The following is a 72,089-nucleotide window of genomic DNA, read 5'->3' on the forward strand; positions in this document are numbered from 1 at the left end:
AAAAAAAAATATATATTTGGCCTACAAATTGAAAGTTACAAGTCTGGGCTAGTCAGCTACTTATCCACTTAATTAATCTTTTATTGCCTTCAGATAGCTGGCATACACTGTCCAACAGCACTTCTCAGATGGAGCATGCTCTCCTGCTCCACTGTCATGCAATTTGATATTAGCTCTGGATCCAAGGCTCATTTCATATAATTTTAACTGTCTGAGTGTTCATATCTCCACAAGTACAATGAAATTCCACACATTATAAAATGTCAATGCTCCACTGATAGTACCATTTTATTCCTCTGTTTATCACAATACTAATATCTGAGCTCATTAAAACACCTACTACTTCTCTTACAAATTGTTCCTTGGTAATCCTTTCTTTCTTGACTGGAAAAAAATGTCCTTGCAGAAGAATTTTGTGACAGTTGTACCTTCCATACATCTCTTGCTGAAATGGTCTACTTTTCCAGCATCTCTTTTCCCCCTCGTAACACAAAACAATGTCCCACTAGCCCACTGTTGAGAAAGCAGTCTCCAAAAGACTATTGTTTCTTCTCTTTCATGTCTGACACAGTTTGCTCTAGGAACATAAACAGACTCAAAGAAATCCACAATCATAACAGAAGAGTGATTTGAAAGTAGGATTCCTATATAGGCATCAAGCTTGTGAGTGGGCAGGCACAAGTAGCAGTTACAGAATTCTCTAACGTACACTCAGAAATGAAATAACAAAATTAAACCAAAACAAGTTACAAGTCAATTAGTTTTTATACAATTATGTTTTGGAAAAGAATATTCACTAGCACTGATACAAAACCACTAGAGCACTTGGTTTGGGAAATATATTTTTAAGAAGAAAGTGCTAACACCCTGATGGCTTTAGCAAAACCATCAGCTTTTGGCACAGCAATTATTAATGAATTTTATTCTTTTTAGTCTATAGGGAAGAAAAAAAATCACAAAATATACACATCTGTACCACTGAGAGAAGATTTCTCAGGAAACAGGCAGCTGACTTAACTGATAAAATATATTTCTAATGATGACTATCAATCAACTTGAATTCCAAATGTCCAATTTTGTCCAGACTGCACCAAAGTTAGGAAGAATTACACTTGTACAAGAAAAGGCACAAGGACAGACATAATCAAAAGTTTCAAAAGATGGTACCCAAAGAATCAACTGAGAACTATAAATGCCTTGAAAACCAGGAGAACTGGATATGTTTAAATGCCACCTACTCACCAGCATTTGAAAAACTACAAGCAACCCACAAGCTTCTTTTATTTAGCAAACTAAGATTAGTTACCATCCAAAATCATAGGGCTTTTTATTTAATTCTGAGCTGAATATTTTTGCCCAAGAATATTAAACAGAAAGGGATACAGAAAGGAAAATGGGAAGTAAACCTAACATACAGAATGTAAACAGGCAGTCCTCAGTCTTAGAAATTGCTTTAGGTAAAGTTTATGGGTGCTGAGACATTATTGCAAAATGGGATGTGCTAGATCTGGAATTAGGAAAATATGTCATTTCTGTGGTCAGATGGACAAGATTCTCATGTTTCTTGGCTGGTTTTCATTGTTTTGGCAGTGAATAATAATCAAGATATACAGAAACACTGTGACACATTTTTGCAGTCAAATTTTCTGCATCTGCAAAGGCACCGAGTTTTGGCAGCTCTCATGGTCTTTGCTTCTCTCTTCCTTGTGCACTGCAAATCTTGGTAGCAATCTTCTTCTTATTGTTCTTTTTTTTTAACTTAAAGATATGTGTTGCAAGAGGCTCTCTGCTGCATAGTTAATGAAGAGAAGACAATCTTTTGGACAAATCTCTTTTTAAAGACTTTTTCATAATAATAAGCACCTGGACTCACTGACTCATCTTAAATGGGTTCCTCCACTAAAACAAACAGGTGTAAGAGAAGAAATGTGAAAATGGGATTAAAACTTTACAGAATTTAAAATTTGTATTAATAACAGTCAAAGAAATAGGCTGACATAAGAAACCTGCAGATGGGAATCAAGTTGAAGATCCAGTAGGATGCAAAGATAGAGTTAGAAGAGGGCATGAACAACAAGTGTCAGGATTCTCCCATTTTTGTTTTTGTACTGTTGACAGTTATGGGACAAAAAGGTAAAGTAGTACATCTTACTTTAATATCATAAAATCATAGAATTGTTTGGGTTAGAATGAGCCTTTATAGATCACCTAATCCATCCCCCTGTCATGGGCAGGGACAACTTTACACCAGGTCACTAGATATCCATTCACATAAGTAAACATACTGAAGACCGATGTAGGTATCAGAATTATCATGACAGTATTTTTTTTCTTTAAAAAACAACAGATTTCACATACTACTTTGAAAAATGTGAGAAAACAGAGGCTGATAAGTCAAGAACTCAGAAAACATTGTGGCTAATACCAGAATTGAGATTGTTTAACGTCTTAATTTCTCCCCTCATGGCATATGCATTATGGCAACTTTATACTGTTAAAAGTTATTTTTCCCACTTGAAGGGATGCTTTATATTACAATTCTAGTAATGTATTTTTAAGCATAGAAAATGCTATGATGGGACTATTATTCCTACCAACTTCAGAAAACATATAAGCAAGCAATGAAGCTGACAGTAGAAAATTAGAAAATGCAAGCAGGTTTCAATTAAAAGCATTAAGAAATTCAGACTGCTTTGTAATAAGACAATGCTGGAAGCCCCAAGAGAAAAGAAAGGAGAACACATCTGTTCCTACTGACGTCAAGGAGGCTAAGGGCCAGGCTCTGCCCCTGTGCACACACAGCTACCATTGCTGTCAGCTGAAGCAACTTGTAACTTAGGGTGCAGCTGAGTCCTGTGCATCCAAGGCAAAAGTTCACGGTATTGTTAAGTGCCATAAATTATTATCAATGCATTTTGCTCGTGCCTAACAATGTTGTACAAATTGAATCTTTGACAGTCCATGCCTTGAAAATTTGAGTCTAAGAAAATAAACAACTAGCATTAAGAAGAGGATACTGAGAAACACTGGCAGAGACTGACTGCATCCAGAGTTTGGTTATTCTAAACTATCTACAACCAGATCACATTACTTCAAATTTACTATGGCTGAGGATTAGAAAATAATATACTGAATACTTTTTAATCCATATTATTTTATTAGCTGTTAAATGATCAGCCAGAATTTACTTTAAAAATTACTCCCTTAAAAATGGTTCAGAAATTATTGGAAAAATGTATCACTACTTTGAAAATGTTTTCTTGATAATGATTCAGTTATAAAGAAGTGTATTTGAGTATTGCTGACATTGCAGTTCATCTTGCAATATTCTTCTTCATCATAGTACTTTTGAGTCACTGTTTTTGGCATGTATATTACACCCCAACCAAGTGAACTAAATGTGTTAACTTATCTAATTTACTCAACAGCTTATAAAGTCATAATTGAAAGAAAGAATAAAGAAAGTAGAGTAAGGAAGTGAAACAGTGGTCATGGAAAAACAGCTTAAACTATTTGCTTTTAAAAAATATCTGCAGAGTCCATACTTCCAATCTCAAGATTATTAAATACTGTTTTTTCTCAGTAGAAAGCCTACAGCAATTTTTATTTTGTGCATAATTTTATTTGTGAGATCTGAAATTAATTCAAATAAACAGATGGATCAGCTGGATATTAACTTATTAAGGGGTGTAACTAAGGGTTCTTATGGTGCACTCCTACATTATATTTCAACATGAGTAAGACTGTTTTGATATCCAGTAGGAATATTACTGTACTCTACTATACGCTACTATATTCTCCATGGGAACCATAAAATAATGCTCAGCATCTTAAACTGCACTGCTGTTGACATGAGACCTTTTTTTCAGTAGTTTTTTTGAATGTTTGTGTAAAATTTTTGCCCATATCTGTTAAAAAAATTGGCAAAAATTCATAAGAACCATTTATTCATTGTCTTGCTTTCATTTAAACGCAGTCTGAGGATATCCAGAAAAACCCTGTTATTAAAGTGTACATTAGTACTCAGTTTAATATTAAAAGGAAAAAAAAGCTTATGGCAAACTGACAAAAAAGCTGGTTATAACAGTTATAATAACTGTTTATAACAGCTGCAATATAATCTATTGCTCTTCAGGAAACAGCACATTGGCTTGCACTGCAGAAACTCCCAAAGAATCTGAATTTTGGAAGACATGAAAATAACTTACCATAAATATTTGCCACTTAAGCAGGTCCATAAGAAGTAGACTATTTAGGCAGAAAAAAAGTGGATGGGAGATTAGAGTTCTTTTTTTATACTCAGTACAACCCATTTCCTCTAGTTTCAGGAGTACAAACTTTAAAGAAGCCTGTGTGCAGTGGCTCTTGTCTCTCCTTATGTTCTTGTACTAGTGGCTGTGGTGGTGCATGCTATCACCAACTAGGCCATGTAACTGTAAATTCCTAGATCTCTTTTTGTTTCGTAAATACTGGTAGTGCCTGAAAATCTCCAAGAATGGGGCAGCACCTCTGACTTCCCAAACTTAGATGGAGCTTTATTCCTCTGATTTGAACACTTGATTTTAATCTCCCTGTGAAAATAGCATCATTCATTTATATAGATTCATTTATTACCCTTCACTGTTTTTCTTTTGTTTCACCATTTACTCCAGTCAGCAATTATCAGGAAAGCCAGTGCTCAGTTTGAGTAAGAGAACCTTGATTTTTTACCCCTTCCTTACTAAGAAAAAGAGCTCAACTTCTTCATTTCAGGATTTCTTACATTTTTACAATGCACCTTTTGCTTTTTATTTATTTAACAATCTAATGTAATTTGAATGTTGGAAAACCTCATCTTTGCGGTTTCCAACCTCTAAGACACAACTTTCTCCTCCTAACACTTCTTTAAACCTCTTTGAAGTCACTCCGTTTGCAAATAAGCAGTCTCCCTTTTACAATAATCTCACTTACTAAAGACATTTCCAGACTTTCCCCATATTCAGATATTCATGAGAGTTATTTCCTTTGATTTTCCCTAGAGCACACTTTCTAAAGCTGAAATGCTTAGATTTCCATCAATTTATATTGACATTCATTTTAAACTGATTGAACCCATGATTGCTAAATCAAAGATTATATCCTCCAAGTAAAAGAGGCTTTTTGAATGTTGCTAAATTATGAATATCTATATGTTTTTTCTACTAAAATAAAATCCTATAGATGTCTCCCTCTTTGCCTTGTTTTTGCAATCATGTATATTGAATAATACTAATTAAAACCCTTGGGCCAAGAGCATTTACTTCTCTTGACTCTGGAATTTACTGTTTCCAAAGAAATAATAAAAATTAAATACTAATAATTCCTGCTTTTGCACAGATCTAGGATTTTCTAGTATGCTAATCATTTAGTGAATTGTGTTATGAGTTGCTGAACCATATAGCCCAATAGAAGAGAAGCTGCCATAGCAACGTTTTCCTAGGCCTAGTCAGCAGCAAGTCTGAGCACATATTCCTAACAGGCATACACACACAGAAAATATGTACACACAAATATGTACACACAAATATATATATATATATATATATATATATATATATATATATATATATATATAAATAAGCACAAGGCCAACCACACAGATCAACACAGACAGAAACATTCACTCAAACACAGATGGCATGAACAGTGAAATCCTGCCCTCCTCCCTGGCATGAGTCCCTGTAACCTGAGGTGTGACTCCTGCTGCTGGCACTTACACCCATGCAGAGGCACACATATAGCACAGGGAGACCTCTCACACAGTAAGGTTTAGAAACACTGTCTAGTCTAGGAGAGACTGCAATGATCAGGTGCAGGGCATAGCCAGACAAGCAGTCTGACTAGCAATTTGTTTACACCAGACCAGCCCTATTTACCTCCTCATCCCACTGTTTTCTCACATGTGCTCATTCCCATATCACCTTGATCCCTTCCTTTCCCTGTCTTTGGTTCTTGCCCTAAACATCTCATAAATCTTAATCCCAAAATGCTCCATTATCCACTCCACAACACACAGTGTAACCCTAGGCAGTAACACCCACACAGAAATTTTTGGTTGACTGCTGGGTGTGCCCTCACCTCCACGGGAACTGAGGCTTCCCTGGGAGGGGCTGGGCATGGGCTCCCTTTGCCCAACCTGGCTCCCCCACCTGCCCAAGTGCTCCTAAACGCCTCTGTGCATGTGGAGATGAGCCCTCAATCACCTAATTTAACACACTGTCAGATGAGATGAAGTAACACTGTTGAGATGCTGCCGGTGCTGCACATTCAGGTCTGCAATGCCAATCAACAGAAGAGGTTCAAGGCAGGGAGTAAACAGGAGCAGCCCAAAATAGAGCAACTGCAGAACTGCACAGGTAAAAAGCCATACCATAACCACCATAAAAAATACAATGAATTTCCAAAAGGGAACTTAGGTTCAGAGTTTTTATATTTTATCTGAAAGACTAAGAACTTCACCTTAATGACATTTCTCTTTGCTGTTTTCCTCTACCATTACATACAATCTTCCTACCTATACCCAGGCCATTGAAGCAGCTATTCATGTTTCAGACCTTACCACAATGGAGATCATCAACATTTCCAGCTCAAGTCTACTCCAAAACCTTGCTGAGGCACCACTTGACCACAGGGTCAAGTGAGCAGGCACAGCACCTGGGAAACTCCTTGTTTGTTTTTCCTGGAATCTCATCCAGCATAGCTTCTCTCAACCAGACACAACCCTGCCTTGCTTGTAAGATATGAAGAGCTCTCAGACTACCATGATTTGGCGTGCACCGGTGACATGCATTACCAATGCAAACTAGACTGCCTGGTGTCATTTATGTACCAACATAGCTGTGCTTGTCATGCACATGGGATGGGTCATGGGATTGTAAACTGTGATAGGAATCCGGCCTTCTTCACAAGCCTCAGTCGGTCACTCAGTATGTGCACAGCACTCTGTAAGTAACAAAAATAGACATGCTGCCTACTGCTGGGTCTCAGGAATATCAGGATGCCCTTGGTAAGGGGGAAGTTTGCCCAGGTGACCTTGAGCACAGCACAGTGCCTGTCCCCCACTCCCCCTTCCAGGCACAGAGCAGGAGCCACTGCCAGAGGAGCTGTCCTGCATCCCAGGGAACGCTGCATTTTTCAGGGGCACGAGCTCAGGAGCGCTTGAGCGTCCTGAGGCCGGGAGGTGAGAGTGGAAACAGGGAGCCCACCCATGAGCCCGAGGGATTACAGAGCATTTTCCTTCAAACGGCGAGACCCAGGCACACAGAGAGCTCTCCCTGGGGACACTCTCCCGTGGCTCCGGCCTTGCAGCGGGCCGGGAGCTGCCCTCCCGCGTTACCCGCCGCTCAGCGCGGTACGGCCGGTCGGTGCCGAGCATCGGCGCCGGAGCGTACGGGCAGCCCCCGGCCGGGCGGGAACGCCGCGGCCGCGGAGGGGAGTCCCGGGAGGGCACGGCAGGCGCGGGGCGGAGCGGTCCATCCCGCGGCCGTGCCTGGGGAGGGCCCCCCGGACCGCCACCGCACCCGGTAGGCGGTACCGCCCCTCGCAGGCTCCCGGGCAGTCGGGCACGGGTGTTCCCGCGGGTGCGGCGGCCCCTCCGGAGCGGGTGGAGCGCCAGGGCCCCGCGGGGCTCGGGCCGCCGGGCGGCGGGGCCGTCTCCCCCTCCGCGGCGGGAGCGGAGTGCGGCGGCCCGCGGAGGGGGCGGGGAGGATGACTTCATGCCGCCGGAGCGCCGTGAATTTAGGAGCAGCAGCTGCCGCCGCCGGCGGCGGGATGTGGGGGTGAAGTGACAGCGGGAGCTGCCGCCGGCTGACGGAGGAACAGCGCCGGGCACCCGCCGAGCCCGGGGGCTCTGGGCCGCCACCAGCAGCCGCTGCGGGAGAGAAGGAGGGAGGGAGGAAGATGCGCTGAGCCGGTCGCTGAAAGGTGAGCGGGAGCTGCCGGTTGCGGGGGCGAGCGCTGCGGCGCTGCCCGGCCAGGGGAGCGCGGCGCTGCCGCTGCGAGCCCCCCGCTCCGGCTCTGCCGGCCGCCCAGCCCGGGCAGCGTCTGGAGCGGCGCTGGGTCTAGTAGCTTCTTTCTCTTTCCCTCTCCTCCCTTCTGCCGTGGTTCCCTCCAAAAGCGGCGAGGCTGCGCTCTCTGAAGGGCCACAGTGGTGCGTTTTATCTTCCGCGGCCAGGATGTGCGGTGGCTCGGTGCCAGCCCCCGCTAGGGCTGCTCTCCGTGCCCGTGTCAGTGGCGTAGCCCAGGACGGGGGCGAGAGCGGGAGGGCTGCGACAGGTGCGGGACTGCGCCCCGCGCTGCCCCGGCGTTCCTCAAGTGACGGGGAAGACATCTTAGGGCAGAAGGGCTTCAGGGGAACAGAAGCAAGAAAAGATGTCATTTTATGCACATTCCTAGATTTGGAAGTCGCTTCACAGGAAACTAGAGAGCATAGAAGTTGGGGAACCGGCCCTTACACCAAAATGGATTCTGTCGTCTTCTTCCAAGACTTGCGTGGTTTTTTTCTCCTTTATTCATTTTTATCTAGCCTAAGGTTCTCGACAAACAAAATAGCCCCAAAATTCAAATGCATTTGTTTGTTAATGGAAGAATTAGTGCATTGCTGTTCTATCATGTCACCTGTAGAAGCGGAAAAAACAAGAATATGTGTATATTGTAGCTTGGCTGTTAACATTGCACATTGTGGTACGTACATAGGTCTTAACATCAAATGAATGGTATTTTGGAACTGAGAAGGTAAAAAAATTTGCCTGACCTATTTCTGTGCCTGAGACACTGGTGATTTTTGTTGGGTTGGTTTGGTTTGGTTTTATTTTTTGTTGATTGGTTTGTTCTGCTTTAAAAAAGAAAACTTGCCCTAAAGCAGGTATAGCAATACAGGAGGTTGGCGTGCAGAGACAGCTCATTAGAATAGACACAATCTGCATATGTAACAGTTAATGGCTCTGTGTGGCTTGGAAATGGAAGAAATGACTGTGTCTCTGGGAAGTAAAGAATTGGGAATTAATCTGTTCTTAATGAAAAAGGAAGTAGGATACTGGAAGCTGAAGGTTATTATATTCAATGTCTATTTACCTGTATGTACATCCTCAAGGATCCTGTTACCCAAGGGTTCACAGAAGCTCAGCCAGTTGTGGTTGTGGTTGAAGCCTCTGGTCATGGTGCTAGAGTGATACAAGTAATCCTTACGGAGGTAACAGGCAGTTGCTTTATTTGTTGTCATTGTTTCTGGGAAGATATTTAAATGCAATCTGTACTGTTGCTGGGTATGCAGCAGGCAAATGATAGCTACAGAGACCGAAAATGTGTATAAAAAATTGAGCTGTCACAAGGCTGAAAAAAAGAGCGAGTGATGAACTGCAGAGTCAGAAATGAGTCCAACAGACAAATCTTTTCTCCGAGGCACAGTCATTAACTATGATCCTGTGTAGGCTTGTTGCTTTAAGTAAGTCGTGGCACATGTAACGTATGTATTTCAAACTAGGAAAAAAAAAACCTGAAGTTTTGTCAAACCTGTGTCTCTTTTGTCAATGATACATTTATTTTGTTCCTGTAAAAACTCTGAAGCATTGGTTAGGACATTTCTGTTGGTTTTTCCTTTCTAGAATTAGGCATGGCTGACGGTTTCAGAGCTGCAATGTTCTTCTCTAGTTGCATTTGGTTGGAAAAAGAAACCATGTAGCTGAGTTCAGATGCTTCACATATTAGCCCGTGCAGTTTATATAAAGTCAGTTTCTTCACTGGAGTGAAGAAATCAAGTAATGGCCCCCCAGGCAGTTGTTACAAGCTCGGGTTAGTATAACTACTCACTAATGTTGACACAATGTTGTCACAGCAAATTAACTGTTTTTGCTTCCTGGCAAACCTAATTTTTCAAGACTCGTTATTCTTAAAAAATTAACTCTTTTTTTTAACAATATGGTAGTAGAGGTGAAGCAGTGGTTGACAAGAACCCCGCTGTAAACTTGAATTGCTTTTGTTTTTGTCTTGTGTACTCTAAAGGCAGGTGGTGTAATGCGCATGTGTCCATAGAAGAAAAAGTATATCTAATTATCAATGTGAGTCTACTTCAGTGGTGTAACTGGTGTAAATCCACTGCCTACAGATTTCTTTCCCAGAACTCTTCTTGCTCCTTCTGTTACTGTAACTTTCCATACTTCTGCCAGCCAAAGGAAAGCATCTTTATTGCGGTTGATCTGGGGCAGCAGCCCCACTGACTGGAAGAACAGCCTTGCTGGCCAGCTGGTTGGTGCCAGACAGACTGGGTAGCAGCTGAGATTTAGTTGTCTTTTTCCTCAGAGGTTCTGCTATTTTGGAATACTTCATCTGGGTTTGTTCTTCAGATATGTAAGAGCTTAATTATCTTTGAGGTTTCTAGGCTGCTGTCAGCCTTTGAACCGGCAGGTTCATTTACCCAATTTTATTAGTGGGGACCAGATGGGTATGTTTGCAAAAGGCTTGTTTCCTTAGTAGAACAAACTGGAAAACCCAGTGACCTTGAATGCACTTGAAGTTACAGAGGTTTGATTTCACTTCTTGTCCTTTCCAAGGGCTGAATGAAACACTCCACTTTAATATATTTTCTATTATTATGAGAATTTTAAAAATTATGTTACCAAGTGCTGTTTAAACTAACTGAAATAACCACGTCTCAGAGCAAGCAGGTCATTTTTCACTTATGTTGTTACTAAGCTTTCAGTTGGATTATTTTTTCCAATTTAAGATTTCTATTTAAAAAGGCTTGAGCAGGGTAAAAGGGGACCGATGTTACACAATGAACTTAAAACTTTAGCATGTGCAAACAATTAAGAGTATTTCAACAGCAGTGATACAATTTTTATTTTGAAGAAGAAATGCATTCACACTTGCAAAATGCATGTCCTTCATGTGCAATAGCTCCTGTTTCTGGAAGAGAAAAAAATGATTTCTGAAAATAAATGCCAGGCACAAACTGAAACTTTGTCTTCTACTATGCAGATGGATTCCGTGTTGGACTTACTGTCAATAGAGGATCTTTATGTGGGTGCCCACTAAATTGCAAAGGAAGCAATCATTAAGGAGAACTGAGATTTTTATCCATTTATTGTATATTAGTGGTGGCAACAAGACAGGTATTGATAATCTTATTTTGAATTTGACACATTCAAGTAAGTCGGCGCCTTACAACCTGGATAATGAGCCCCTGAGTTTAATATGAAATATGGAGATAGAAATGCAGAGTTCATGTATGCTTCTTGCAAAAAGGAAAGCTGGTTGAAGCTTTTCCCTTGAAGGGGAAGGGGACTGCATATAAACAGCAGCAAAAGCATGGATCTCTTCATATGTATTGCTTTCATGATGTGTCGAGAGACTAGCTTTGAGAGAACCTTAATATTGTCTACTCTTAGAAAATTACTTTATTAAGACAGCATTATAAAAGAAAGGATCTGATTGTACAAGAACTGTATGTTTCTAGTATATATCCCACTCTCAAAATATAATCATATATATATAATCATATATTGGAGGAGAAAATGACACAAAATGAACTCGTATAGGACAGGTGGTGCAAATGTCCCAGCCAAATACCAGATCAAAAAATTGCTTTTATTTTTCCTTTAATTCTTATGGTAGAACCAATAAGATATGATAGTGGATTTTGTCTTCCCTAAAATACTGAAGACATGCTGCATTTCTGAGCTGGTCATATTTCTGTGATTGTAGAGTGATTCCAGGGTATCTCTGCTCTTCTTTCCTGGTTGAACTAAGTATAAAACAGTAACTATGAGGAAGAGCTGCAGTAGAAGAATTTCCATGTCAGCTGGGGTACAGTTCTCTCTAGCAGAATTTGGTTTGTTTTGAAACCTTTTTAAAATGATTTAAAAAATTGGCTGCATTGCTGTTCTTTGGCTTTACAGGACTCATGAGGAATTTAACCTGCCTTTATGGGAACTGCCTGGTCACTGCACTGTTCTGTATCCCTTTCTGCACTCATGTCCCGATGGTTCATCAGATGTTAGAGGCAAATAGGTCTAATGCCAACATAGAGTCTTAGTTTCTCCCACTCTGACTGCTTCTTTTTGTCACGTTTTTGTTCTAGCGACTATTCCAAAAGATTCAAAGGTATATTGAAGTTATTTTGGCAGCTGTTAGCTAGCCCATGAAATGTGCTGCAGCTTTAATGAGATCATATAGATCTTAATATATCCATATAATTATATATATTATATAATATATATATTTGCTAACTATTCACTCATTTGCCTTCTACCTCCTACAGTATTTCCACTTACACATATGGTGAGCACATAACTTTGGTGAAACGATCTCACCACCTGTTGTTTTAAAATAGCACAGATGCTTATTAATGGTCCTTCCATGATGCTGTTTATAGTACATGTGAAACCTCACTTAAAATACTGTGGATCATGTTGGTAAAGGATATTATTACTTCAGCAGCAGCCTTAAATGCTGTTCAGCATCTTGACTTAACTTGTCGGTCATTAGTAGGTAGGAGAGAGGTAAACTCCACAGAAGAGTCAAAATTGTGGTGCTCATCAAGTGAGCTGTCATTGAATCCTTCACAAGGTGTTCTGTGGGAATGCCTGCTGCCTTTTAGATAGCTAGTCAACCCCAAGAGCTACAAAAATCACGAGCACACAGATTGTATACACTTGTAAGTCTTGCGCTCAGCTGAAGTGAATTCCTTGAGGCCAAGCTCAACAGCACTTTCACACTTCAAAACAAGGGAAAGGAAATAATTGCAGAACTTTAACCTTGACCAAGACTGTTGCCTAATATATATATACTTTTTTGCCATAGAAAAGTAATTTCCAAACACAGTAAATTAAGTATAGGTACATAAATGTTCCATCAATTCCTGTGTTCTTTGTTCAATCTCACGAGTCACTTGGGTTTTCAGTTTTAATTCCAAACAATTTCTAGAGTTCTGCCTAATGTTTCTGATCTGCAGCTCTCTACATTTGTCTTGGATTTTTTTTTTTTTTTTTTTTTTTTTTTTTGTCTAACACATTCAAAGTGGAAGGTAAAAATGTATTTCTCCTTTGAAATCACCTATCTGCAGGTAGACCAAGAAAAATCCTTGATGTTAAGGGTCAGTTTGCTGACATGTAAATGTGAAAGTGCAGTCAGGCCAAACAGACTCAGCTACTTTCAACCTTCCCCAGGTGCCCACTTGAGGCACAGAAAGTTCTTGATATCTGTATGATGCTAGTGAATTCCAAGACAACACTATTATACGCTGAAAGAAATACATAACAATAAAAAAGGAACAAAAGGATGTTTTATTCAAGTTTAGCAAAACCTCCTCATAACTAGTAGTATGAGTAGCTCTAGATTTCTTGTGATTTTTTTTTAAATGAAATATGAAAACTTTTTTTCCTGTGGTACATGACAGATGGCATTGATTGTTTGAGTTTAATGTTGCTAATAAATTAAATAAATAGTTGCTCACACTAGAATGGTGACTGTCAGATGCCAGTTCCATTTCTATAGGATGGGCAAAAACCTCTTTTTGTTTAAGTAAAAAAACTCTGTGGCATATTATAATGTTACCTTGTAAGAATGTAAGTCTGTTGTTAAAATAAGATGGCTGGCAAGATTCCAGCAAAGGATGCTTAGAGAAGAAATTACTAAATTAGGTGGACTAATCATCTTTTGATACAGTCTCTCAGTGTTTGTTGCTCAGCATTGATTAGAAGTTCCCTGGGCACAAAGCAATGTTTGCACTATTACATTTAATTGCAGGAGACATCATGTCCTTGCTGCATGTGTTTGGTTGATCTGATTTCTGTTCTCAGGCTCCACAGTATCTTTTGGCATGATTCAGAGCATGTGGAGTGTAGGGAAAAAAGTCTCTTTGTTTTCCCTTAAAATTTGTTGCCTAGTGGTTTAATTGGGCGCCTTTTTAATTGACATGATGTGAGTAATGTTAAACAATTGCTTCCTTTTCAGTTTCTCACGAGTCAAGATTTTCTGTCTCATTCTTTTTCCTCAAAAACAGAGTTGTGTTCTGTATGCACCCTTTCTGTACATATGGACTCAATTTCATATTTGATTTATTCTTTGACATTCTCTTTATACCTTCTGACAATTTATTTGACGTTTAGAAACTCTATTTAATAGTGCAATAATTTCATATTTATGTCCCTTTTCTTTCCCATTTTTTTCACTATGCATACTTTTTTCCAGTTACTCATTATGTTTCAATTGGGCTGATCTCTTGTGTCCCTATGAGGTTCCTTTTCACTGTAGGACTGATGCAACAATATGTTTGCATGGCATTAGGGCACTGGTGCCATTAGCAGGAGACATAAACGTTGATAGCTGGATATCAAAAATGCATTTTAAATGTAGGACAGAACAAACTGTGGTGTGTAGCCTTATAGAGAAATTCAGTCATAAACCCTTCCTTTGTTTTGTGTTTTTCTTGCTTTAAAATAGCTGGATGATGGCAGCTTTACTGGGTTGGGCTAATGTTTCTGAGCTCAGGCATGGGAAACAGAAAATAAGTGAATAGGATTTGTTAATGCATAGAAGAATTGGAGCATGTGAAAATAATTCAGACTCTAAAAGGCAGGCATAATGTGAAACACTTTATATAAAAAACTCCAAAAACAAACCACACAAAACCAAAAATAGACTGGTGCATTTTAAGTGACTGTTATTTGTAAGGTCTCGTGGAGTCAAAGCGTGATAAGAGATGTGAATGGAGTCTGCATAAATATAGAAGCTGTATGACTTGAGAAAGAGACATAACTTATCCAAATGATTACAGCATGCCTGTAAAGCCTAAGGGAACTACAGCTTTTCATCAGTGAAATAAGCCCATTTTATCATATACTTGTTTATATACAAGCTAATAGTGTTTACAAACACCAAAACCTTCTCCAGGCAAAGTATTTGGCCTGAATAGGGAGTTGTCTTTAGTCATTCTGAAAAGCTTTAGGCTTTATAGAACAATTTCCCCCCACCTTTTCCTATGTGTTTAGTCACCTACAGGGACTACAGGTGCTGATTTATCAAATGGCTGCTATAATATTATATAATAGTAAGAATTGTGTTGATGCTAGTGTCATTCACTCCAAGTGACAATATGCAAAAATAATGCCACCACTGCTACATGTCCTTTTAAAGTCTAATTTTTCTGTCTGTACCTAACGTGGTACTACTTGACTGGGCCTGACTGGGGCAATGGCAACATTCTCTTCAGTTTTACAAAAGAAAAATCCCTGCTACATGGTTAAAAACAGGTGCAAAGCCTTCAGTCATCCCCAACTCGTGCACACAGCATCTCCAAAACAGATAAAGTTTGAATGGGTATTTATAGAAGATGAACATGATAGCCTGCACCCGGAGAAATGCAGATACTGTATAAGAAATTTAAGCATGTAATATCACTTCCTTGCTGATACTTTAGCATTCATTACATGTTCATGAAACAGTAGGCTTTTAATATTAGCTAATAATGGGGAATGACTTCATTAGCATTTAAGGAAGGAATTGAAAGTGTTTTGTATAGTATAATTCATTAGCTAATTGTCACTCTAGAAGATACTTTTCAGCTGTACACTTTGCACACTTAGGGAATTGCTGTACAGACCAAAGAACAAGAAGGAACACATTTTTGTTATCCACTTTCTTCTCATATACTGGAGAAATGTATTATTAATGTGGCCCTTTTAATCATGGAAGATCTCACAATGCTTTTCAGCACTTCCATTTTCATTGACAATATTTGGAAATAAGGGATGAAAGCTGTTATTTAAACATTGTTTTCCCAGTTGTATAGCCAGTGAGGCTGCAGATCAGCGAGTTACTTATGCAAGTCTCCAGGAAAAGGTACTGATTTCTGATGACTGCTGCAGCACGCTGACCCGTGCTGTTTCCTTCCAGGCAGAAAATTCTCTTTCCTTTCACTTGTGTGCCTCATAGAAGCAATTTTTGAAGACCATTCATCCATTACAGACTGCTGCTCTGCTTGTTAAGCAGTGTTTCTAGTGGGATAACACAATATGCAAATCTATTTTGTATAAGTTTTTCTAGGCCTTCCAAGTCCACTCTTTGCACTTCTGTTCCTCCATCTCCCTCTAGCTTTCTTGGTTTGGCTAAGGTAGGAACTGGTACTCATTTTGCAAGTATATTTTTCTACTGAAATTTTTTGTGTAAAATTTTTGAATTGAAAGTTCTGTCCCTCTTGGTAGCACCATGTATTTTAACTACTGTCTTGAACATTTATTTGGAGACTAACAGTTTGCACACCTTAAATAACTGCATATGATTTCTTAAGCCAACTACAACGTAGAATAGAAAGAATAGAAAGAAAACTTTAGCAGTGTTCTGAGGTCAGTATCCAAATAAATGCCCATCTTCCTGTGGTGGTTTCTTGCTTTAATTTCCTACTGCAGTGGGAGAATAAAGAAGTGCCAGAAACATCCTAAGTTTCCTCCGCTTTCCAGACTCTGTAATCTGAACATTGTGTCATTTTTGAGCCTAAGGCAGCACCTGAACACTTCATTTTGGTGTCCAAGCATGTTTCTGGCAAGTTAGCTCTTTTATGCAGCTCCTCTTGAGAGGAGCAGTTGCCTGTGTCTCGGTGCTTGGTAATGATTCATTACTCTCTCAGGGCTGCTCTTCAGTGTCATCTTTCATAATGCTATTCTTGTATGAATTTTGGTGACAAGTATGGAGTTTCTGAGTTTGGGTAGGCTTGGTTTTTTTTTGTATGGCATGGCTATCAGGAGGATCAGGGTGGCCCTCTTTGTTCTGAGATAAACAATGTCTCTGAATGTTGCTGAGGACTAGGACAGTTTCATGACTGTTAAACTGTTGTCAAGGGGTTTTGTGCATTTTTGACTTATGTCAGCTTGTTCTTCCAAACAAGGCAAAGCTTGTTCTTGGAATTGTTGTGGGTTAGATGCCATTTCCCAGTAGGTGATTTGAATATTGTTTAGAAAATAAATTCTCCTTTTAAAAGCCTCTTAGTTTACCTGTCTCTCCTTTGATGTGGGTGCTGTTGAAACAGGCCAGATTTTTAGCTAATTTGTCTGGCTTTTCTCTGTTCAAATTGCTGAAAACTGTGGAAGCTTTCTATGCATCCTGCATCCTGTGATATCTGTCTTTCAGCAAATGTTGTTTCTGTGACATTCTTCTAAAAACATAATCATATCTGCCATTTGTTGGGTTGAAGAAATTTCACCTTCCCATTCCCCTTTCTGAAGTATTCCTGCTCTGCTTATGGAGCAGTAATTTCAGTAAAATGTTCTACTTTATCTCTATTTTTGAGCATATTTGAAAGCCTTGTTCAGGAGAGCAGGAATATTTTGGAGTATCATGGTTTTCATAGTAACAGGTGTAGATACTTTCAGTAGTTTTACTATCTACATGTGGGTTTTTTTGTGAGTGATGTGAAAATCCAAGATAAGTCATTCTTTAGCACCTTAAGTTTCTGGATCATCCCTATATAGTGCTAATTTATAATGTAATTAGCATTCTGATAACCATGGCCAAAATACTAGACTTTTATTTTGTTACCAACACGCCTCTGTTGTGATAGATCCTTTTGTAAGTAAGGACATTGATATGGACAGGTTGGAAAATTGTTAATAGGAGTTAAATGTCACCAGAAGAATGGGAGGGTGGATCTGGTGCATGTCCTTCTGGATAAATCAAAACATAAGATCTAAAAACGTAATTGTGTACCCATGGTAATGTTGATGTGTCAGTTGTTTGTCCAGTGGCTGACTTTTTCTCTCTTCTTCCAACTGAAGTGCCATCTCTGTGGAACAATTGTGAGCCCAATGTGAGGGAAGGAGTAGTTCCTTTTATGAAGATTAGTAATAGCAAAATTTGAGTAACCCGAAGTCGAGGTAGCCATGATGTCCACTCTGAACTTTTCCTCTCCTTTTTTCTTTTCTGCATGTATGTGTATTTGGGTATTAGTTAGGTGATTTTATCTTACAGTTTGGGCATAAACACCTTTTCCAGGCTAAGGAACAAAGGCTTGTGTTGGGTTTTCTTACAGGTTTTTACTATTCTCTCCAACTGGCCAGCTCACTGAAAGCCAAAATCTTATATTTGGCTTGAAGGCTGTTTATATCTAACCCCACTGATGTCTCACTAAAGGGAAAAGTATTCAGAGAAGCATGAAGAAATTCAGTAGGATTAAATAGCAAAGCATAAGGGTTTATTCCGTGCAGGAGGAGCCTTTGAAAGCTAAAAGCAAGCTAAAGAAAGAGGCATTAATTGTGGGAATTTAATGTAAAATGGGAATCAGAAAAGATGATTTTTCAAATCCTTTCAGATACTGAAAGCATTGAATCAGGGTCTTAGGTTTACAAGTGATCAAGTCTAGAGATAGAAAAGAAGCCCATTAGGGATAAAGTAAATTTGTTGAAGTGGCTGTTACATACCTGCTCTCAACCAGCTGAGAGTAAAGAGTCTCTTCTGTCCTACCCTTGAGGATGGTTTTAGACACATTTGACCAGAATTGTTGGTTATTTAAGGTGGAATGAATGATATCTGAGAGTGAGCCAGCATTGAAGTCAATATCCATGTGGTTCTATAAATAAAGAAGGTTGCATGTAAGGCCTTGCTGAATGTTGGCTTGTCTGAAAGGGCTAACTCTCACCAGTTTAATTCAAGTTTTATTCCTTCAAATGCTTGATTGCTCAAAACCTAGCCAAAGCGGAACACCTGCTACTTTCTTTTTGTATTTCTCCTTCCCTATTTACTGCTTGCTTCCAGAGCTTCACGTCAAACTTGATGAAAACATAATTCTTGCTTTTGTAGTTATTTTCTTGATTTCACTTGGGAAATCTGCACACCACTATATCTGACAATAACTAGTTACTCCTACTTTATCATCCTCTGAAAATCCTTTTGTCTCTGAACACCAGAGGAATAAACAAAGACTGGAATAAGCTCTGAAGTGCTAACTGAGTGGCACCTGGGTAATCCACAGCATAGTTACTTGGACTGTGCACATGTGCATGTCCTTTACATGGAAACTGGAATGAGGGTGCAGAGAATGGGAATGCCTGGGTCTCATCCCTACATTTAATCATAACAATTCTGCAAAGTAATTGTGAAACATGCAACTTTACTGTTTGGTCTTACTGACTGTCTCATTTCACTGCTTTTTCTACAGGCAGACTATTTTTTCTTTGCAATTGCTTATAATTTTTAAAATTAAAAAAGCCAGTCTGCCACATGCACTGAGTAATACTTCAAACCTTTCATTTCTGGAGCAGATCTAGTAGGACCTATCAGAAAGTGTGATTTAGCCCTAGTTTTCTAATAAAAATACCTGTTTTGGCAAGTAGTTTCTCTTTCCACAATTGCTTGAAGAGGATGTACTTGATGCTTTCCCATCTATCTGAAGCTGAATAAAAAGTACATATTTAGAGTTATAAGACTTATCTCAACATGCAAACTTTCTGCCAGGTACTTTGAGGGAACTAAATTGTCTTTTCAAAAAGACATTTTTTTCACCTAATAACTGAAATAATTTTGACTCCTTCCTCAAGCTTCCTGGGAGAAGACATAGGCAAGAGAGTTTTTATATTCAAGGGAGATTTTTCTACAAGCCTTTTATGACATCCACTTATTTCTATGGAACTTTTGTGGTATTCTTATCATCTTCAGATGGCATCTGTGATCAATTTTCTAGTCTTTTACTATGTGTATATAAGCTACCAAAAAAAGTGGAATTTATTTGTCCCATATTGCTGGATAAACTTGCTTAAAAAGCCTAACAGTGTCACTCAAATTTAAATTGAACTGTTAACCATTCCTTCTTCCATGCTTATGTAGTCTTCATTTAAATTTTTTTGGAATAGCAAGGAAATTACAGAAGTCAAAAGAAAGACAATCTAAGATCTTCTACAAAAAAAGGTAAATATACTGACTTAGTTTTACCAAGGTCTTTTGATCTGATAAATCCCAGGAAAACAATAGAAAAAGCAAAGCTGTAAGTGTAACATATATTGAAAGACAGGATTAAAATTAATGCAAATCTCTCATGGTTAATGAAAAAAAAATATCCTGTCAAAGGGACCCTGACATCCTGGCTTTGCATATCTTGGAGTTTACAAGAAATACACTATTAAGCCTATGTTACTCAATGAAAACTGAAGTTGATGTTATTTTCCCTATGCCAGGCAGACACAGTAGTAGGTTCAGCATTCAGATGTGTTCAGTTTGTACCTACGAATTACCCACTGCAGCTTTTTTTGTACCTGTCCTATATCCCACATGTGTGATAACTTCCCAAAAAGTACTTCACAGTGCTGCTTAGATCAGTACTGGCCCAGAGTGTAAGCAGCTCCTTCTGTGTCCACTGTGAAAAGATTCCTGAAAGATGGAGTGAAAAGTCTTGCCTCCTCAAAAAATACCAATGACTATCTATTTCAAGGCAAATGCCTGGTTTTCCCTTCTTTGCTCTGTCTCTGCAATGTTTTGCAATATTTGTGAGTGTTCCCTTTCCTTTCTGTCTCTTCCTTGAGTACCACCCCCTCCCTCACCTGCCCTGCCAAAAAATAAAAGCAAGAGGGAAGTTTTTCCTACAGCAGAGAGTAGAAACAGAATTCAGAAGTGCTCAAAAGAGCTGTGAATATCTGGAGAGCTGCAGGAGGTCATACAGCTTCTATTTTATAGCAGTTGGAAAGAATTGTTTTCCTGCTGATTATTTACCTTGACACAAATCTTTCTTTTGAAATAAAATTCTGAAACCAAAGAAAGGCATACCAAGTTTACTTGTTCAAAAGTATTGATACTCAGAATACATAAGTATAGCAAATTTCTTAACAGTATCTTAAAAATACCTCTCCCTAAGGCTCACTAAGAAGTTTGTTAGGTGAATTCAAAGGCAGCACAAAGCAGACTGAGTTTTCCCAGACCATCTAGAAGACCTGCATGACTAGTGCAGTTTTGTCTGTTTACATGTAATGCATCTGTGATCCTGTTCATTGCAAACCTATATATTAAACCCACTAAAATGGTCCCTTTCTTGCTTTAAAACTGTCAAACTGTTGAAACACTGAAACTGGATGTCTCTGTTTCTTTCCATATGACTCATCACTTTGTTTGCCTCATTTAAATGTTTTGCACCTCATTAATTTCATGTCATTATTTTGTGTGTCTTGGTTCTTTCTACTTTGTTTGTACTGGACAATAAGAACTTTGTTTTGTCTTTTTGCATTTTAAACTTTGGTACAGGCTGTTCTCCATTACAGCTCCTTGTTCCATCTACGGCAGGGTAAGATTCTTCCATACACCAGCATGTTGCCTAAAAATCAAGGCAGTGGTTTAATGTCCCACTATCTTTGCTACTCCTCTTGTAGGAGATATAATGAAATTTTTGACTGCTATGGAAACATAAGACTGCCAGCTGTGTCTTATGCATATTATCTAGTAGCATGAAGAGAACCTCTTGTGCCTGCTGCAGTCAGAGCATGCTGCCTGGGTCTTTCAAATCAGTTATTGAAATTGGCATATGGAACACAAGATGAAGAAATGCAAAGAAAAAGCTCACCAGTTATAATGAACAAGATCTTTCAAGGAGTGTCTGATAAGCAGCATAAAAAAAAAAAAAAAAAAACCAAAAGATATCCAAACACCAAACTAAAAGTCCCCAAGCCCTCCCAATTTAGAAAATATGTATTTTGCAGTGCTGTGTCCAGAACACCACATGAGAGTTGTTTTTGAAGAATCCTTTGTTTTCAGCCTCTAGCAGTTTGAGATCACTCTGTGTTTGTATCCCTCCCCTTTCTTCTTGTTTTCTCTCTAAGAGCAGATATGGAGGTCATCTCTGAGCTCAATCCATATGTCTGAGTGATTGTTTCCTACTATATAGCTGCTGCTCTTTCTCCTAGCTTCCTTCAGAAATTCCTAGTTTGAAAACAAAGGCTTTGGAAGTTCATAATTGCAATATACTGATGAGGAAACCTCTCTACAAAACTGCATAATTAAGTCATTTTTTTCCAGATGCTGTTAACAGATACAATTTCTTACTTTTTTTTTTTTAAATTTTACTATTTCAAAAATTCTTTTAAAAAGGAAATCTTATTTCAGTGCCTGCCCAATGTGTTCCAAAGGCTCACTTGTGGGCCAGTTTATAAAGAATGTTGTTCTGCCTCTTGTACTATGCTACTGAGCTTGTAGGTATAGTATATATGTAAGACTTTATTAGACAGAATAGTATATGTATTAAAAGAAAAATGCATAACGTCTTTTAAGCTATCATCAAGCTGAAGGCCAGAGAATGTGTGTTCTTGGAAGTTTAGGAGTTAAGTATGCAAATCCTCATCTTCTCTCGAGAAATTACATATTTTTGACTGTATTGGTAGAATCTGATGAGAATTCAGCCAGTGAAAATTCTCCAGTAAAGTTAATTAAGGCTGGTATCCTGAGATCACTTTGCATTAATTTTGTATCAGATTATACTTCTACTTGCTGCAACCTTAATTAATCAAATTTTAATGGTTACTCAATCTATTGCAGTTTGGGGCTTAAAAATATCAAGAGGAACGTTCCTAATTGAATACTGTTATGTGGGAGGGGAGGGATAGGTAGATATTGGTCCCCTTTTCTAAAGGGGAAATAGATCCTGAGCAGAAGACAGAGGAAGATGAAAAGGGCAGCTGGTCCTTCAGGACAAGGAATGGCAGCAGAAGAGAGGCAGTATAGTAATTAACAGGTCTTTCTCCACATGAGAAGGTGGCCTTTACTGTGCCTAATTACACAGACAGTAATTTAAAACATGCTGTCTTGTCTCACAGTTGGATCTTTCAGTGCCTGGCTCATGCAGGCAGCCTCCTGGAGTCTCAGGCCTGTAAGCAGAAACCCAGGTAGTCTTTGCATGAGACCACAAGCTGAGAGGACAGGTTTCTTGTGGAGAGTTAGAACTCTTATCCTTTGTGGATTAATGTTTTAGTTTAATCCTTTGTAGATTAATGGCCTGTAATGTTACCGTTTTGCATTGTACCAGGACTCAAAGGAGTATGAACTTCAGTGTAAACCTGGGCTCCAGTAAGCAGAAAGCTAAAATCTGATTTTACAAGTGCTGTGCAGTTGTGTGATTAGACAGAAAATATTTAGTTACTTGTACTATATGTCAGGAACGAGCAAGTCAGGAGCAGGCTGTACTAATGTGAGGGAATCATCTTGCCAAGACACAGTTGTGTGTCTTAGTTGGGGTCTGTATTTCACCTATGACACTGTGATAACTTTTTAAACTCACTAATCATGGATTGACCAATGTTCCAATGTTCCTGTACCCTTCACTTCTCCAGTGCTTTTAATGAGACCAGACTCTTGAGCCGAGAAAATATCTGGGAACTACATACAGCCATTAGGAAACTGAATTCAAGACTCTAATCTTTCCTAGTTTATTTAAAACCAGTAAGTATCTAGAACTGCTGGCCAGACTCTTTGTTTTTGCATACCTTTGTATTTGTGTCACCTAAGATCTGGTAACGAGGACTTTCTGATCTTGAACTTGCTAAAAGGCACCAGTGTGCCATCACAGTCATTTGGACAGCTGCTACAACAGGCGTATACTGACATGCCTACTCAAGTGTAGTGCAGGCTACAGAAAACACGAGGCTGGAGCACATGATGTACAAGCAGGAACTGCGGGAGCTGGGTTTGTCCAGCATGGAAAGGACACTACAAGATGTAACAGCACTACCCAAGGAGGCAGTGAGGAGATGCTAAAGACTTTTCTTGAAGTTCTGCAACAAAAGGATAAGTGGCAATGGCCACAAGTTGCAATAAGAAATTCCAGCGACGTGGAAGGAAAATCTTTCACTTAGAAAATGGCTTAGTACTGGTACAGCTTGGCATAATGCCTGGGGACCCTCTAGCCTTGGAAATACTCTAAATTCTTGTGAGTCCCTGAGCAGCCAGATTGTTAGCCTACCTAACCTCAAGTAGTTGTTGGACTTGATGGTCTCCAGATATCCATTCCAAAGTTTTTCTGTGATTCAAAGAGTGGTGGTTTACTAGGTGTGCCCATGCAGCCCTATCAGTCCTGACTCAGGGTTCAAGTTTAACTCAAAAACCTATTTGGAAGTAGGGAAGAAGTGAATGTCACTGCTCATCTTCTGCTTCCTTCCACAGAATGAAGCTGTTATGTCCGCTGCTCATGTGGACATAATAGCTTCATTCTGTGGAAGGAGAAGACTTGGAATCCAGACTGTCCTCAGTCTCAAGGAACCCATGGACAGAGCTATCAGTATAAAAGGTATGTTGAAACTGGTTTATGAGTTACAAGCAAAATTGTTTTCCTTCTGGTCCTGTGCCTTTTTGCAGATGAGGATGCCTAACTCTGTTGTCTTAAGATTTGTGCGCTGAAGACCAGGAGACCTCCACTTCTGGATCATACTCCTCAGATTAAGTGCATTGATTTTAATGATCTCTGGAGTAAAATACATGAGCAGTTCTGGAAGTCCTCTTAGCTTTCATTGTTATGCTTAAGACACGTTTTTCCATCATGCAGTGCTTATTTCACAGGAGTAAGCTGATCAAGGATCATGCAAGAGACAGAGCTTCAGTTACACCTGAGAGTGTCCAAATGCAGCAGAGCAATGCTCAAGTGCTGAGATGAATTGGGTCTCAAACTCCTACATGTAGAAGAGAGTGGTGGCAAGCTGCTTTTCTCCTGAACCTGCAAGACATGACCACAGCCTTTTTGTGAAGAGATTATTTCTGTTTTCCATATGAAGTTCTTACTAAGACAATGGGATATGAACATAATAAGCAATTCCATATTTAGGTATTAATGACTTTGTCATTGTTTAATGTACCTTACTCTAGTGCAGAAAAACACAGATATGTGACAACAGGCCTTGCAAACTAAATTTATCCTTCTATAAAATCCACCCACGTAGAAGATATTCAAGAAAAGCTCCATCACATGCTGAAATCTGTGAAACATAAAAGAACCATGGGAAGTAAATTAATTTAAATTAATAACAGTATATTGTTCATATTGTACTGGGAGGGAATGACACAAGAAATCACAGAAATCCGTTAAAGAGCGTGGAATTTCAAGACTGGGGTTTTTCCTGTGTTTTAGTTTTTGGGTGGTTTTTTTTAATTTTTAATTCTGAATATTGTCAGCATTATTCTAGGAGACCCTGTAGCTTCTTCTCCTGAAGTGCATTCACTTTAAACAACTGCGAAACTCTTTCTGTACAGATCTGTTAAGGAAAGCTAGTAAGAAATATTCATTCTGGATAGAGAAAACTTTTTTTTCCCAATTCTCAGAAAAAAAAAGTGCATTTGGTAGTAATGTTGCTAGTGGCATAATATGAAGGCAAGCACTTTGTATAGAGCCCGGGGTTTTTTTATTTATGCATGCTGCACTATTACAGTTTATACTTTGTTTTTTTCCTATTTGTAATTCTTGGTTTTTTATAACAAAACTATCATTGGATTTTATCTTCTAAATTCTGTCCTGATCTATTTGGTATTAACCATGATCAGCACAATGTTTTCCAGTCTTCTTCAAAGCAAATAGAAATACCCTTGTGACATAGCATGTTTCTGGTTCTGTGTGTTAAAAAAAAATATATTCAGCCTTATAATGGCATAATGAGAGTAATTTTCTTAATGAAGCATGTGAGCTGACTTGAACTACTTATTCTTCTAGATGTACCTCGTCACAATTTGTTTCTAAGAACCTTCTTACCCAGTATCAGGCATGGTTCTGTCTCTGGACCTCCTCTGCTCTATTGCTGTTGTTTTAAAGTGCCCAAGATTAGTAGAAAGAATGCAGAAAAAAGAACATAATATGAAGCTGAACAGAGAAAAATTACCTGATTCTCACATGATTTTCCTTTAAAAGACCTGTTTGATGCTGTTGTAACATCTAAAAGACATGATGCTGTGCTGCTTCATTAAAACTTCATGCAGTGACATTAGAGCTCAGTGGAATCTTTGATTACCTGCTTAATAATCAGATTAAACCAGTTTGCCTTTGTTGGCAGTGTAATCATAATCTCTATTTAATCAAATTACAGGTGGTGGTTTGTTTTGTTTAGCTTCTCTGGGTTATTTTTTCTTCAACTTGTCATTTAACCAGAAAGTTAACTGGTTAAAATTGTTCCAACTAAAATTCATTGAGTAAGAAACATTTCTTTGGTCTTGGATGTGATGAGTGGAATACGAGTGCTTGTGTTTCATGGAATTATAGAGAGTTCTTTTGACTTTAAATGATAAACACCCCTCCCTTCTTTCTGCTTATATTCCTAGAGTGAATATGGTGAATGCCTTTTCCTGCTCTACTGTTTTTACTGGGGATGGCATAGCACTTAATTTATTCTTGCTTTCATATAATATCCTCTTTTGAATGTAAGACTCAGAGAATCTGTGCATGTTTACAATCCAGTTGTATCTTTTTTAAGAAAAGGAAAAAAAATCCTTCAGTATTTCTTTTTTGTGGGGAAATTTTGATTAAGTTTGAGATTACTTTCTGTTGACCCCATTAACTTTTGAAGTCCCTTAAATGGCATTCTGATGTAGGCCAAACAAGGGGAGAACTTCTGAAAAATAGCTTTAATGAACCTAAGAATCATCATGTTACGTAGTGTGATAGATGTGGAGTTTCAGGCAATAACCAAATTTGACTTTGCAGATCAGTTTGCTTCATTTGGCATACCAGTCAAATGGCTAAAAGAATTGCAGTGACTCTCAAAACTCATCTTGTCACACGTCGATCATTTCTGTCTGGTTACAAATATGTTAATCCTGTAATGACATCATGAAAAATAGCTCTGTGGAAAGGAGGGGACACGTGTCAAGACATGTGGATTCAGCAGTGCTTCACACAGGAATGTAGCACCCAGAGTTTGTGAGTCTTCATCCAAAAGTTATCCCTGGGGAAATAGTTTTCTATTACAGTTAGCCTTCCAGATTCTTGATTTATTTTTTTCCTTTCAGTGCTTTGCATGTTTAAATTTTTATATTTAATAATTCACAACATAAATGGTTTTTGTAATTTAGTTGATTTTAATATTTGAGTGCTAACATTTGAATAACCCTTACAGGGTTTTGGGCAAGAAAAGTGGCAAAATACAAAAGGAAGAAAATACTGCTTGGTTCTGAAACTCGTATTTAAAGATATTCCCCACAAAGGGTTAACGAGCTAATTACTAAGGGGGGATAGAAGCATTTTGTGCAGAAAGATTTAAAAGACTTTGAGGCTGAGCATGGTAGAGTTAAGATGTGTCTTACCAGAATGTTATTTCATTCAGACTGCTGAAAAGCTTTTCTGAACTGAAGATACATCGCCTTTCCATTTTTATCTTGGCTCTGAATTCAATGGAGTCTGATGAAAACAAATATGGAATGTTATCTGCTGTGCAAATATCAGTGCTATTTGTTTGAAAATACTGGCAGTGTTTCTCCTGGATCATGAGGAGGCTGTAGGTATAAGGTATGTAGTAGCAATGGAAAATTTTGTTAAAGGGAAGGGTAGAAAAGATGATTCTTGGTGGTTGAGATAGCAAATTTCAAATGGATTGCACTAAAAGTTAAAATTTGCTTACCTAAAGGATACCTGTGGAGTACATGTTCAGTGAAGCTTTTAATCCAGGTGCAAATAGGCAGATTAGAAAATGTGGGTATTAGTTGGATAGGAGGAGAAAAAACAAAGGTCTTTGCCTTCCCTCTCCTGCCCCTCTGTATTTCTTCCCTTCATGTTTTTTACAGTCTGAATGAACTTCTGACTGAGCTGAAATTTAAGTGGGTATTTTCTTGGTCTTGAAATTTGCATTTTATCTTCAAATTTCATGGGTGGTGTCCTACATTTCAACCAAATTTTCAGGAGTGATAAAAGGGCTTGCATTTAGTAGTTTATTTCACTACTTAACCCTAAATGCTTTTACAAAGGTTAGTTCATACTAATTTCTGAAGCATAAAGTTCTTTGTAGTACCCATGTTGATCACCTGAAACTGAGAATATGAGTCTCTAATGATTCATGCAAACTTGGCATATGGGCAAGTATTGTATTTTCACCTATTGTTCTTTTGGAATGTTTACCTTATGAACAAGCTGATCAATGTTTAGAGTAGACCCAAAACCAAACATGTTGCCTCTTGCAGTGTGTTTGCATTCTTGGCACTTCTGGTTCTTCTCAGAGGCATTAGTTCAATTGAATAATATGGTGTGATCTTAAAAAAAAGTTGAAATTTAGTTTCTGTAGTGAATGCTTTCTTGGAAATAGCTGTTAAGTTTGAAAAGCTGGTATATACTCCTCTCTTACCTTTCTTGGTACAGAAACCTTAAAATGTCAAAGTTAATCTTGTATTACTATTATTTAAAATAGCAGAAAAGATTCATTGTCCTCTCTCATGTAAAACAGGGCTACAGTCTTGGGGGAAAACACATCAGTTCTGGTGCTATAAAAGTCCCAGCTACAGTGACCATGAGCACTGAGCTTTACTTGGTCTGTGATGGTAGAAGCTGGTGAGTAGAGAATAGTGCCTTAGTGTCTATCCCTCGTGGTGTTAACATGCTTATGCACATAACCTTTGCTTGGAAAGAGGCTGCCTCCTATCAGCTGTGAGATACCAGGGGTGAGATCCTCACATGGTTGTGATTTCTAAGTCTTAAGTGAAGGAAAGTGACAGCAGGGCAGTCTCAGCAGTTAATGGAGTTTAAGGAAGACACTGGAAAGCCCAGTAAGTACTTATGGTCATTTATAGCCACTGAGTATCTTCTGACAGATAGGAATTTTGTGGTTGGGTAGGTGTTGGCAGTGAGGTGCCTTAGGTGCAGCCTCTGAGAGGAAAGGCCAGGGCTGTCCCATGCTGGACACAGATCAAGTCTGTGTGGATTTACTGCAGGATGCAGCTGAGCCCCTCAGCCAGGACAGTAGTGTCTCTACTGAAAATAAATTTAAGCAAGGGAATTAAAAAAACCTAAACACACAGGTAGAGAAGAAATAAAGATAGTGAGACACAGCACAGGGAATACAAAGGTTGCAGGAAAAGGAAGAAGTGGATGTGTTGCTCCAGGCCCCTGGAGGAGACTGCAGTGGAGTAGGTATAGAAATAGGTATTTGCCTACCAGTGTGTGCCCCACCAGAGCTCCCTGGTGTTTCCTGAAAGAGCTCCAGCCCACACTGGAGCCTGTGGGAGCAGCCCATGGGAAGGACCATGCTGGAGCAGGGGAAAAGGGTGAGGAGGAAGGAGCAGCAGGACCATCAACTGTTAGGGAGTGATGTGACTGCACATTCCCCATCCCCTTGGGCTGCTGCTGGCTGCTGGGGAAGGCTAGAGCAGTCAGAAACCACAGAAGTGAAGCTGAGCCTTGGCACAGGGTGGGTGAGGGCGGGTAAGGCACTGATGTGGAGGGAAGGTGTTGGTTTAACTTGTCTTGGTTTCTCACTATCCAAACTGTTTTAATTGGTAGTAAGTTAGTTTTCCTAAGGTTAAGTCTGTTTTGCTAGTGCTCATAATTGCTACAATATCTCCCTGTTTCCATCTCAGCCCACTGGTTCTTCATTCTTTTATCTTACCATCATCTCCCTTGTCCCCCTCTTGAGGTGGAATGAGAGCAGGGTGAACATCAGCCAAGGTCAACCCACATGTGGTTCTTTATAGCTAATTATTTCAGAAATAAATAGACAAAGATTTGGGATGTAAGGCAGTTCTCTTACAGTTTATGGGAAATCTACTAAGCTTACAGACTCCACTACTATATATGTCTAGATGAAAGTAGTTATGCAGATGGAATGAATATTTAATGATACCTATCTCGGCAGGTATACATACATATATTTACATGGGTAGATAAAGTCGTATTCAAAGCTCTCTAACTCTGAACACTCAAACTGTTGCAACATTAGGAACAGTTTCTGGTTTCTACCAATTTTCTCTGGTGTTGTGGTCCTTCATGTTTTTCTAGGTATAAAGGTTGTACTTGGGATGGGATAGAGGCTTACAGATAGCTGTTAGTATCTCAAGATTTTTGCCAGGAGGAATGACAATTATAAAATAAATAAAAATCATATAAGTCTCATCTCTGTCAGGAGACACTTCAGGTTGATTTTCTTCCTGCTCAGTCTGAGAGAACATTTGGGGTTTTTTTCATGCACTTTTTTACTGTGCTCTGCCCATATTTCTTTCTATCGTCTCCCAATTACTTAATTATTTTATTCTCTTTGTTGCTAAAGTTTTGCTTTTACTCAAACAAGACACTTCCTTAGTGACTATGAGGTGTGGGTTTCATTGCCTCAGATATTGAGCAATGTTTTTTATATTTTTACCTTCTTCCTCTGAATTTGTACCTGCAGCATGCCTTTTATGGGGAATATGGTATCCAGGAATTCACATCTGTGAGTGCTTCTTGTTCTTGAAGGGTTTTTCCCTGTGCCAGGATTTAAGAATTGGAAGTCTTAAGAAGTATTCTGCCCACATACGCATTCTTACTGTAAGCAGACAGCTGGTACTTCCTTTTCATTATCCACCAGCAGGTAGTAAAAAGAAGGAAATCTGCAATTTGTATGGCCCTGAAGCTCAAGTAAGCTATTCAAATACAGATGGATTTGTGTAGTCTAACAACATGAATTCCTCTCAGGAATTTTGTAAGGGTTTTGTGTAAGTTCTCCTGTATCTGCTTATACCTGTGTGTTCATGCTCATAACCAGAAACCATGGCTTACACTTTTTTATATTTTATTGAGTTTAAGCATATGGTAGGAACTGTATGTTTAGATTCTTCTTAGGCTTTTCTAACATTTCTTAGTAGCAGCAACTTCTGTGACAGGGAGAGTTGCAAGGCAGAATTAAGAACTTGAGCTGCAGGAAATATGTGTTTAGTTGGATAACTTTTCTTGGCATGAATATAAAATGTCTACTGTATGTGGTTTTAATAGGCCATCTTTTAAAGTTATTGAGCAATTTGTTAGGGTTGGCTGAAATCAATGAGCTGTGTGAGAGTCCAGAAAATTCTGCTTTGTTTATATGCTTCCATCACTGGCTTGTAAATTGCCCAAATTGACATTTTCTTTTTGTAGATGAAGAACTGGGACATTAGATGAATATGGTTAAGTATTTGAGCTTTAATTTCACTTGAAATTGGGGCAAAGATAAATATTTGACCATCAGGTTCAAAGCTGTAACAGTGATTTTAAGTAGCTGTGGTTTGCAGTACTTGTATGTTCCTCGATTGTGGCTGGGTATTGTGTTTGTCAGGGTACCTGGGTTTGCCTCTAGAAATGCATCTTAAATCTGAGTGGCATGGACAGATTATGTAATGCAGCACAATTGTTAATTAAATATTAGTCTGTGCAAGCCAATTTTTTTTTTTTAGCTTCCAGCTAGTTCCAGCACATGGCAACTTATCAGAAAAATACTCTCTAGTGCATAGTTTTCAATACAAAGTGTACAAAATGATCCTAGGTGACAAAGGATTATTTAGCAAGGGACTTAGTTTCACTTTTTTCCTCTTTGTTTAATTAAATTCTTTTTTAAACGTGGGCATGCAAAAGAGGTTGCTAAGGTTTCTATCTTCAAGCATATTGTGACAAACATAAGGGATTTCTTTTGGTTAGGTTAGAAATTATTCGGCCTGTCTTTGAAATGCCCATAAGTACTGCAAAGTATAAAATACAAACTGCACATAATAACAGATTTCACCATTATAAAGAGTTCTTTATTAATGCTTTCTTCTCCTCCAGCCGATTCTGGGTAATTTTTGAGGTTTCAAATTGGTTATTTGCTGCAAAGGAGATCCTTCTAAGTTTTGCTGCTCTTCAGGTCTTGATATCTTAGCTTTTAAAACAGTATTGTTACAGATTTTAGTCTGAGCTGTACCACTTACGTGGTTTTAAAGAACAGAGACTTCAAGTCTGAGAGAGTCCCACTCACTGAACCTTGCTGACTCATATTCTTGGATAGCTTGGCTATTATGCATGTATGTGGTTATGCATATGAATATGGAAAATTACCCCTTTATGCCACCTCCTGCATTTGGTTTTGAGAAGCCTAGCACCGTCCACTCTGTTTAAGAAAAAGTCATCTTTAAGACTTAGGATCTTGCAAACAGTATGAAATTGCTGCTCTCTTCCCCCCCTTCCTTTAAAAGCCTGCAGATGGACTTGCTTCTGCAGGGACCTTAATTTAAACCTTACTCTTATTTTCCCTGGCTCTGACAAACACCTTTCTCTTTATCACAATTCTGGACTGACACGCTGCTCTCTGTAAATGCAACTGCTGCTGAACATGCTAAGGTGAACAAGAGAGAAAAAAGAATAAGAGGTAAAATATTTCATTTCATTAAAATATTCTGTACTGTTAGACCTCCTTGCTTTGATCCCTCAGCCTGGTGTATTGTAAGACATTTGGCACTCTGGAATTAATCAATGCTGTTTTTAAGAGACTTGTATTTAAATTGCTCTATGTTTTTTTACAGAGATTAATTAACCTTAGATTCCCAATTATGACAGATATAAGAAAACAGAACATATTTTTCCACTCTAGAAGCAGGAGCACTAGAAGGTTGTAACAAGAAAAATGCTTTTGAAGGCTGGAAAGATTGAAGGTTTCATGGGACAGTTTCTCAGGAGATGCTTGAAGATACCTCAAAAAGCAAATGCAGATGCAATTTTTGGCATCTCTAGTGTGATTTTAAAAATTTGGAACCTTGTCCTCAAGAATTCTGACATCAACTTATTTGATAAAAAATTGCAATATATTTGCAATATATGCAATATTTGCATATGTTTTCATTCTTTTGAGATTATTAACTTAATAATAGACTCTGTATAAAGAGGGATAATGTTTCCTGAGTGGTGGGTGATATACTCTAAATAGAGAACTTTTCTTTTCCCTTGAATGAAATAGAGTAAAACAAAAAACAAATAAGGTTTTTTTTCCCCTCTGATAAATATATGGCTCTCATACACAGGGATGACATCTGGCAAAAAACAATGGGATATTTGTGATATTTACCTCTCTGGAAATGCAGCAGGTATGTCCAGAATTTTGCAAGCAATTTTTTTTTTTTTTTTTGCAATTTTGCAATATTCTTTTTATTAATCTGAAGTACCTACCAATACTTCCCAGTTGACCACTAGCTAACGTTGTGGTCATATCAGTGGTCCATTATAAAGAATCTGTAAAGTATTCCTGCTGGAAACAAGTCTAAAAAAAGCACATTTGAGACAATTATTTCAGGAAGCCCTAAGTAGGCTATGCTGTTGCATAGCAACAGAGCCAGGCAGTCCTCAGTCTCTAAAGTAGTCAGTGTACACATGGGAACAGAATGCAAAAATGATGGAAACCTTGAAAAATGTAAGGCTGAGAATAGGAGAAACCAAAGTGAAATGATGTACAATATAAAATGTGAATATATTTTGTGAGATATAATAAATTGAACTGCTTTTAAGTTAAAAAAAACTGAAATGCTGTTAGCCAAATTGTTAGCTTTTTTTTTTTTTCAGCTTCTAGATAGTAATTAAAAGGCAGAATGTCTGATGGCTGAGACAACTAATTCAAATGTAAAGTAGGTTTTAAATGCCTTCCACAGGACAAAAAAAAGGATGGGAAAGGCAATTGGTTATTAACAAATCAAAAAGCTGACCAGATAAACCAGGAATGTGAACATCCATGTGCCACAATGCATTAATCAGTATTTTATAAATTGCCTTTTCCATCTTTTTTTTTCCTCTCTTCCAGGCATTGAAAATATACTTTAGATGTCTTGTGTTCACAGGTCTTCAGGCTAGCCCAGTGATATTTATCGTTGCAAATACTGAAAAATGTGATGTCATTGGGTGTATTTTTGGAAACTCCAAGCTTGCACGTGAAATGTGAGATCTTCACAGAAGCAAATTATCCTATAGCAGCTTTATTTTTTTTGAGAGGTAATTGATTTGCTTTATTAAAAGCAAATAGGAACCAATATTTAATATTTAGAAATACATGGCTGTGGTTATCTTGCTATCAAGAAAAGGCAAATCTTTTCCTTTCAGCACAGTGTTTGCCACTGCCCAAAAAGAAACAGTAATAAGCTCAAGCTTTTCTGTTCTGGATGCTGCAACACATACTTTGTTGATGAGTCATGACTGCATGATTTTAAAAGGTGATCACATGCAAACAGTTGAGCTATTTCACCAGAAATTGCTGAAAAGATATGTAATACAACAAATGCTGCTTCTCTTTAGCAGCTTACGTTACCCTAAAGATTTGAGGAAAAGTGCCTTGGAGGGGGGGCAGCTGTGCTGTTTGTTTTAATAATAAGGAAGAGTTTAAGGACAACTTAACTGTAGAGCATTTAGATAGCTTGAATATTTGATGGCCAGACTACACCATTGTACTGAAACATTGAAGAATCCTAGCAAATAGGTGTGGAAGAAACCTTATGAAAATGCTGGAGCATCCTCCTGTTATGAATGCTGTCATGATACTGCTATCTAGACATTTTCTTCTTGCTGTTCTAACTTCATGCTTTCCCTTTCAAAGGCTTTGTTACCTGCAGACAGCTGTTGTAGATGCTGTAAACAGATCAGTCAAATTGACAGAGTGCTGAGCATCACAAAATGCAAACTTCAGCTGACTTGGGGATGGGAGAGACCCATTGCAATGGGGGAGCCAAGCCCTGCATTCAAATCAGTGGCCCTGTGTCAAGTCCTTGAGCCAAGTTATGCCCCTGGGAGCTTTTTGGTAGAGCAGCTGGAAAAGTCCACCACAGTCTTCCTTTTTGGTTGTAAACTGGTTTCTCTAACTGAGCTCTTGAATTATCTAAGGCAATTGCTGCTTCCTCTCCATCTCCACATGCTTTTTTTCTTCATTTCTGGTCTTGTTCTGCAGACAGACTACCCTTTCTGGATGCTGCCTCCCCACCTGAAATCTGATTCTTTCACATCCATATTGTGTTCTTATAAGGCCATCATATTCCTCTAGCCCAGCATATGCATAGGTAGGTCCTGGCAATGCTGATCAATATCTTCTTGCTAGCCATTACCTTTACTGATGTTTTAAAACAATGAAGAGCAAGCTCTTACACTTTGCATAACACAGCTGTATTTTGCATAACAAACTATTTTACCAGGTTGGGTATAAGTTAATATAGAAGAAATGGGCTACATTTCTTGGCTTGTAATAAAAGAGCATGAATCTTCATGTTAGTTTCATGGTTTGCTGTTAGGAATTTCAACAACTGTAATTAATTACTTAGTAATGTTTAGCCATTCCAATCTATAATTCAGCTGAGTATTTGAGCCCTTATAAAGAAATGGAGGCTGCCTTGTGCTATGGAGCTATCTTTTGGAAAACATAGCTGGTTCCCATTTAAATGGAAAAGTGCACCTCAATGTACTGCCTACAGTCTTTATGCCACTTCTTGTTTGTTTGTTGGATTTTTTGGTTGTGTTGTTTTCTGTTTTGTTGGGGTGGTTTGTTGCTTTTTTTTGTTTTTTGGGTTTTTTTTTTAATGAGAATGAAGGCTTTTTCTTTTGTTTGTTTAGGTTTTGTTTTAGTTTTGGGTTTTTTTTTTTGGGGGGGAGGCATGTTGGTGTTACTGGTTTTACCTCAAAAGCCATAGTACTAGTAGAGTAATATCTTACAAAATGTATAACTGCAAAGTAAAACAAAAAAAAGATAGTGAGGGAAATAGATCTTACATGGATAAGCATTTTATGGATGCTGAATTAGAAAATTCAATGGGCCAGAATCCTTTTAGGGCATCTAGAGTTAGGATTCATAGAATCATATGATACCAGGTTAAAAGGGGACTTCAAGGATCTTGAAGGCCAACCTCTCTTGGCAAAAGCATCTCTAGACAAGACGGCCCAGCACCCTGTTCAGCTGAATCTTATAGGGGTTGAATACTACGGAATCCACCTCTGCCCTGGAGAGATTATGCCAGTGGCTGTGTGTTCTGATTGTAAATAATGTTCCTCTAGTATCCAACTGGAATCTCTCCAGTAGTAACTTGTATTCATCACCCCTCATCTTTTCCATGACTCGTAAAAAGGGAGTCTCCATTTTGTTTCTAGCCATCCCTCAGATACTGAAAGATGGTGATAAGGTGTCCTCTAAAACCTCCTTTCCTCATGGCTGAACAAATGCAGTTCTCATGGTCTAAAGATCTCATTCTTAGCCCCTTCCACAGCATTAAACTTCTACCAGAAATTGGAAATCTGTTTCATAGAAAACCATTAATCTGAGTGGCTTCCACATCACTGCCTGTATACCATTGATTGGAAGGCTCACAGCTGTCTGTGGGTAATTCCCAGAATTATCTTGCTATCAGAGCTTCAGTTAAACCTGTGTTTTTTGGTTTTTTGTAAGGAAGACAGTGGCTCACAGCAGTTTGGCCCAAAATATTTGCAGGTTACTGATCATTACGGTTCAGTGTTTTGGGGTTTTTTCCCCTATGAAGCCATATACAGCCTGTTGTATGCAGCAGTGACTAAAAGAGACAAAAATAGTCTCTGCAGTGCTTATATCAGGTTCTCTAAGGAACAGAGTCTCACCTAATGAGACCTGTGTTGATCAATACCTTTAAATCACCGGCTGTGAATGCTGGCACTACTAATAGAAGTGTCTGAGAGAATAAACTCAATTACAGCATGAATCCTGATTTAAAGGCAAGGTTAGGAGCTTCATGAGCAAAGCCCACACAAATTTCCCTCCCCCCTAATCCTCATGCCCTCTACTAAACATCCTGATCCTGAGCAGACATAAACTTCACATTTCTACAGCAATTCTTGTCTTTTCTGCAGGGAGTGTTTCCAAGCTGCCAGTCAGTTATGAATTCTCAATAGACTGGTCTTTTCCAGTAACCCAGCAGCTGAGGAAGAGCCCGTTTTTATTGTTGAGGGGTGATTTTTGTGACATAGTCTTCATGACAAAAATAATTATTTCATCTCACTGTTCTTTCAGAAATGCTTCTGATTTGCCATATAAAGACCCCAATAGACAGGCTTTCTCCAAAGGCTGAAACCAGTCCTTTTGGGCAAAGACTTTATTTGTTTAGTGTAGTGTTCTGCCTGTGTTCCTTGGTTCAGAGCACCACAGCATTCTAACGTGCTGCATACCTGGCCTCATCCTCCCAGAACCTTAAAACGTGGACCTCCTTTCAGCTCAGATGGATGTGTGAATGCTCATCAGGGCTGCCAGGTGTGTGTCACATGAGGAGCTGAAATGCTCTCACCTGGCTTGAGGCCTTTATCCATCTCTGTGATTAAAAGGTGCTTGCAATGCATTTAGTTGTTCATAGAGAGTATCAGAGTATCCTGAAAAGTAGTGCTTTAACTTGCTCCTTCACAAGCCAAGAGGTTCATTCACAAACTGCAAGTAAAAAGTCACACAGCAGTGGATGCCTTTTTTCACAAACATGTTGCCTGCCATTAGTGTTCTTTAGGTTAGGCAGGGAACAGTGATGGAAGATTCTAGGTCACCCTCTTCTGCTCCCCAACATAGTGTCCCTATGTAGATATTTAAATCCTGTGATTAGTTTCTTCCATAGGGTGTTAATTTCAAAATATCAAAACATTCATTGCTATTTTTTAATTACTCCCAGAACCATCAATGATATCTGCACCCAGTTTCATGGAACACTGGAAGCTGAAACTAAATTTGGGAATTTAGATTAAGTGGTGGATGAAAGACCAAATTCTTATGGTTATGGGCATAATGAAATTTGCCTGGGCAAGGACATGGTAAGAACTGTAACTATTTGGCTTTTAGTTTTGTAGATCTCTTTAGGAAAACTGCAACTTAGATAACATAGAAGGAAAACCTATTAATTGTCTTTGTGAATGATCTCCTTGTATAGGTTGTGAGCTGAAGGAGATCTCACTTCATAGCGCTTTTTTATGCAGGTTTAAACAAGCTAATTTTTTTCTGAAAAAAATTTCAGGTGGTGATTTTCTTTGTTCTGTTTTATTGTTTAGCCAGTTTAATTGCCTATTAATTTCTATTAAGATCTTAGTAGTCCTAGGATGGCTATGTATAGAATGTGCACCCTAAAAGTATGCTAATTGTCAACTGTAAGTAACCTGTTCTGCATTACTGTTTCAAGGAGCTGGTCACTTCAGAAATATCAGACAGAAAAAACTACATGAGAGATTTTCAAAGTGCAGATTAAAATACTGCCCAGCTTGGTATCTTGCATTGTTATTAATATTTTCTTTAATTTGCTTTCAAGAGTTAATTCTATTTTTCTGTTCATCTGTGTCTGTGCAAAAACACATTGTTACATAACACAATAGATACAGTCTCTGTGGAACAAAAACTGCTTTTGTTAAATTGTTCCTCTGATTTTACTTTCAGCTTAGAAGACCATGCATAAGGTAGAAATCTAGGTACAGATTGCTGTGGAATAGATCTGTATTGTCACTAGAAAGAGCCCTGTAGTCCTGTTTCTTAGGCTAGATTTGGAACCAAAATTTGTTTTAAAAGCATAATTATACATCTTCTCTAAATCAGACATGCTATTAAATGACAAATTTTTTTTTTTTTTTGTTCCCTTGTGAAAGCTGAATATAGATAATTACATTTAAATAATGTGCTGATCGTGATACAACATTTAGCAGCCAAAGCCTGGGAGAGTTTTATTTGAAAATCTTTTATTTGATGCTGCCATTAAGCATAGATGGAGAAAGAGCCGGAGCATACATTGAAGGATTTTTTCTCTTAGCCTTACACGGCAGGTTTGCCAAGAAAATGGCAGCTCTCTGGTGCTTGCCAGCAGCATGTGCCAAGTTCATAGACAAGCTGTATGGATGTCAAGTGCCTGCTCTTGTTCTGTCTTCCTTTTGAAATAATAATGAAACCAATTAGCACAGGTACTTCAAATTCACTTGGGCTTCTTTTAGGTATCTAGTCCCTTAAACAGACTTAAATTCAACAACCCTAAGTACCTCTGACCCATAAGCAGTAGAGACACTGATTTTTAATTCATGCTGGTATACCACATAATTTCTGTACTTTTCCTCCCAAACCCTTGAGAGCAGTGACACTGTGTATTACTGGGTTTCACTGAATGATTATGGAACACAGTTTAATTTGGATTACATTTGTGAACTCATCAGTAACTTTTTAGGGTTGGGTTTGTTTTTTTTTTCAGTTACAGAGATTTGACTGTTTTCTTCAGAGACTTTTGGGATAACATTTTCTATATATAGCATGGAAATGGAAAATTTAACATAAAATGGATTGTGGAGTTAAAGGAGTATTCCATTAAATTTCTGAAAACGCAAATACTGATCCTTTCTGTACCTGATAAATTATAATGTTCTCATCATAGAATCATTAAGGTTGGAAAAAGCCTCTAAGATGATCAAATCTAACCATTAACCAAACATCACCATCTTCACCACTAAAACATGGCCCTAAATGTCACGTCTACACATCTTTTGAACTTTTCCAGGGATGGTGATTGACTGCTTCCCTGGACAGCCTTTTCCAATGCCTGACCACCTTTTCAGTGAAAAAAACTATTCCTAATATCCAATCTAAACTGCCCCTGGTGCAAGTTGAGACCATTTCCTCTCATGCTGTCATTTGTTACTTGGGAGAAGAGACCGACCCCTGCCTGGCTACATCCTCCTTTTAGGCAGTTTAGAGTGACAAAGTCTGCCCTGAGCCTCCTTTTCTCCAGGCTAAGCACCCCCAGCTCCCTCAGCCACTCCTCACAGGATTTGTGCTCCAGACTCAGCCCCAGCTGTGTTGCTCTTCTCTGGACACTCTCCAGCACCTCAGTGACCTTGCCATGAGGGGCCCAGAACTGAGCACAGGATTCAGGTGCAGCCCTCCCAGTGCCAAGTACAGGGGACAATCACTGCCCTGGTCCTGCTGGCCACAATGTTTCTGATGCAGGCCAGGATGCCATTGGCCTTCTTGGCCACCTGGGCACTCTCTGGACCATGTTCAACAGATATTGACCAGCATCTCCTGGTCCTTTTCCACTGAGCAGCTTTCCAGCCACTTTTCCTCCAGCCTGTGGCATTGCATGGAGTTATTCTGATTCAAATTAAGGACCCAGCACTTGGCCTTGTTGAACCTATCCTTGGCATCCTTCTTTTCTCCTTCTGCATTCCTTGGATACTTACTCTACTCCTTGTGTTCAATACAGAATATTCATTAACAATACAGGCATGTCTTGATAGACTGGATAAAATCCGAGGTAACAGCTCTACCATTCTCATCCTCTGTAATTTCTTCAGTAAATAATTTTCAGCACAACTTTTTGTGAGGAAAGAGTTTGGAAGGGAAAGAGAAAAAAGTCTAAGATAACCACATTTATAGGTGTTTATGAAATTGAGAATCTGAGGAAATAAAAGAAGCTCTATGAAAATCACCTGGGCTGTGATGCAAACTCTAACCCATTATCAGGCATAGTGACTCTACATGGGAGGAAAGGTAAAGCATAGCTGGGGGGGATTTTTGATGGGATAGTATCTTATCAGTTACCAAGGGATCCAATCTTGCAACAGCAGGTTTCATTAATCCTTATTCTCTCAGAGCTCCTTTCTGCAGTTTGCTGGTTCATTGGCAGAAGCAGTGAGGTTTGCAGCCCTCTTGTTTCAGTTTAATTTCACATAGCAGGTTTTGCAACTTTTTGAAAAATCTAAATTCGTAGAACTAGTAGGACTGTGACCACAATCTTTAATGCAGGAGTACCTGTTAATGCAATTATTTAGAAAATTCAAATTATATTTCAGCGTTATTACCAAATTCCACTCCTTCCACAGAGATTGAAGGGGGAAAAAAGATTTTTTTGAAGTGAATGTTAATTCCTTAATGACTGGTTCAGTGAATAAGTACAAGCTGCTGGGCACTGAGCCATTCATTGGAAGGGGAGCTCTTTGGTGATGTCAGCACAGTTCCATATTTATTCAGTAATGTCTCAAGATAATGCCAATACAAAACAGAATGGTATTTGTTATTTAGGAGGAGACACAGGAAAATTTGGAAGTGTCATAAATGTATGTTTGATAACATTATTTTTTGATCAGAATATTGTTAGTAATCCCATATTGAGCGTACAGAAAATGAACATTTAAAAAGTTTTCTTCAAGCATATTTTCCCATGCCTTTATAGCTTGTTTTGTAGCTGAAACTAAATAAGCTTGAGATTTCCCCTGGTGTTCTCCATTTTTATGGAATGTTTCAAGAGCACTATAATCTTACAGAAGCATATTCTGTGGAGTGCAGTTTGTACATCCAGGGAATTTCTCATGGAGTACAACCTAGATTATTTTGCAAGTCTTACAGCCCTGCAGCTTGTTCCACCTCAGTTATAGTCTTCTCTAGGTATTCTGGGCCTGATGCACTCATATACACCTTTCAAAGAAGAAAAGAAAACAACTCTGTGGTGTTTTTTTCTATGCTAAAAATAAATTAATGTCTTCATGGGGATGATAGCTATGGACTGGTCCTTCACTAATATGAAATCCAAGCATGTAAGGCTACTGATTGCTTTCATGGTTTGCACTTCCTTTTCTACAAGTCAGTTGCAATAAAAAGCATGCATAAATATAAGGGATTTCTGCTTAAAATCTTTTCGTCTCTGATTTTGGTGAATGCTATTCAGTGAATGGGTCAGATAAGTCTGCAAACTTGTGCTATTTTCTTATAAAAACTGTCCTCACTGTTTTCCTTCACCTTTGCAAGCTACATGCTGCATTACTACTACATGGTTGATATATTTGGCATTACAGTATCTGCACCTTGGGCAAAGAACAAATGGTAGACTTCCCACTTGATTCAGTATTCTTGCAGTGTTTCAATAAGAGGGCACTTCAGAGGAAGAAATGCATGTGGGCTCATTCTCATGAAAGCTTTTGTTATTAAACAAAGGCATTGGGCTATTTTATATGTGTCAGGCAGGCTTTCAGTCAATGCTGACCTCTTTTCCCTCCCTAGGTGGTGGTGTTAGGTTTTGTGGGTTGATTTTTTTTTTTTTTAATTGTTGATTTGTTGGAGTTTTTATTTCTGTGCTGGTTTGGTTTTTTTAAGCAGTTTCCTGTATCATAGTGGTTGATCTTAAGAGTTAAATTAGCCTGTCAGCCATTCAGTGTTTGGCATGGGACACCAAAGCTTGATAGCAATGAACTTCTTTTCAAGTCAGTCAGTCTTGCAATGATACTTGGTGTAGTTATATTTAGGCTAAATAAAATATGGTGTAGAAGTCTTTTCTTGGCTTCTCACACACATCATATATACACCCTCATACAGCTGACTGAATTTGGGGAGGTGAGGAATGGGATGAAGATAAGGAGTGAACAGGGTTTGTAAAGTTATTCAGAGGTGAGGGTGGAGAAGGATTGGCTGTTGTTTTTTTTTTGTATCTATTTTTAAAATAAAAAGTGTTTATCAAAAATGAGGGGGTTTTTTGTTTATTTGAAGAGAGAAATCTGAACCTTTTGCTGCTGTTAATGTTTTTGATGACTTCAAGAGCTGCTTCAGTATCCAGCACCTGCAGTACTAACTGATTAAAAAGATTTATCCATTCTATGCAAATTTGAAGTTTTGGCTACTTTAGTAATAACAGCTAAAGCCTCTTGCTGTAGGAACCTGTGAGTTGCTGCCTGCATGGCCATGTCCTCTGTCTGCAGTGTGCAGAACCAGAGAAATTCTGCTTGAAATGAGGGAGGCATACAACTGTGGGGAAGCTGCTTTGGTTTAGAGGTTCTGTAGCGTTTCTTTTCTTTAAAGTACTCCTCTGGCAGAAAGCTTCCCTGATTCCCCTATGACATGGAAGGGTAAAACATGAGGAAAGCATGGTTGCCTAGCATTTTGCAGAAAACCTTAGACACGTACGCGTGAAACTACAGTAAAACCAATGTGATCAGGGAGATAAAGTGCTCCTCCCCATACTCTTTAACATTTTATAAATTAAGAAAATAAAATTCTACTAGCTTAGATCTGCAGCAGAGAGGTAATTCTTTCTGTTACCAAGATTGAAATAGCATATTTTATTTCCTGTATCTTTGTCAGATCTTGCATTAGCGCAGATCATCACATTCCATAACGACACAAGAAAAATTGTTTTCTAATGAAAAGAAGTTCTGAGATTATACCTAGCTTACAGAGCACTGCTTTCAAACCTCTGCATTCTAGTTTAGCTATTCTGCTTGCTCTGGTAGCACATCTCCCCTCATTTCAGGAGCATTATGGTAATGCATTTGCATCAGGGAAACTACCACACCAAAATAAATTAGTTGGGCCTGAAAAGGTCTGTATGTAATGCCAAAACTAATACTAACAGGAAAGAAAATATACAAAACACAACAGTGTCTTGTGTATGAGCACAGGGTTCTGCACAAAAGCATTATCAATTTGTACTTTCTTACTCGTTACACTCTGCTTTTTGTAGAAAAGAACTTTGTTCCACCCCCTGCCTACCTCCTACATCTCAGCTAATATTAAAAGCAGAGACAACTGTAAAGAAATTATGTTGCTGAGGTCATTGCTTTTATAAAGTACTCACTATCACTTTATGAAGCATGGAAAATGAAGCTGGTTAAAATACTGTTCAATACAGATGGCATAAAATACACACAGTGGTTTTGCTTTCTACTCTGTTTCTTCTCTAATTTTTCCAAATTTTGAGACTGGCTAACCAGTAAAAGAAGATGGGTCAATCTACCCTGTAATGGGAACTTCTAGTTCTGTTCCTAATTCATGAAGTCAGCTGGTTTTCTGGTGGTCTAAGTGGTGGGGTTTTTTTTCTTTTTTTTCCTCCCATGCAGGTACTGCTATGTGGATATTTGTTAGCAATGACTGATGTGGAATCTACATATGCAGACTTTATTGCTTCAGGAAGAACAGGTAGAAGAAATGCATTACATGACATCCTTGTGTCCTCTCCGGGTGGGAACTCTAGTGAACTAGCCTTAAAGTTATCAGAGCTTGATATAAACAAAACAGGTGAGTATGTTTTGGGATTTTATTATATTTATTTAAAACTAAAATGAGAACTAGTACACAAAGCATGGTTTATGTGCCCTCATTATTCCCTTGTTCCTCAGCAGAAGAAATATTTTTTTTTTCTAATCAACATGGGTTGCCTGCAAAAAGAATCACAGATTTCATAAATTAAAAGGGTGGTTATTTGCAAGTATAACACGTCCCTGAATAAAGAAAAGGTGTTCTGCAGTGAGTGCCTAGTGGCAGGGTCCAAATCAGGATAAATTTTCTGAAAATTAGAGTAAAAGGAAGACAATAAGGAAGTCTTTATTAAAGACCAAGTCTGCATAATATCCTTTATAATGGATCTCTCTGATTTGAAGCCTGTAGGAGAAGCCATGTGTCTGCTGAAAGGTTGTTGGGAATTTAACTTTTTTACAGCTGCCAAAGGACAAAGCAATCGAAATGCATTGATGTTTGTTTTACCTGGATCTTTGTTTCTGAGTAAATTGTCTCTTTCTCTTTTCTGCTGATAGTTATCCTTCTTTAAGGTGATAAGCAGTAATACAGTCCTAAACCTTTAATATTACTAACAGTTTTAAATGCTTCCACAAATTCAGCTGAGGGAGGGAGAGTGGACCTTACATGAAATAAAATAGTAATACGACAGGGTATTTATTTTTGTTTTATATGAGTAACAGCCAATGAATGGATCTTAAAAATATTAGAAAGCCCTTTTCAGATGTTAGGGAAGGCATAGTTTTACTTATTTTAATAACAGCAGAAGACAATAAATGCAGCAAAGAAGAAACTGTTGATAAGCAGTTGCCCTATTTGTGCACATACTTTTCTCAGAGATAAAGACAAGAGTTCTGAGGAGGAGTCTCTTTGCAGGACAGTCAAATGTGAGCAGCATGGTATTGAGGTAGTTGTAGTGTTGTTTTAAAGGAGGGCTTCTTTTTTTCGCTTCTGGACTAATGTACATCATAAGTCATTCCTTTTGCCAGTTTGGGACCTAGGGATTCTATATGCAGGCAATTCTAGCTGGCCAGGGCCTTGAGTTTTTTAGTTTTTTAAAAAATTGCTTTATAAGTATGTGTGTAGGTGTGTAGTTTTATTTTAGTACGGACAGGTGTAAAATGTTGGAAAAATAAAAAGTAGGTGTCATTTGAAAGGCATAATGCCAATGTTCAGTCTCAGATTTACACTTATCAAAATCATCTTTGATCTTGTCCATTTAGAATATAAAAACAATCCCTATTTTTAAGTTAAGTAGTGGAGTTCTTATAAGCCTAAAATGTGTTTTCAGGAGTCTCTTTAGTTCTTCTTGATGATCCCTTTTGACTTAATCAAGAATAACTTAATTAATGCAGAAAAACATACAGAGCTGTTCATAAAATTATCTTAGATAGTAGAATTATAGAAACATCTGCATACTTCTTTAGAAGGTTATTCAGTTTCCATTAGATAAAATGAAAACACATTTAAATTCTGCATTATTAGTACACCTAGGGGCCAAGTAAAAGCCTCAAAAAAAAAAAAAAAGACTGGAAAAAGGCATTGTCTTACCTAGCATTCATGTGAGTATTAGTGCATTATCACATCATGTCATTCCAAATCAAGAGGCTAAAAAATGTTTTGCATGTAAAAATCCCAGTTCAGAATATATTAATGCTTGTAGGATGCATATGTGCATCACATCTGACAGGATTAAGAAGAAAACACATTTGGGGGCTATATCTTATTTCTTTCAAGGTGCATGTCAAACAATTTATGCTAAGTACACCTTAATTATATAAATATAGACATCAAGTTTCAATTCTTTCCTTTTATTCCTATTACAGCTGCATGCATTTTCTTGCAGAACTACAAGTGTGTTTGCTTTCAACTGCATGAAGTAATGGCAGAGTAGGATAATGCAGATGTTAAAGAAAAAAAAGGTGGTTATAAAACATATGTAAATTAAAGTATCCAAGCATATTTAGTACATTCACTTTGAAAAGCCTGCAGATATGTTTCCTGTAAAAAAAAAAAAAAACAGAACAGCTTTTAACAGCACTAGACTTGTTCAAAGACAATGTATTTTCTTGTTACTCAGTAGCTGATACCTGAAGTGAGTGTTGGTTAATCCCCTCATCAATGAGCCAATGACAGATAATCAAGAGTTTACTGCATAATTATGTATAATAAGTATAATTACTGTATGATACTCTCCCTTCAAAACAACTGTCCCAGTTCTCTTTGTCCATAGCAAGCTAACAACCTGTTATTATCTATGGAATGGATATATTTACCAAACACCAAAATACAGGTTCCAAGGACTGTGTCAACACGTTTTATCCAAATTAAGTAAAAGCAACACTATGTACACCTGATAGATAAAAAAAAATGGAAGAGAAACCATAATATAGAAGCAAAAGGAAGATTTTTAGCAGGGAGATCAGCAAGTAGCTCTCCAGCTCAACACTCTCAAGGTAACCAATAAAATCCAAGAAACTTGATCTTGCAGGTTGTTCACTACTAAATGAAGTAGTGAGGTAAAAGTACAATGAAGAATGAGGACAAATCTCTGCAGATCTAATCTCTAAAACAAACTGCTTCTTTTCTAGGTGCTATAGAACACAGAAAAGGATATTTCCTTGTAAAAATTGTAGTGGTCCAAGCATCTACAAATAATGGGGGTAATAGGGTGTTAAAGACCTACATAATCAGAATGAAGAACTGACTGTAGAAAATAGTGGGTAAAAGTAATTGATTTTAGTCCATGGTAGAAATGTTTTGGGTGTAAACAGGGGGAATAGTGATAGACACTGTAGAGTTAGTAATGTTACAGGAAGATAATTGAGTTAAAAGCTGTACATTAGCAGGACTGGTTACTCTAGCCAGCTGACCTACTCACACAACTGTATTGTGGCGCAGAGTATTGTATTATTTAGTTTTGTTTCTTTTTTTAACACTGCCTGATGGTTTCAAAATGCTGTGTTAAAACTACAATCCATGCAACTTTTCATCAGGTTGAATGTGATAATTCACAGTATCCTTTGAGGCATTTTCCTGCCTACTCAGTGCATGCACAAAACACAGCTGTCATGTCTAAGCTGTTTGCAACGTTCTTTGCAAGGCAAAGAACTTTTTTCCCCTACCAGTGTGCCCTTTCTTCTACACAGACAAGAGAAGGCGTTTATGATGCTTATTTCTATAAACAGAAATAAATCTGCAGATGCACCATGTGATCTGAAATGAGGAAACAATAAATATCTGCACTGAGAACACTGCCTTCATTCTAAAGATCTACAGATTAAAATTGAGGCATGCTACATCTATCTAAACCTCCTTATAGCCTAGCCATGGAATTTTCATCCCTTATCGAGCCATTTCAGTGCAAATTACTCAGAATCCTTGCAACATACAAGAGACAATGTATGTCTTAACATTATTCGTTGTTTTGTATCTATAGCTGATCAGTCCAGTGTTCAGGGACTTGTGTCTCACTTGCACTCACCTTCCTGTTGCCTGAACCTGTGAGGTCTTTAATTGCTATGTAAAATACAATACTTTGCATATAGATAGTAAAAGCATTTGACAATGCTTTTCTTGGCCTTCTTTAGACAGACTGTGAGTTGCCTGCTCACTGTGCCTCTGTAGGACGTGAGCTGTTGCTCAGGTCTTTCTGTGGTTTGCAGTTTGAGCTGGACTGAACACTGTGGACATGATGCTGAAAATGGATGCACAGAACCAAAGTAGCTTTCACAAACTATTGTTTTTATTAAAGTTACATCTCTTTGTAGCAAACTCTGTTCAGATCGGTGCAATGAGGTTTTTTTCTCTTACACTGTTATAGCATCATAGTGAAGAAATTTTCAGAAATTCTCTACAGTTTTTGTTAAATTCATTGATTTTTAGCTACATTTGGTATTTATTTAGTGATACTTGTGATTGCAGCTAGGAATTTGCATCTCAAGAGACACTTCTAAAACAAAGTATAGCTATCTTAGTAGTAAGGAGTTTCATATTTCAGTTTCAATTTCTTATTTCTTTTTACTTTGTTTTTAAAGCTAATGGATGAACAATCAGAGTTCTCTTTATTTTAGGGTGGATTACTCATCCTTTTTTCCTGTCTTATAGAAGGAGAAGGAGATGCACAGCGAAATCCAAGTGAGCAAACCGGGGAGGCCCAAGGGGAGGCAGCAAAGCAAGAAAGCTGACATCAGACTTTGACCGAGTGGAGCAGCTGCTGGATGTTTTCAGGCCACAAGAGCGTGCTGGAACAAATTTGGTTCCATGAGCAAGCTGGTAGAAAAGAAAGTGCATGTGTCTTCACTGCTGGAACCCACTCAACACAATGCTAAAAATCTGGGTACAAGCTGTGACAGAAGACAGAATTTTCTCTACCTCTGTCATTAGCAATGGTTGAACATGTATTGATTTTTTGGGATAGTGTCATCAGATGGATCCCTTCATAATGACTACTCGATGGGAACACTTTTAGAAAGTAGAACAGGTAAATCTTGTAGCAAATGGCCTTTGAAGCATCAGAGGATCTAATTGTGTATCTTAAGCAAAGGCTTGTGTGATCCTCAGAGTTTAAAATTCTCTGGCCAAAGTGTTTGCCCATTATAAGAACTGTAAAGAAAGCACTGTTTTTAGAACTTTGCATCTGTTTTACAGCTCTGTTATTTACAATGGTTTTTGTATTGTACGACTTAGATGCTCCACACTGCCCCTTCTCAACTGCTTATGAAGAATATTTCTGTTACTGTGAATTTTTCTACCACACGTTTTGAAAGGGCTGGTTTTTTGCATAAGGTGGTGATGTGCACATGATAGATCTAAACGTCAACCGCTAAATTGATTATGCCTAAACCTAAATGACTCAGCAACACTCAAATTTGTTACTAGATGAGCCTTCAAAACGATTGTTAATGTGAATACTTGACCGTGTGTTGTGTCCTTGGTACAGTTTTGCCACTCGCCTGTAGTTAGTTGCATATCAGAGACTCAAATTGAATCTTTTATGTTATTCTTCCCCATTTTTCTAATTTTGGTCCCAATTTCTTAATCTTTCTCTGAGATATTTTTCTAAAATGTTATTCCAAGTATTTTATTGTTACGGTAGTTTTAAGAATACATTTATAACCTCATATGGGTTAAAATTCAAACTAATTCCATGGTGCTAGAGGTTTTCCTGATTCACATTGTAAAAGATAGGCCTTGTTTACACATGGGAAAATAACTGGCATAGGTTATTGCCGATTATGTAATCTGAAATGAGTTTTAGAATGCAGTATAGTCCAACGAGTGGCTCCTGGGCTGGATCCAGCAAGGGGTTGGATTTTTGCTATTCCTTGCCTTTGCCTCAGTTGATCAGGCTGTTGAGTTTGCACAGCCAGTAGTCTGCTACTGATGCACCCGAACAGCCAAGTGCTAGAATCTGCTACAGTAGCCTTGTGGCTTGGAGTTGGAAAGGGAGGTGAGAGACTTGGCATCTAGCACCCAAAGACTAGATTTTTTTCCCATTTCATCTATTCCAAAATGACAGTCCAAACTGGACCTTCGTCAAAATACCAGGATAGCTTGTCCATCCAGGACATCACTTAAAACATCTACAGATTAATAACCTGTTCTGTAGTAGCTATTGCTGATTGATTTGTTTTTCCCCCTCGTCCTGCCCCAATAGACAAGGCCATTCATGAGGCTGAATGCTGCAAAATGGGGCAGCCACACCTCTGTGTGACTAAGGTGAGTGAAGAGAGTGACTGATAGTAAACCATGGCAATCACACAAGCACCAATCACAAGGTCAGAAGATTTGTTTTCTTTTATTAATAGGAGGTGATGTCACTTTATATATAGTATATATATATTATATATATTTTTGTGTTGTTGGTTTCAAATGTTATGCACTTTTTAATGTTTGTAAACTTTTACTAATGAATAGTGTGATTGCTTCCTGAATATATTAATCATCAGTTAACAAAACATCTTTGTGGCCACAGCTGTTTGTTTCTACCATATGTATCATAGTACTTGTCACCTGAAAATTTTTTGTGAGACATGTGGAGGAAAAAAACCCACTTCTGATCAGTATTATGAGATCATTTATTAGTGTTAATAAAAACAAGCCAGCCGTATGCTTGTGGCTCATGCGTGTAATATTAACTCTCACCTTCTAGTGTTTGGAAGCTGAATGCCTTGCTGTCTTATTAGGTGTCGTCAAATGCCCTATCCTCTTGGTAAGAGAAGTCCATTTGCTTTGGAAATACTGTTATCCTTGAGCAATTCTTATTCATTTGCTTCACTTGGTGTTCCTTTCAAACTTAACACATTATTATTGACTTTTTTTAAAATTTGTTTCTTTCCCTTTCACTCTTGCATCAAGTCTTCAAGCTGAACTGGTTGCCCTTTGTCATGGACTAGTTACTGTCAATCTAGCACAAATGCCAGAAGGAAATAGGATTCTAGGGTTTTTTTTATAGTGTTACTTTATTGATGATCCATGAAACATCATCAGTAAAATGTTGCAGAAAAAGGCAATAGTAAAATAAGTATTTACAGTATATTAAAGTGATGGTTTTCCTTATTTTCCTTCACTGCTTTTCTTTATTTCAGTATACTTTCCTTCTTAATTCTTTTGTGTTGTTAAATAAAATTAATTTCAGCCTTTCCTCTATATTTTGTACCTGTTTCTTCTGTTTCTCTTCTTTTTTTTGTCCTTGTTTTTAAACAAATTATGATGTCTTTTGCTGGTTTTTGAAACCCATCACTGTGATGGAAAATAGCGTTGTTCATTTTAGTGGAGTAAAAGGCTATTTATGTTCCTCTTCCCCCAAAAGTATATGAATGCTTGATTTATCACTTGAACTGTGCTTACTGTCTTAATTTTGGATATTTCTGTAGCATCTACAAGCAGGCCTCACTTAAAGTAAACATGTGGTTAGTCTGTGCCAAGTCACAGCACTGTATCTTCGGTATTATTGATACCAAAGCAATTACAGGAGAGCTACTTCAAATATATTCACACCTTTACTTCTGTGTAATTGCATCATGTGACAGGGACACTGATTGCAAAACCAGACTCTGACTGGGTTATTTTTGCTTTTGTTAGTTATCTTTTTCAGTTCACCTGACACTCTGGCTTCTCTTCCAGTATCTTCTTTCTATTTTATTGTGTTCATGATAGTTAGATCTTAAAAAGCTTAGATAGTTAGATCTTCCCAAAAAGCTATGTAGACGCAACAAAGTTAGGTCTGGAATATCAGCATAATAGAATACTCCTTATCCTTAAAGGTTTGGCTTTGGTGGGATGGTGGTGGGTTTGTTGTTTCATTTTTTTTTTTTTTTTTTACAGTCTCTTTAGACAGATGTTTTCAGTGCTTTGGTCACTCTGAGGGACCATCTCTTAAGAAGTCTCTGTATTCATGTTCTTGTTTCCATAATGAAGTCTGTGACTATATTCATTGCACTTGCAGGGTTCGGGTTCCCTGTCCACTTCAAACAAACAGAACTTTTAGCACTATAATTGGACAGAGATACTGGCATTTCCTTCTTCAGCTTATTTCCATTAATGTTGGCCATGTGCTTCAAAAAGTATGTGTTAAAAGACAGCAGCAAGGACTCACATTTGTTACTTCATCAAACCATCATTTTAGAGCCAAAAGTTCACCATGACCTTTGATAACACAATTACTTGAATGTGAAAAAATGTCAGTGTACTTGATCCTCATTTGTGTAATTTCTTTTGTATTTTTTTTTTCCAAAATTTTGAAATGAGAAAAGGTTTATCCTCAGAGGAGTGCAAATAGATAATTAATTATCTGGTGCCTAGAAGGAGCAACTACCAAAGGGGTTAAGATGGAACTTCTACAGTATGAATGCCTTTCTCAGATAAATTGGAGAAGTTCAGGTGTTCTCGATGTTCTCATTTTATCTTTCAGAAACATCACTGAATTTTGTTCAGAGGAAAGACTGAGAGCTGCTATTGAGACTGAGCACAGTGTAGTAACCTCAGCTTTGACAGAGTTTGCCTTACCTCAGCAGTGTTCCCATGTTGAATGCTGTATTTTTGCTGACTTGTTACTTTGTTTTGTTCTGGATCTCTTTCTGGCTGGTTTATTTTCTGTCCTGTGGTTCCCTAATGTAAAATAATACCCTAGAAATAGATGGAGTGGTGCATTACTGTATACTGACTGACTAAAGTCTTGTAGAGGAAAGACTGTTTCACTTAATCTTTTTGGTCAATACACAGAGTGGGATTTGTTTAAAAGTTCTTTCCACAAGAGAAGCAATAGAGCCAGGAAGGAAGTGTGAATTCAAGAGGATAGGCCAGCAATATAAGGAGGATATCTTTTCTTAATAATAAGGCAGGTGAGCCCAGTGCATAAAATAGCTTCCTCCATCATATGATGGACAGTTAGGATGTGTTGATAATAGCTAAAAAGACAAATTGTTCAACTTTAGGTGATGTTTTGATTTCAGAACCAGCTTCAGGTTCTCAACAGTACACTATAACAGAAACATCCATAAATCTTGGGCATGTACCCTTGAGACCAATCCTAGTATCACCAGGTTCGAATGCAATCAAAGATATCTCTTGTTCTCTAACATAAAACACAGAATGCTCTTAAAAAGCAGAAACACTTAACAGATAAGAAAATTATAGATACAAGGGTAGTGGCAGGAACATTCTCACTGTTCTCTACATCTTCAGTCTGAACTTATTTTTTCCTGCAAGAGAGTAGGGACAGAAATTATCAATGTGGATGAGTGTTAGCTCACTATCTAAGAGTGAGTTAACAAAATATGAACAAGTTTTAAAGCAGAGAGTAAAGCTAAACAAAAATATAGTGCATTCATGCTTACAAAAAGCATCCCCATCTTCTGAAAGCAGCAGGACTTCATGTTCTATCCTTTTACATTGATTTTTACATTATGGCTTAGGAGCTGCTTGATGTTTCAGGATGGAGGACAGGACAGGCTTGTCAACGCATGATGCGTGTGTATAAATGATCTCTTGGTATTTTCAGGCAACACATGCTTCAGTACCCTGAAACAAAATGTTTCTAAAAAGCCCAGTGCTAGTGATGACTTCCTTATGAGCTCTTAAGGTAAGTTTTTCGCAAATTAGCCATCAGTATTCATTTTCAATCCTATTTGCTGTTAGGAAATTCTCTGGTGCTGATCCATGAGTGTAGTAAGATATCAAATAGTTTTACAAAAGTTCAACTGAGGCAGATGATGTTGAGCGCTCGCAAAATTTCTGAGACAAAAGCATTCATAAAAAATCCACACCACCTTCTTTCAATAGCAAAGACAGATGATAAGTGTTTTGTATTTGCTAAATAATAAACCTGTTTTATCAGTGGTTGATCAGTTAATGCTTAGATCTAGTTTTGTGAAAGAAAACCCTATTGAACCTGAAAAATTAATCAGGTTTTTGCATACTAAAGGATAAGAGATGGAATTTTTAAAAAAGGTAGCTTGGCAGCAATTTATAGGAAATAGTGACATATCACCTACAAGAGGTATGGGAGATCCTTGTGAATAAACTAAATCTTGAGCAGCTCTGCATATAAGTTGATCTATTCTACATCTGGTTGGTTGCATTAGCATGTAAATTATGTCTCATTGTGTTCATCAAACATGGGTATTGCAAACAGATACACAAGACAATTTTTTTAAGTATGAGCCCAGAAACAGGCTTCCAAGGCAGCAAAGAAAACATGATATTTTTAACCACACAGCATGCTAACAGGTCAGTTTCATTACTCGGATATTTTAATTTGCAAGTTGTTCTTTTCAATAAAAAAAGAGCAACCCATGATTGGGCAAAGAAACTCAGCATTAGAATGTGCACATCAGCAAAATCATGCATTTTCCTTAGTAGAATTCAGTTGTTGTTATTATGGTCCTCAAATGGCAAGTATCTAGCCAATGTGTATTAGACATATTTTTGATATGGGATATCATTAAGTCTCAGTGAAATTTCACTGTGTTTCCCACTAGTTCAGTCAACTCACTTGCCAGTAAAATGTCTTCTGTTACCCATGTTCTTTCCAGTTCAGTGAGCAACTGGCTATTGATGCAGGAACATGTGTATCTGCTGCTTTAATATTTCTCTCTATAAATAGAACAGAACATTGATGAGTCTTTGGGGTCAGGATCTACTTTAAAATGTCCTGGGACTGCCATCACTTGTGGGAATCCAATAACTGGTCCTGGAAGAGGCTATGCTAGGTTTTTGGTGGAAAATTATAGTTAAAGATTAATATAAAACACCAAAATTATGCATAAATTTGAGGAGGGAGGGGGGCTTGAAGCTTGGGATGTTAGGTAGCCTGAAAACCATATCCTCACAGAAATGTGGCTACTAAATTAGATCTGGCAAACTTAAGAAGCTTTTAACATTTTTAGAAGTTTTGCCATAACTCATAAAACATGCCATTGTATTTGGAAATTGTTTTCATGCTATTTCTTCTCAACAAGGATTGTGTGCACTTTATCAAAATAAATTGGTTGGAAGATGTAATAAAAAGTAGAAAAACTCAATCTGACTGTACAGCCATGAAAAAAGTATAATTCCTGTACACAGCCCTCCCTCAGACACAGCATCTGCAGGTAGTGTTTGTGACTGTTGTCATACACTCTATTTTAGGTTGGTTGGAACAGGGTTTTCAAGACACCCTCTGGAGTACAACTGAGCCATACCTTCTATCACCAGGCATATTTTATCAATTATTTTTTTCTCCCAAACTGATCAGATCAAAATAGATTTACTATTCACTCTGATGTATAGTTCTGAATATCCATGTGGTAATAAAAATGGCTCTAGTTTAGGCTGTAGTGTAATAGAATGTCTTGTAGTTATTTGTAATTTGCTATGGAACTGTATATATTTTATGCCTGTATTTGCACTGAAAACTACACTATATACTTTCCAATTAAACATCACAGACCAAATGGGAATATGCAACATAAAAATACTGTGAGATATTTAGCTTTTGAAAATATACACTCCAGTCTTCCTGGAAATTATATACAAGTACAAATAGGGCACAACTTAAGTGTTTCAGTAAAAATCCTTGTTTTCACAGCCTCATTTTTGATCCTGCAATGCAGTCAAAATGTAGACTGTGTAACATCTGATTATAGTCATCATTTCCCTAGCAACAGACTGATATCCTCACTCAATACATTATACAGTATATTTCAGAGAACAGGGCATGCCAGAAGGGAAGAAGATGGATGACTCAACAGGTCTTTTTCATCCGTAATTCTCTCATCCATGGAAAGAATGAAGAACCCTCTGGACACAAACACAACATCCTAATTTGTTTGGAAGTGCAAACAACAAGAGTGTATAATAATGTTAATAATAATGATTCTGTAGAAGCTGCTACTATTATGGCAGTGTTATGGAGCTCTCCCCACAAAAATAAAAAAAAGCAAGCACCCCGGAAAGTAACCAAAAAACGGCACACGGACACCTCCTGGTGGCACTGGGGTGTATTTTTAAATAGAAGGATTCAAATTTAAACCAACCCATAGAAACAAAGGTCCAAACAGCCACGATGGATCTAGGGTGCTTAAGGGGTTGAGAAAAATCTTTGAAAATCATGAGAGCAGAGTATTGTAAATATATCTTTTACATGATTGAATTATGGCCTTGCCTTTTGTACTTAATCTCTTAAAACACATTATTTTTCAGAACTTCCCTAGGCACTGCACCCATACCCCATAAATAGTATTTACATAACTACTGGAAATAAACCAGGGGTTTTAAAGTAGGCCTTGCAACTGGTTTCAGTAGATGAACTGAAATCAGAAATGCATTATTGGCTGTTCTTCATGCAAACTGATAGCTCTGAGGACAACCAAAAGAATTCCAGCCTGTGTTCACCAGTTTGGTCGCACAGATAAAATACTGTACATTCCTGGTGATATTTACTATCAGGAAATTAACAATCTGAGTATATAAAATAGACTCTAAACTTAAATAGTCATCATAGCAAAACCAAAGAATAGTCATCTGAAATTTATGGAAAGTTTGTGCTTACTGGAATTCCCCCCCCCACCCCCCAAAAAAAAAACTCAGGACATAACACAAAAAAAAATGGACCCAAACAAGCAAACAAAAACCCTCAGAAATGTCATTAAGTCAAATTCATAAAAAGGGAAATTCCAAAGTAATACAGAGTGTTTATGATAGACCTCTCTTTCCTTTTGCTATTCCCATGATCCAGGCCAAACAACTAGGTTTTAAAAAGAAATAATGAAGGAATTTGGTGGCTATTACCGTAAGTAACCCAAGATGTTTCACAGAAAAGGGGAAAACAGAAGAGAGCTCTGGTGAGTAAACCTGTTTTCTACCTTCTTTCCTAATGTCTGAAAGGTGACGTAGTGCTGCAGTGGGTTCAATTTTATATCAACAATTTTTTTCTCTTTTCACTATCTGGAATGTGTTTCTTCTCTACCAAGTCTTGGGACCAATCATTTAGGATTGCATAAGACAAAGCCACAGAGAAATTTCATCTCCTTTAAAGTAGCCTATCTATGCTTTCACAAATATAGAGTCCACAGAATACTGTAGTACCAATTATGACAGGGATGGTAAGTTGTTTTGCAACAGTACTTCCAAACAAAATCATATAATGGTTTGAGCTAGAAGGAGCCTTAAAAATCATATAACCCTCCTGCCCTGGGCATGGACACCTTCCACTAGACCAGGTTTCTCAGAGCCCCATCCCTGAATACTCTTAGGGAGGGAGCATCCGCAACTATTTTGGGCAACTACCAGCTCCTTGCCACCCTCAAAGTAATGAATTTCTTCAATATATAGAAAAAATGTTGTGCTTGTATCACTCTAAAACCAAAAATTGCTCTTTCAGTATTGCAAACACAGTTCTACTGTATGCACAGCTTTCTCCCAAGGAAATGAAGGCAACCTGAATGTAATAGCCACCTACCTGTGAATCATATCAGTTGTAAATTCTGATGCTTTTGTTTGGGAACACATTCTTGGGAACACTTCAGAGCGAAAATGATAGATCTGTCTGATGAAAACTATTTACTTTCCATATATGTGTATGTGTGTTTGTGTAAGTATTGAAGGACTGGAGAATTAGACATTCCATCCCCTCGGACTCGTGGTGTGTGTTGGAGATGGCGCTATGCAGGACCAGGAACTGGATTTTATGATCATTCAGGGTGCCTTCCAACTCAGCTTCTTCAGGGATTCTGTGACTCTTTGTCAAAGAAAAACAAGTTCACATATGAAATATTATAGAAAAATCTACTATTTACTAAATAGCATTCCTCTACCAAATTTTGGCCGTAAAATATCTGACATTAATGTAAATGTCAGCACCTTGTACTGTGCTGTCCTGAAGACACTGTTCTCAAAAGACAAAGTACCTTATTTATTCTACCATGGTAGTTTAGCACAACCTAGACCTAATTACAGTAGTTCTGCAAAACTTGCATGCAGATCTATCAACATAATATTTTTATTGCTGTTTGACCTGCAGGAGACCTGCTTTCATGTCAGCAACCTGCAAGGCCAGTCAACATCTTCCCAAAACCTCACACATCTTTATGGTCCCTCCTTACTCTCTTCCATTAGATATTTAGAGGCTGCTCTCTGAAGCATTATTCTGTTTCTCTAAAATACTTCAGTGACTGCTGTTCATGTGTTGTGAGGTCAGAAAATATTTAGAGATTACTACTTTCATCTGCTGTATTAAAACTGATTTTTTTTTCTCTGCTGTTTTTATTTGTTTAGGACATAAAAAAAACTATTCTGTAAATATTCCAGCTTCCTGAATATTTTCACAGTAATAGTGAATGTAAAAAACTGAGCAGTTTATTTCAAGCTAGAAAAAAGGCAAGTAACTGCTTTGAGTTTTATGGCACAGTACATATACTGTAATTACTAGACAGTGCTCAGCACTTTCTGCAAAAATAACATTTAAAAAAATATGTGGATCTGATTTACACAGGTTATAGAGAAATCTCATAAAAACTATCTTTACTAAAGATAACAGATTTGGAGAAGTATAAAACTCATATGGAGATATGCTCTGACTACCAGAAGCAGATTCAAATTTTTGGTGTTCAAGTTTTAATCACAAAAAGAGTTAATTGGGTGTTTGTTGCCCTGAAGTTTCACCAAATAAATTGCCCCAGTTTGAACCCAGAAATTCCTAGCCCTCATCTAACCAATTGTACTGGTTTGGGCAGAGAGAGAGTCAAGAGAGAGAGAGAAGCTTCTCCAGGGGATGACTAAGGAGTACATTCTAGTTTAGGTTCTTTGAATTGCACCCTATAAAATGTGTTTGGTGGGACATCCTGTTTAGTTACATGGACAATTCCCTTCAGTGGGAAAATATTTCAGCACAAATATTTCTTTGTGCTTATGCAATGAAGAATCAGGACTCACAAACTTGTCTTTTCACCTTCACTTTCTATTAATTTTTTATTTTCTCATGAAATGAGAAAAGGCTCATATCACAACTGGAACAGGTATTTCAAACATATGAAGCAGTTTCACTATCGTCATGATTAAGTTTTATGAACCACATTAACTGGGTGAACAGGGTTTTGCAGATTTAGACACAAGATGATTCACAGCAAGGTTGCAGTTCCTAAACCCAAAGATCAACTGCTCGAGATATGACAATCTACCAACCTGAAAAAACCCAACTTGAACTGGTAATCAAAGCAGTACTTCAAAGGACATTAATTAGACCAGCAGTGCAAGGTTCTAAAGAAAGGACATCAAGAACCCCAGCAACAGGCATTTGGAGTTTGTTCACTTTAGCAACTGCATTGCACATAAAGTACATGACTGAGCTGACAATCAAGTGTCTCCAGTGGTAACAGCTACAAGTCTCTGCCTTTCACAGAGTCTCAGAATGGGTCAGGTTGGAAGGGACCACAGTGATCATCTGGTCCAGCTTCCCTGCTCCAGCAGGGTGATTCTAGAGCACCTTCGGTGCTATTTGATGTGAAATCTTGAAAACGTCTTCCTTTATGAAAAAGCTGTGGATTGAGTTGTACCAGTGATTTTATTTTAAAGGTACAGGATGACACTACAGTATTTCATGTTGTCTTATTTCCTTGCACTCACCTGTAGAAGAAGATAGAAGATTTTTATCAACTTGGAAGGTATCTCCATCTACACTGTGCTCTTTTCTATTTGAACATTTTAGTGCTGCAAAGTGAATGTAGCAGAATTAGCATAACAAATTAAAGCAATGGTAATATCAGAATCTGAATCTATTTAATAGAATTCATTACAATTAAATATAATCTAATAATTTTACCTATATATGTTTCATCAATATTAATAAATTTATTTCCTTTTTTACTATTTCTGTACCATATATTGACATTTCTCTCTCCACTTTCTGAAGACATTGCTTGTTTAAGCCTGAGACATCTACTTTTAATGCTTTAAAAATTAGCCCATTTGGCTTAAGTCAAATATAGAAATAAATATAAAATATAAAAACATTTTTAAATAGGAAATATGCAGTTTCAGAAAAGCATGTGCACTCTGTAGGGAACAACTTTGAGGTGATTCTGCTCTTTTGCCTACAGCACAGGGAACACTTAGGAAGGGTTTCAGAAGGATACTGATGAGGCTTTTTTTCATAGTGTGGGGGCATACTGACTAAGAAAATCAATCTGTTCCACCACTCAGCCAGGAGTAAGAGGGTTTTTTGCCCACTTAACATGTTCAGAGTAGTGAAAGGCACTCCATCTTATTACTTGTTTCTTGAGCCATGCTGTGCATCAATAAAATATCTGTATTTATCTTTAGACCTATATATCTTTATATCTCCATCTAATCATATGGATTAGATATAGCCATATAGAGATATACTAGCCACATGTATACAGATATAAGCATATAGATATATAGGGACATTATGGGTATATATTACATATCTCTGTAATCTATAATCTGAGTACAATTCCCCAAGCAGAGAAATTGCTCAACTCACCAACCATAATCACATGGCAATTCAGTTATTATTTTTGCAGCTTCATCAACTGGAAAAGCAGAACATTTTTTTTCTTGAGCATTATAATACCTAACAAGTCCAGATAGGATGAGATTATTTTTTTCTTTGTTCAAATGTCTTTGTTAGTTTTTATATTCCAGTAAAAATAATACACTAAGCTTTTTGAAGACACATTACTGGACAAGGAAGCAATTTTATCGTAAAAGCTTTCAGGGTGCAGTTTGACAGCTTGAGCTTTAAAATTTGTGATTTCTATGAACCAGTCTGCCAGGCTGCATCACAAGGAAGTACAAATGTGCTGTACATTAAGTGAAGGTGCCACATATAACCTTGAAGCTTCACACATAGGAAAGGTTAGCCCTCTCTTCCAACTACCATCTTGTAACCATAAGCCAATATGCTCACTTGTCCTTGCCAGAGAGCTGAAATAAACGTTGGGGGGAAGCGTTCTGCAGAAGGATCTTTTCTGACTAAGCTCATTTAGTGGCTCTGAATATGACAGCCATTGAGTACAAGTCTCAGAACTGCTCCCTAAACCCTTTATTCTTCCAGAAAGTCAAGCTCCTACTCTTTTGGACAGCTTTTCATCACTTTTAAAGTCAAAACTCAAAACCTTAAGAGTCCTAAACATAGCTCAAGGTCCAGATGCCGTGTCCCTTTGTGGCTGAAGGTGAGATGTCTTCCTCTTTCCTGTTCAAAGTCACAGGATCTTTGGGGCATTTTGCTCTTTAAAGAAAGTACCTCAAGCATACATGAAAAAAAAAAAAGGCCAGATGATCATGACAGGACAGTGTGTCTCAATATAACAGTCATTCTTCCTAGCACACCACTTTATTAAAGGATGTAGCAATAGTGCCTGTTTCCACAACAGTTTGAAAAATAAATCTTTGATGCATGCCATCAAAGCTTTGGCATAATTCCCATGCTTTTTCTGAGGCTCTAAATCTCCACCATCTACCTTCCAGACAAGAAAGTGTTCTTTACAAGAAAGACTTTCTTTAAAAGCATTTCCCCACTGTGTAAAAAGAAATTTAAGTCCTTACTTACCTTCTCCCAGGTGAATGCCATAACCACTAGATTACCTCACATGGGTCCAAAAGCACACTGATTATTTTCTTTAAGGAAAAAGACTAGGATTGATAATCTCATCTTCAATGGGAGCTACTCAAAGGAATTCACATACTTAATAAGAGGAGTCAACCCAAAGAGAAAAAAGGCATCCCAAGCTCAAAAGGAGACATTTACATCCTTGACAAGTAGGTCTTAGACATCACCTTGTGCTATTGTACAGGCACAGGACTTCTGCAGATCCCATTTCTATGCCCATAACCCAGGGTCAGCCAAGGCATTGCAAGCATTGCATCCTCCCTATGAACACAGTCCAAGATTTATTAACTCTTCTCATGGGAGAGATCACAAGCCACAATTGATCTGAAATTTAGATATAACCATTTTTCTGTCCACCAACAAGAATAATAAAACATCCTTAAACTATAACAGTTCAAGCATTGGCATCCAAGAGCAGATTTCCTTCCGGCATTAATATTCCAGGTTAATTTGGGGAGACATTAGTAACAAACAGCTGCCTTGGAAGCTCCTTACTTACTGCTTCTCCATTCTAGGGTTTTTAACTTAATAACACAACCTGCCTTTTTCATGTACGATGTTGATAGTTCATAAAAAATCCCAAAACATCCTTCAACAAGAGAAACATGCAACTGGAAGAATAAAATCTGGGAACAGAAGAAAAACAAATCTACAAAATCCTTGGGCTTAGTCTTTTTCTGACCTAGCAATTGCTTTTATAATATTCCAAACAAATATTTTGACAACACTTTTAAAAATAAAGACCTATTCTTCACTAAGAAAATACATTTAAGACTAAGAGGAAAGCTATAAAGCTGTGTTTAACAGAAAAATTTAGCTGATGTGCATATAAGTAGGTATATATGTGACAGAAAAATATACCATAAATCTGTAAGTATGACTGGAGAAACTGATGAAGTGAGAAACTGAAATTAGGTGGTCAGCTGAAAAAAGAAATTTACAAGTGAGCAATTTCCCTTGACTCCATCTCTCTAAAATCCATTGTTCCTGAGTAGATGTGAGACTGCTGAGGCAAATTCAGCTCCTGTCATGTAAATTTAGGGTAATGGTGTTGAAGTGAATATTACATTTATTTATTGGCTTTTAGGGCAGGAGCCAACTGTACCCTTTAATTTCTGCATCAAATCCATGCTTTGAAACAGATTCATATTTTTTCAGGATCTAAATCTGTGCACAGATGCATTTATTCCTAGGGTGCTTGCTGAAAATTGCTACTACAGGTCTGTAGCCTCTCTCCCGCGGCTGCGGGGGCTGTCCGGGAGCCCGGCTGGGTGCCCCCCGGCCCGGCCGAAGATGGCCACACCGAGTGCCACTCCCGGATCCCCTCCGGTACCGTGGGCAGTGGTTACCGTCTGCGGCGTGGGTGGCACAGGCGGGATTGTGGCTACGACGTACCGAAACAAAGGAAGGAGGAGTGGACGCCCATAGAAATACCAAGGCTCTTTGAATCTTCCAGCGGTGCTAGGAACGGGTGACAAGGAGGGGGTCTGGGGGGCGCTGATAAAGGGAGTGGGTGTGATGGGAGGAGACACAAAGCTTACCAAGAGCAAGGACCCAGGGAGGAGCGTGGGTTACAGCTAAGCCACTGAGGATCACACAGGGGACGGGAAAAACCCCAGGGGCAAATCATACATCGAATAAGGGATGGCTGACACAGAGAATTCTCGAGATAAGGGGGGTGGTTACCGTGACAGGCAGGAGTGGGGGGGGGCAGCTCCCAAAGGGAGAAACCATTGTGAGGAAAGTACATGGGGGGAACCGAGGACCGAACCATTATTAAATTACAAAAGGAATAACCGATTCTAAAATCGCACAATGCCACACAGGTCTGTCGGTGGAGGGGAGGGGGAGGTGCCCAGTGATGTACTGGGGTTCCTTTTATTGCAAAATAGCTGTATCTTAGAAAATTATCCTTAACAGAATCCAGTGAAGATATTTCAAAGCTCACTTCTTTCTTTGAACATATGAGTACAAATACTGTCGCTGTTTACAGCTGTATGGCAGTATCTGAGAACAGCATATTGTTCTGAAAGTTCAGAAAATCAAACAATGCATTTGAAACACAAACAAAATCCCCATTTCTCAAACAAAATCTTGATTATTTTAATTCCCCTCATATTTATTTGACATTCAGCTTTGAGGCTTTAAGGAGTCATGAGGGGGGATTACTACTACTATTATTATTGTTGTTGTTGCTATTGTTTTATTATATAATACTGAGTTCATCTTTCTTTTATCATAGATTGATTATGCAAAACTTCCTTACAAAATAGTCACCTAAATGAAATCCATATAATGGTAAAAAATAAGATCACTTAATGCATATATTTAATACATGGAACTAACTAATTTAATATAATGGTACACATTAGCAGCAGACATCTTCTACATGCCTTCAAGTTTTATCCTTAGGACACCCCCACCCTGACTGAGATACCCATGAATCTGAGTAATGACACCATTCTACATCATTGCCACTTATTTTTACTGGGAAAGGTAAAGAGGAAGGTCTCATAGGCTAAATCCTTTTTCCAGAAACATGGTGCTTTTTGGAACATATTAATACTTTCTGAGATCATGTGATATCATCTGTACACTTGACTTTCTCATTGTCCAAAACAGGGGTTTTATAGCACAGCAGATGTGATTGCCTTCTAGTGGAAACCATTAAATTTGAGTGTGAATGGTGACCTGGTACACACAGAAGTTTTACTTCCCAGTAGGACCAAGGGCCCAAGGGCACAAACCTGAGTCCTACAGTTCAGCTGTTCAGCTCTGTACTCTCTGAGGGTTCATCCCATGCTTGCTAGACCCTTACAGACCAGATCTTTTCTAAGATATGATGTCTGGTCACTGTTCCACATTTTTTGTTCACTAAAATATGCAAAGAGGAAGGTAACCTCGTCAACATCATATACTTCCAAGTTACACTTCATTACAGTAAATACATGTGAGATCTATGGGAGGAATACTTCATCATTTGAATGCTTTAGAAGAGATGACAGAGGACATTTGGAAATAAAAACATTGATAAAGCAGAGAACACAGCAGATAGACAGACTCTGCACAGAGATTCTGGAAACCTGATAAACATCATACTTCTGGTGCAAGTTTCTGGTTTAAAGCAGCATTTTTGCGAAAAGGGCAAAAGAGTTAGATTTCTTTGCTGCTTCTGTGAGGACCCTTCCTCTGACTTTCCCAGCCTCATTCTTCATTTTGAAGTGTGTCATTAGCAACTCTGGTTCTAGAAGTCTTGGGCTTTTTCTTCAGTCCTGCTGGTCACAGAAAATGTTACCGTTCTCTTCCAGCTGGGACTGGACCTTCCAACAGCAAGTCAGACATCCCAGACTGGAGCATCTTCCAAGAATTACACAGACAAGTCAGAACTTTGTTATCCTGAATAACTGTAAGTGAACCTTCCCTCTTTGACACTTCACCTTGTCCCATTTCATCTTTTAAATCTTCCAAGCCTAAGTTATGGAATGAGATCCTTTTCTTTAGGGGTTTCAGAAAGGCATCTGTAGTCACACAGCAGATGGATGCAGCATAGCATTCACAAGCCATGAAGTCACATAGCAGATGGGTGCCTATTAAGATCATGTCAGTCTCTTCTTCCTCTTTTTTACAAAAAACCATTTCTTGTCAAGTTTCTCAAGCATTTTTCTTTACTGTATTGCACTAAGGAAAGAACATTTACAAAGCTTGTCCTGTAAGCCAGTGCTGTGTACCAAAACAAAGACAACTTATGCTTCTGGGGACCTGAGTAGAAAGGTAGCACAGCCAGTCAGGCAGAACATCCTCTCTGGGCAGAGGCTCAGATGCCAAAGGATTACACAGTCACTTTGGCAGCACAAGCTTTACTGTTAACACTTTTCATGGAAGAGGTTACTGCAGAGAGAGCTCTGTTCTCCTCACAGTTCTCGACCAAATTAACAAACATGAAAGAACTCACTAATGAAAAAGTTACAATAGATTATTGCACTTACGATAATTGTAATTGGTGACATTTGCTTTTTGTAACCTGTTAGTAAGATTTGGGTAGAGAATGATAACCCTTACTAACAAACTCTTTCTGGTTACTTAAGGAATGTAGAAGAGACGACTATGGAGCAGTCCCTTCATGCCTTGCTAAAAATCTCTGGGATTGAATGCCTTTGCTGTGAGAAGAAAAAGGAGTACTCTTTAAGGGCCTGCCTGGATTTCAAGAGGGTTGTTAGGCAAACACCAATATAATTTTTGTAATGGCATTTGGCCACATCATTGTTTCTTTCTCTGCTCCTACTTACAAGTTTCCTAACTGCACTGAACCTTACAACTTTAGGAATTCACCTCTAATAAAGAATAGGAGCATTTCTTCACAATTCTTTCAAGCAAAATCCTATTTGAAATGAAGGAAAGGTTTGCAAAGTAACTATAAGAATCTCAGAATAATGTAAGAAACTGTAAGAATGTGAGGTCAGATCACACGCTGATGGCTTTGGAAGCACATACTGAACCCATGAAAAGATAAAACAGCTTTAGCATCTGCTGATAACAAGGGGTCACATTTTTTCTACACCAATTATGTGGGTGTAGTCTTCTTTAGACAAAAAGTCAAGCACCCAGGTCAAGCCTTTTAAGAAAAACTTTTCTAGTTATTATTAAGGGAAAAAATGTTCACATCTTGCAAAATGAAAGGCAGAGCCTGAAAAAAAAAGATTTTGCAGTCTGTTTTTCTACCCCACAGGAGATAGATTAAGAGGCATAAACAGAATGATCAAAACATATAAAACTGATATTTCACATCTATTCTCAAGCATAGAGAAGAATTTATACCTTTTTATTATTAATATTTCTGGAATTATGGAATTGCTGTGAGAAAAAAGCACAATAAACTTCTTTTGTTATTCTGATATTCAACAACAATGCATACCCATATCGAGTCACCTGGTTTTCACCTAGATTTGGTTGGATAGTACTTTTCAGTCCTAATTATTTAGCATGCAGCTAACTGGACCAAGAAATTTTTTCATACTTTTAAGGATGACCTTCCACTCACACAAAGGCTTTCTGCTGGTCATTTAAAAGAACTGTAGCTAAAAGTGATTACTGGGAAACCAAAAATTTTTGTTTTTAAAAAAAAATCTTGTCTATCTGAAAATGAAACTAAAATATTTTCCTTGCCAAGGCCTACAATCATATTGCACACAGAAAACCTTGTGTCTGTCAATATCACTTCACAAAGTGTTACTAAAAGAAGCATAAAGACATAAATCATCTGTACCAGAGCAGCATCCAAATTCAGCTTCTCTGGTGTTTTCATGGTGGTTTAATGATCCATAGCAGTAATGGGAATATTTGATAAATAAGTAATGCTTTTTGTTAAAATGGTATTTCCTCATACTAGGAATGGCAGGAGTTTTAAAGGTGCAAACAAAAGCCTTGAAAGGGTACCAGGAAAGAAAGAATTTCTCTGCAAACAAAAATTTCTCAGCAAACAAAAAAGGGGAGAATTTGCCTTAAAAGGTGTGCATATGCTACTTTGATAGCAAGTACAGATTTTTGAATTCACAGTATAAACAGAAACAATGCAGAGCTCCTATAAATTACTGTATCAAATAGAATACTGCATGCTGATCCATATCTCCATAGATATGAAACAGTGACCTCATCCCTTCTACTAGAATTATGAAATCTGTTACATACAAAAATAGCTACACTGTAATTGTAAGCCATTGGCAAAGAAAAACCCAATTACCTCAAAGAATGTCAGTGGCAGCATTTGCTTCTAATTCCTGTTTCTGTTCATGGCAAAAATAATAATCATTATGTTAGCAAACCAGATGTTTATGCATCAAGCATATTAACTGAACTGGCAAGCACACAACTATAGGATAACATACACAAAAGATGACTGATTAAGATAATGAATGATTAAACACATCAGCTGATGGAAATTACATTTGAAATTTCTGTGGAGGACTTTGAGGGAAGTACAGAACTGGAAAGAGCTAAAATGACAATTCAAATTCAAGGTCCAACATCCAAAAAGTTTGAGGTCTGAATCTAAGGAAACTGAATGACCTAAGAGATATGTAGTCATTCATATAACACTGTAGTTCTGACAGAGAAATAATAGTACAAGGGGATGTTCAGGTTCAGCCAATAACTGTGCTGGACTTTTGTGATTGAAATTAATTATAGAATCACAGGATGGTTGAGAAGGGAAGGGACCTCTGGAGGTCATTTGCTCCAACCCCCTTGCTCAAGCAGGGCCACATGCAGCAGGCTGCCCATGCCCATGTTAAGGTGAATTTTGAATATCTGCAAGAGCAGAGACTCCATAACCTCCCTTGGTAATCTGTGTCAGTGCTCAGTCACCCTTACAGTAAAAATCTCTTTCCTGATGTTCAGAAGGAACCTCCTGTGTGCTGGTGTGTGCCTGCTGCCCCAGGTCCCATCACAGGGCACTGTTGCTAAGAGCCTGGCTCTGCACTCTTTGTCCTCTCACTTGAGGTATTTCTACATATGGATGAAATCCCTCTGAGCCTTCTCTTCTCCAGGCTGAATAGCCCCAGCTTTCTCAGCCTTTCCTCATCACAGGGATGCTCCAGTCCCTTCAGCATCCTGCTGGAAGGCCCAGAACATTCATATTTCTGTTGCACTGGGCTATCCAGGATGGGGTGCAGTACTCCAGTGCAGAGTGGTACTCACCAGTACTGAGTAAGTGCTGAGCAGTACCAGTGCTCAGCAGAGCAGCAGAGGATCCTCCCTTCTCCTGCTGGCAATGCTTTGTCAGTGCAGCCCAGGACATCATGCCTTCTCTCTGCCATGAGGGTGAAGACACCAAGACTTGAGAGAACATATCCTGTAGGACTGGTCAGCAGGGAGGACATGCCTATCTGTAAAAATGGGCTAAAGGCAATACTCAGCAGGTATGCAAATTAAGACATAAATGGGGCTTGCTTTACAGTGACTCAGCCACCACGCTCTAAGCAAATCTCCACATTTGTCTGCTTGTACTGCAGGTACTTTGAAAGCCACTTAGTCAGACATTTATCTGAAGTGCAAACAGTCCCAGTCCCTCAAGGCATGGCTGAACAGCCTCCATCTATCCCAACTGCATATGGTGATTTTATGTAGGACGCTGGACAGGTCAGAGAACTTGGGGTACTTGGAGATGCCCAAAGAATCTCCTTTCACAAGGTCAAATCACATTTGCATGCATAAGTTGGGTTTCAGGAAAAGGTAGGTACAAATAGTTTCTACTGACTCTGCTGTCCCAAATTTTGTTTATGGTGCATAAAATGCATACAAGGGTAATACGTAGTCATCCAAGTCAGATCAGAAGTGCAAATGAGGAGCTGGCCTCATTTGATTCTGCTTACAATGCAGAAATCAGTGAGGGAAATAATGAGAGGGAAGATTCTGAGGTTGCAGGAGCAATTCTTGAGAGCAAAGTTCTGGAAATAGATGTTTGAATACTTGGAAAGAGTTCTTAGGAAATAGCCTAATCTGAAATATTGAGAGAAAATCAAACCATGAAAGTAACAAAGAGACTGATTTTAAAGTATTCAGAGGAGTAACAGAATTCAGTAGGGTTTCTCCCTGAACTGCCAGTTGCACAGCATTGCTAAGCCAGGTCTTTCTGTTCTATTGCTAATGAATTAGGGCCACAAAAAGAAAAAGTTTCACACTGGTGGAAATTGAATGAAGTGGTCCATACAATCATAGGGAGGTAGACAGAGATGTAGGCAAGAGGACTCTATATTGCAAAATTTTCAGGAAGTGTAAGCAGTATCCAGAGCTGTAAAGATTTTTGCTGACTTAGTTGAAGTTAGATGCACAAAAAAAGCGTATTTGAAAATACAAAATCGGGCTCAAAGCTCAGTTTCAGTTCCTTGTTTCTCCTTTCAGTATTAATTAGACTTTTTATAGAATTAGTTCTCCAAAAGTATTTAAAGAAAAACCAAAGGTAGGAATCAATAAGGAAAGAGACAACCAGCAGTGCCTGCAGCAAAACACTATTCTTCTCTCAATACTGCCTATGTTTGATCTCTGACTGACCTTTGCATTTTAATTGACAATACTTGGCACCACCTGATACATTTATGATCTAAATGGACATAAAAATCTACTGAACACTTAAAACATGTTCATGTGTTAAAGACGAAGAAGAGGCCCATAAGAAATATTGATGTACAGCGACAGAAAATAAAAAAATATTTATTGGAGGAATTTGGCCTGGCCCATTCTATCTTATTTTATATATAATCTGTTGAGAAAATAAAATTGAATCCCACTTAAAATCAACAAAATCCTCACAAGTATCACAGAAGTGGCATCAGGAAAATGAAACAAACAAAAATTCCATCTTAAAATGTTATAATCAATAAGGAATACATTGATACTCAAAACCTCCTTTGTGCCCATTATTAAATGAAAGCCAAAATCACATACTTAAGTTTTTATTTTGTAAACATTTACCTCTCCTCAAGCAAAAGGAAGATGATTGTGAATAAAAGGCAGAGAGGACAATTTCACCTCTTCATTCTGCTTGTGGTTTTCGTGCTTTCATTTCCTCTTTCCATGCCTTACTCTGCCAGTGTCAGTAATGGCTTGAGATCAAAAAACTTCCATAGTTGCTGAATATTCTTTTCATAAGTAACAGCTTCTATATATAAATAGTGATTTTTTACACTCAGTATCTTAGAGCAAATATCAGCTTAAGCAGGCTTTGAATTCAAAGTGTGTCTCATGCTGTTGAGTAAAAACAGAAACCTTGACTCAATTTCTGAGATGAATGTATGTAAATCTTTTAAATCAATATGAAATATCACAGTAAGCCAAAGAAGAATCAAGGAAAAGCTATGTCTAATCAAATACTATCCACTGAATCAAATAATTAAAGATTTTTTTTTTTGCATCTCTAAATTCTACAGTTTGATCAAATGGCATGAAATATTTAAAATATACTGTGAAAATTATTCTGACCTAGCATATGTCCCCTCTATTTCGGATTTCTGATTTCTGTGATTAAAAATAGGACTATGCCACAGCCCAGTTGCTGATATATTCCAGTATGATTCAGTTTGAAGGGCCCATTCCCCAAAGTGAAAGTATGAACTAATATTTCTGTGTTTCTTGCTCAAGTCTGAGTATATTTGGTGAGTTTTTATAAAGATATTGAAAACTTCCTGCCATATGGCAAATTAGAAAATAAAATGCAACATTTTTTTCTTTATATTAAAATCTCGCGTAATTATTAAAGTCACTCATGAGCAAACATTCATCACCACAAATAATGCTTTACAATCTACTGCCAAATGTGTCAAGGTTCTTCCATAAATACTCACATGAAGCTGTAAAGATCAGTGGAGTTGTATCATATGGTGAAATTATTTTTTTATCCAAGCATCTAACTACATAGCAAAGCAAACTTATACAGAGAAATCCATCTCAGAGTAGCTCAGACTGAGGGCCACCACATTTGCCATAATTACTTTCAGTTTGCTGAAAACTTCTAGTGTATTGATCTATACTTAAAAAGAAATTGATTGCAATACCATGTTGAGCTGGGTGTTAGAGAGGCTGGAGCATGAGTTTTCATCCCACACTCTCAGGAGATGTAATCACTGACACATCTTAATACTTGAAAACAACACGGGGCATGCAGATATCTAGCATTTGGGGAAAAAAAAACATAAATCATTATGAGGCAGAGGGAATTCTCACCTTGGCCATGCACAAATGTTACTGGTAAGAGAGCAAGAAAGGCCAAAGAAACATAGAAAGTGAGGCTGTGGCTTTGAAAAATAAAAAGAGACAATCACAGGGAGATCAGCCCCAACTAGAACAGGCCTGGAGAATTCATTGACTGGGCTCTTTGTTCAATGGAAGGAAAAGTACATCCAATTTCATGATATTTGGATTAGACAAAACTAAATGTTCATCTAAAACTAGATGAAACTTTAGTGTTTTTTTTTCTTTGCAAAACTATTAGGTAAAAATTATTGAAGGACTTCTACTGGCATATCCATAGCTATGTATTCTGAATGAACTGCAAATGTGCGAATTCAGTCATATCTCACAATGCAATAAGGGATGACGTGCACTGCATAATCTGTCCAGGTTTTTGTTGAAGAATAGATAGATCACAAGATCACATTCTGGGAAAGAAGCTGAATATCTTAGGTGACAAATAAAAAAGGAAACTTTTCCATCTATCCCTTCAGAATATTTTATTCTGAAACAAAACCTAAGATCAGCCAGAATTTCTAGCCTTACCATGATCTAATATGACCTGTTCCTCTGCATAGTGAAGAAATAAACTATCAAATTACAATATAAATGTAGATTAATTTATAAAGACATTTTAATTTCTTAATTTAAAAAATTTGCCTTGAAGGGTGAAATCACCTCATCTCCTCAAATGAATCATGGTACATTTGTGTAAACCTAATTTTTTTCACCGTGCAAGGCATTTAGAGGGTTCCAGAAGAGCAGAGTATTTCACCAGCTGGGTGCCAATTTGGTCATAGAATACATAGATGCACCCGAGTTTTACATGTCTACTTAGCAAAGTCCATCTTCTATGTGAGCATTTAGGAAAGACAAACACATAAAGTGCTCTGTGGAAGTCTCTGGCTTTGCAAAATCAACTTTGCAGCACTGTTTTGTTTCTCAGTAATCTCTTACTTTTGGCTTGTGTTGTGCCTTATGAAACAGATTGTGACCTAAACCAGCAAGCTGAAGCATGGAATTGTGTTGGAAAATAAACACAGTCCAGGGGATTTACCAAAAGTCAATTTGTTTGGCTTACATATTCTGTATTCTGAATGGCCCTCTTATTTTTTAAGAACTACCCTGTTAGTAGAACTGTAAAAGATAACATCCCAACATATAAGGACTGTTATGCAGGTTGCATGCAAAAGACAATATATGGAAATAAGAAACCAGCAGAGATACTACATCCAGTGATAAAGCCACAGTCCCAGGTCTCCTTCTATTACTGGCTACTCAGTTTGAGAAGATCTACCCAGCAGCTGGCCAACTAGAATTTAAACTCATATTTTCTTTGTCTTTTGGGCATT

General features: G+C 38.1%; 1 protein-coding gene across 1 annotated transcript; it reads left to right on the forward strand.

The window, feature by feature from the left end:
* Positions 1–7,671: 7,671 nt before the first annotated feature.
* Positions 7,672–50,016, forward strand: PKIA (cAMP-dependent protein kinase inhibitor alpha). Its single transcript, XM_059862618.1, has 3 exons — positions 7,672–7,941; positions 43,730–43,907; positions 48,012–50,016. The coding sequence occupies exons 2-3, from the start codon at positions 43,757–43,759 to the stop codon at positions 48,089–48,091; spliced, it is 231 nt and encodes a 76-aa protein (XP_059718601.1). The 5' UTR covers positions 7,672–7,941; positions 43,730–43,756; the 3' UTR covers positions 48,092–50,016.
* Positions 50,017–72,089: the final 22,073 nt, after the last annotated feature.

Source organism: Haemorhous mexicanus, chromosome 1, assembly GCF_027477595.1.
Source record: "Haemorhous mexicanus isolate bHaeMex1 chromosome 1, bHaeMex1.pri, whole genome shotgun sequence".
NCBI lineage: Eukaryota > Metazoa > Chordata > Aves > Passeriformes > Fringillidae > Haemorhous > Haemorhous mexicanus.

Coding starts and splice junctions, on each gene's coding strand:
- PKIA (XM_059862618.1), top strand. CDS start 43,757: ATGACTGATGTGGAATCTACATATGCAGACTTTATTGCTTCAGGAAGA. Junction 43,908..48,011: donor GCTTGATATAAACAAAACAG/GTGAGTATGTTT, acceptor CCTGTCTTATAG/AAGGAGAAGGAGATGCACAG.